This window comes from Musca autumnalis, unplaced genomic scaffold, assembly GCF_047663935.1.
Source record: "Musca autumnalis isolate F117 unplaced genomic scaffold, ASM4766393v1 scaffold_4, whole genome shotgun sequence".
Taxonomy (NCBI): domain Eukaryota; kingdom Metazoa; phylum Arthropoda; class Insecta; order Diptera; family Muscidae; genus Musca; species Musca autumnalis.
Window position 1 is genome coordinate 170,996,927 of NW_027411977.1, and position 72,089 is coordinate 171,069,015.

The following is a 72,089-nucleotide window of genomic DNA, read 5'->3' on the forward strand; positions in this document are numbered from 1 at the left end:
TTGGTTTCAGCGCCTGTAAATTAAATGTAGTGCCAAAATTAATGCATTTTATATTAGAGAAAATATAGATTTGCTATTCACCTGTAAGCGGATTTATCATCATGATCGAGAAATCATAACCGTCTTTACTTTGCCAAAATATGACGGGATATTGTAACGCATCATATGATCGGTGGGTTTCGTGCACACGCTGTAGCTGACTATTTCGTCGATGTAGAACGATATCACGGGATTCGAAAGTTTCACCAACTGCGACAATAGCAACATCGTCAATTGTTGATGCATTGAAACGCCTTGAGTGTTCTCCCGCAGGAGTCTTATCGGCTCTAATAACAATTTTGTGATTGTCAGAGGGCATGCGGTCTATTGTGGTTATGAACAATGCAATTAATTGATTATGTTGATGAAAAAAATGTTGCAGTTGTTCAACAATTGGTTTCTGTTCTGAACTGTTATATGCACAACGCTGATCTACTTCTTGTGTTGCATTGCCCATGAAGTAAATCTGCAGAAATTTATGGTCAGCACCCGGAACTGGCAAAAGTGAACCTGCTCGATGATATATTTGGCCTTGAATCTGTAGTTTTTTCTTTACATTAACAAAATGAAATTCTGTGATTGTATTGAAATTACCTTGAAAGTAGGCATAATATTATCCTGAACAACATTTGCTGCGCAAAATGAAGTCATTTGGAAACAATTGTTGTACTTTTGGATTTGTGTCAGGAAATGTTTGGACTGTGGTCCTGTTCCAGAAAGCAATGAGCGCAGTTTCTCTGGTGGTGGCATCAACGGTGCCAATTTCACCTTGCCACTTGCGCAACACATACCAGAAGTTTCATTCCTATATTTCAATGCGTTACAATGTGGATATACAACGCTCATCGAACCAATAGCAACTAATTGGTCAGCACTGTAATCAATTGGCCTATTGTAATGGAATGCAGCTCGATGCAGCTCTTCTTGCACGAACATATGAATTAATTAGCACTCGGATCGATTCTACTGAACTATCGTGGTTCATTCGATGCATATCTGCTTCGTTGATACCTTCGCGTTCTTCATGTGTACGTACTGAACGTGTTTGTGATAACCGATTTCGTTCAATTTCATTTCGCTCTTGGAGTTGCTCCGCAGTTTTAGTAGATCGAAAATATTGTTGGTTCTGCAACCTAAATTGCTCCTTCTTATTGGCCATGTAACTTATTTCAATTCACGAAACGATTGCAATGTACTTACAATGGAATTCTAATTACAAAAAACTTATTTAAAAACATTATTACTATTTTTTTTTTTGAAATTCACAATTGTATTCAATTTACAATTAATCTTCTTTTATTTTTCGTCGCACGATTAATTTAACCCACAATTTGATAGTTGAACAGTTTATGACTTTGTGTGGTTGGTACTGGATCGTATCATTTGTTTGTGTTCATTGATAGAAAGTGCAAACAAAAATTAACAGTTTTGAAAACTGTCAAAATTCAAACCTTCTTCAAAACAATAAGCATTTTTCTTTTAAACTCGATAATGAAATTACCCAACAGTGCAATAAAAGTGGACTTGGAAAAATTTTCTGTATGTTAAACAACTTTTGTATACTATGAAAACATTTAAAAGTTTAGACAAATCGAGATTTTCTTAAAAATTCCTTCAGTAGTTTTGTAGATATTACGTAATAAGAAAGAGAGTGTGTTTGAATCTTAAGTCCCATAATAAGAACGTAAGTTTGGAGACACAATCGCCATTGACTCGCAAATAAATTCCCAAACCGATACATTCGTATTTGTTGCAAATATTGCATTTTTACAAAAATAGGGCATAGGGGAGGTACCCGCCCAAATCGAAAGTCCAAAAATGTGTAGCCTATTTTATCGGGGACCAACCCTGTACATTCGCTGAAAGTTTCAGGAAAATCGATTCAGTAGTTTCGTAGATATAACATATTTAAAAAAGTGGGCGTTGTCCAGTCTTAATGCCCCAAATAAGCACGTAAGGTCGGAGACACAATCGCCATTGACTCGGAAATTAATTTCCAAAGCGATACATTTGTAATTGTTGCAAATATTGCATTTTTACAAAAATAGGGCATAGGGGAGGTACCCCGCCCGATCCGAAATTCAACCAAATATGTAGCCCATTTCAACCGGGGGCCATCACTCTACGTTCCCTGAAAATTTCAGGAAAATCTGTTGAGTAGTAGAGAGTCGTAGATATAACATATTTATAAAAGTGGGCGGAATAGTGGGCGTGGCCAATTTTTCTTTGCATAAAAACCTAAACTGGACTATGACTAACATTTCCACAAAAAATTATCCAAATCGCTCCAGCCGTTTTCAACTGATTCAATTACCAACAAACGACAATTGAGTTTTATATATAAAGATTAATACAACACCGAAATGTTTATAAAAGGAATTTTAAAAGGTTCAGAGACGTTAGCGATCGGCTCCATATGAATCGCCTGAACAAACAAATAAATCGTGAATTAATGGCATTCAGAAATAAGTCTTGGAATAAAACACTATCTGAAATAGACACTTCATCCAAACCACTATGGAAAATTTCAAAAATTTTGAAGAGGAAAACACAAAATATACCAACTTTATCCCAAAACAATAATTTCTACTATTCACAGCTGGATAAATGTGAAATAATTGCTGCGCATTTTCAAAACATTCAATCATCTTAGTGATCATACAACTATTACGGAGATTAATGCAACCATGCTTGAATTACAATCCTTGAATACGGATGTCGATGATAGCATCCTGAAAAATATTAATCACACTAATGCCTTATTAAGGAAATTGAAGGACAGAAAATCACCAGGATTAGATTGTATAAATAACAAATGTTTGAAACATTGCCAAAAAGGGAAAAATTTATCTTATGAATACTTTAAATTCCTGTCTTAAACATTCCTTCTTCCCTATGGAGTGGAAATGTTCAAAAACAATTCCGTTGCTTAAACCTAATAAGTCTCCTGATAATTCTATAGACCGATTAGTCTATTATCATCTCTAAGCAAGATACTGGAAACGATTATAAAAGAAAAGATTTTGGATTTTATAAACATTAATAATATACTTCCTCCCCAGCAGTTCGGATTCAGGAAAGAACATAACACAGCACAACCACTACTAAAAATTAAAAATTTGGTTTCCAAAGTTTCAATGAGGCATAACGGTCTTATATACAAAATGAAAAAACTTAATTTCCCCATACATCTTATTAAAATGATACAAAACTTTCTTTACAAAAGATCATTCAAAGTGTTCATTGGTTCTTCCTTTTCCAAGGAAATTAATACCAACGCAGGATGTCCCCAAGGATCATGTCTATCGCCTATTTTGTATAATATTTATACTTCTGACATTCCATCACTGACTGGATGCATTACATTTATGTTTGCAGACGATACCTCCATACTATGTTCAGGCGTGTATGCGTCTAATCTTTATATATAAAACTCAATTGTCGTTTGTTGGTAATTGAATCAGTTGAAAACGGCTGGAGCGATTTGGATAATTTTTTGTGGAAATGTTAGTCATAGTCCAGTTTAGGTTTTTTGCAAAGAAAAATTGGCCACGCCCACTTTTATAAATATGTTATATCTACGAAACTACTCAACAGATTTTCCTGAAATTTTCAGGGAACGTAGAGTGATGGCCCCCTGTTGAAATAGGCTACACATTTGGTTGAATTTCGGATCGGGCGGGGTACCTCCCCTATGCCCTATTTTTGTAAAAATGCAATATTTGCAACAATTACAAATGTATCGCTTTGAAAATTAATTTCCGAGTCAATGGCGATTGTGTCTCCTACCATACGTGCTTATTTGGGGCATTAAGACTGGACAACGCCCACTTTTTTAAATATGTTATATCTACGAAACTACTGAATCGATTTTCCTGAAACTTTCAGCGTATGTACAGGGTTAGTCCCCGATAAAAATAGGTTACATATTTTTTGACTTTCGGATCGGGCGGGTACTTCCCCTATGCCCTATTTTTGTAAAAATGCAATATTTGCAACAAATACGAATGTATCGGTTTCGGAATTTATTTAAGAGTCAATGGCGATTGTGGCTCCAACCTTACGTACTTATTTTGGGACTTAAGATTCGACCACGCTCACTTTCTAATTAGGTTATATCTACAAAACTACTGAAGGGATTTTCAAGGAAATCGCGATTTGTCTAAACTTTTCTTTAAAAAATAAAAATAAAAATCAAATGTCGTTCGTTGGTCATGGCATCAGTTGAGAACGGCTGGACCGATTTCGATATTTTTTTATGCAAAGAAAATGTACGCCCACTTTTTTCAATTTTAAATTTTTATCATTTCTACAAAAACTAATGAACCCAATTTCCTGAAATTGCCAGGGAATGTACAAGGATGGCCCCTGCTTAAAATAGGCTACAAATTCAGTTGAATTTCGGAAGGGCGGGGTACTTCCCCTATACCCAACTTTTTTAAAAATGTTATATTTACAATAATTACGAATGTATCTATTTCGGAAGACCTTACCCACTTTTTTAGGATCCAATGACTTGACCACACCGACTTTTGAAAATATGTTACATCTACAAAACTACTGAACCGATTTTCCTGAAAATGTCAGGGAATGTACGGGCATATTTTCTTGAATTTTGAAGGGGGCATATTTGAAAAAAACGCCTTACCTTTATGAATAAAAATCAAATGCTGTCATAACCCAACTTCGGTTTTTTGAAAAAAAAGTTTACCACGCCCCCCGAAAACAGGTTACATATTTTATTGAATTCCAGAGGGGGCGGGGTACCTCCCTATGCGATATTTTTAAAAAACGTTATATTTTCAAAAATTATGCATGTATCGGATTAAAAATTTCTGTTAAACGCTATTTATAAGCCAAATAAAAGTATGATTATATCGGTTTCAGCATACATTTTGGTAGGCAATGAAGTTGTGTGCACCCTAGATACATATTTGGAGCCAAAATACCGGACCAGGCCTACTTTTTTTAATATGTTATATCTTGAAAACTGATGACCACGCCCACTCTTTTCAAAACATTATTTTTCCAAAACTACTGAACCTAATATAAAGAAAATGTTCAGGAATGTCCCGTGGTCCAAAATGCTATATATTTGTAGACGAATTTCGGGGCCTATTATTTTATAATCGCTATATTTGCTAAACTTATGAGTGCATCGGGTTGCAAATTAGTTTTCGAGACAACGATCGATCAAGAAAAACTATATATTTACAAATTTACTTGAATGGTGAGGTTCAACGGTCCATCAGCCATGAAAAGTCTCAATAAGCGGGAGAATTCGATTTAACCACTTTTTAACCTTTAAAATTAGATCGATTTAGGATAAAGACAGGGACATGGACAATAATAAATCCTAAAAAGCATAAATTGGCGAAAAATCCGACAAAGTCCGTAAGAGAAAAGAAAGGTTACAGACAAAAAATCCTTCTCGGTTTGACAATAGACCGAAGAAGTGAGGTAGAAAATACCTATTTTTGAATTTTCAAGCATAAAGTCGATAAAAAGTTGTCATTAAAACTCATTACGACGGGCCAGCAACGCGGACCGGGTCTGCTAGTATATTAAATAAATTGGAACATGGCTTAAATCATGGTACAATAATTTGGAAGATAGGTCAGGTTCGAAGCCTGGGTGTATTTGCTTATTCTGTCAGAATTACCATAACTGAATATCCAACAGGTTGTACTGTTTATTTGATATTTTGGATCATTGACTAAAAACGCGAAAAATGAATGGGAGGCTAAGTTATCTTTACAGAGTCAGCTTCTGTATATGTTCAAAAGTTTATTTCATCACAATGTTTTAATAAATATAAATAATAAATGTTGTAGTAACAATTTACATTTCGACTGAATTTTAATATAAATAAAATATTTTGTCATATTTTTCAAAACCATACACGATTTATGTATACTGATTTGAAAGAATAAGCAAACCAATAGAAAATAAATTATAATCAGCTGTTTGCTATGTCCTACCTTGTAATGATTTTACCATGGCTTAAATGAGCTGAGCTCTTACTTTCACAAATGGAAAATTCTACTAAATCATGAGAAAACGGAGGCAATTTTTTTACAAGAAGGCGCAAATCATGTTTTTTGGCTCAACGGCCAATACTATTCAACAACTACAGCATTGATTGTAAAGAAAATGTTAAATACCTCGGCACTATACTTGACAAAAGATTGAATTTTAAATATCACATTCCATACATTGTAGACAAACTCAATAAAATCACTAGGGTTATGTACCCTTTAATAAACAGGAAATCAGAAGTAAGTCTGTAGAACAAGATTATAATTTTCAAAGCAGTTTTTCAACCTATTATGTTCTATTGCACACCGGTTTGGGCAGGGCATCTTTCGCGAGTTGTCATATAAAAAGACAACAAGTTTCACAAAACAAGATACTTAAGGTGATATTCAACCTACCCTGGCTGTATTCAACAAGAGGACTACATACCTTGAGTGGTTTCGATTTGGTGCAGGATAGAATCAACACCCTGACGAAAAATTTCAGAGAAAGACGCCAATTGTCCCAGCACATTCATATCAATGACATAGTTTCACCGTAATTTTAACACTTAACGTAAATTAGTTCATTGGGTTTTTTTTTGCATTTTCCCAAAAACATTGATCAAAAGTATTATATAAACCATATTACCACAAAAATATTAAAGTAGAACAGAAATTTTGTATTTCTAAACTTTTCCCTCCAAATGTTAAATGTTAATAATTATTTTTCGTTTTAGATTTGTTTTTAACATAAACTAAATTACTTGAATGGTCAGTAGTATCTGCAGTATTAGTTCATATTCCTAATAATTGTGTATCATAAAAGTAGGAAATTGTAAATATATTGCTTAAATAAATTAGTTGGTGCTATAGTCGGCAACTATTACCCTATTGCCGACATGACACAAATGTACGCACTTCAAACCATGCCTAAAATCACTAAAAAGGCATTGTTTCAGTCAAACTATTTTTATTAATTAGACTTTAAAGTATTTATTTAACTTTCTTCTTCTGCTTATATGGCTTGAGGTCAGTAAAATTGAAAAGACATGAATTTTTGTTTTTCAATTTTGTTTTTTATTACTAGACATCGGATTTTGCATATTTGCATATTTTTTAATAATAAAGATACGAAGATTCTGATTGGACCAAATTTCGTTTCAAAGAAATCTAAATTCAATGGCAGGGTCATATGTTGTATTTATTTTGCATATTTGCATATTTTGCATATGCAAAATATCGAAAATCGTCATAAAAGTCGTAAAACTGACAACTAAAAGTTGGAAAAAATCATCAAAGCAACTTCAGTGTCCTAAATTAAGAATATTAGCCGTTTAACGTCGCTTTATTAGCAGAATATTATGCTATTTATACCCCTTACCACAGTGTGAATTTAAAAATATGGTTATATGTATATTTTAAAACCATTTTTTATTATTAACCTATTAAAAAATATAAAATTTGTTAGATTGTCAAATATTTTATGTAAATTTAAATATTTTCTTTGTCTTAATTTTTTGCATAAGTCTGGTTTTAACTCAAAAGGAAAACATCGATGTCGGATTTTTTATGCCGTGTTTAGTTTGGTTAGATTTTAAGATTGTTAAAGTTTGAGCACAATTGGAATATGTTAACACATGGCACTGGGGCCTCGTAATTATAAAAATCTCGATTTTTTTGGCTATTTGACGGCTTCAACTACCCATATCTATGAAACGGTTAAAACTATTTGCCCGTGTTATGCATTAAATTAAATTTCATACTATTCTTAATATTTCTTGCCGAACAACAAAATACGTAAGTAGTACTGAATACAAGATAATAAAGCCAAAGTCCCGAAAACGCCTTAGGGTGAAAATGGAGTCTATTGTGAAAAAAACCCTTTTTACAGTGTTTAATTTAACTTGCTTTGGTGTCTGTTTAGTTCAAATCTAGTAACTTATTTTCCACACAGTTGTAGTTGACCAATCGAACTGAAAATTTGCACACTTTTCAGACTTGGATGACAATACATGAATATGAAACCAAAACCAATATGGGTCCATTTTTTCTCAGAGCCCCCATAACCCGTAAAGTATTTTAAGGATTCTGTTTAAATTTTTAGGCCGAATTGGCTATAACTTGCCATTTGGGGATCCCAATAGTACAGAAACTTCCTCACCAAAAATTTTGGACTCAGGTCAAGGTTTTGGTATAGCCCCTATATAACGGTACAACACGATTTCAGGTATTTTAAAGTTTTTATCTACATTTTCGGCCTAAATTGGGCAAAAAAATTGAATGCTGAAAAGTTAAAAATAAAAAATAGTTAAAAAAATAAGTTACAGTGTTTTATAAATAAATGCACTTAAAACTAGAAAATAATTTTTAATGATGAAATCTCTCAAATAAAACGCTTGCATTTGAATTAAAAATTGTGGCAATATTTGAGAGAATTATTTTCTAGTTTTAAGTGCTTTTATAAATAAAACATTGTAACTTAATTTTTTTATTATTTTTTATTTCTTCTCATATTATCAATTTTTGGGAATGAAAACAAATGTCTTTTACATTTTGTTCATATTTAAATTTATTTAAGCGACGGACATAATATGATTTTGGAGCCATCTGGGTAAAGATGACTATTTGGTGATGAACTCGACTCTTTGATCTGCTATGTCGTTCACAAGTTGTTTACCATCCTTTACCCTTCCTGGTAATTGATGTTCTGTGGTCAAGTTGCAGGATCTTTTTCAAGAAATTCGGAGTTAATGCTTAATCTCTTGAACAACAAGTAAGTATCCCCTGTAATTACGTCTGGTAGACTTTTTCTGGAAATTTCGGCAGTTGTTCTTTTGTTAGTTTAGTTTTATCCATTTTCTTCTACTTGCTTTGTTAAGATATTTGTCGCATTTGGCTCCTTACTGTGGTTTAAATCATCAGATCAAACAATTCCAGGCCAACAAGTTCAGGACTAAGATACCACAGATGATTTATCATTTTGTTATTTCTTTTATCTGATATTTGTTTCGTATTTCAATAAATCTTCAATGCGGTTTAGGTCTTATTTTGGACCTAAAAAATATTTCTGAATTTCGTTTTCACTATTTTTTGTATTAAACTCAATCTATTGTCTCTAATCCTCTTCAACCTATTGATTATGTTTACCCAATACATCCTATATTAAATCTATATAAACATTATCATGTTCATTATACGTTTTGTAAAATCAATAACCCACACTCTCATTTATAACACGCAGTTGTTGTCGTTTAATACAAAATAAAAAAACTTTCTGGGCGCATTAAACCAGGCTCGAAAGATGAAAACACAAAGTGCTTCTACGACCTCTTGTTCTTGGGAAGTCAGCTGGGAAGTAGTTTTAAAACATTCTCTTCTACATCGAACTTGGATTTGTCAATTGCAAACTATTCTTATAGAAATCGCGTGAATATGTTTGGTTGATGTCCGGATGTGCTGCCAAACTTGCAGTCAAAAATCCCTCTCAACAATACTTCTAATGAGTCTGTACGCAGGTACAGAAGCTCTCGACCTAACATCTGCTCAAGCTGGTAAGACCCCATTTTTCTAGGCATTCGAACTCTGCTAATTCATGTTTCTCCCCTGAGCTGCTGTCAGTTTCAGGAACGCCCAGGAGTTGTTTTTTACCTCATACCAGATGATAACAGAACAGCAACCCGTTCTTTCTGCACTGTTTTGGGAATACCTGGTAATAGTTTTCCATGCCAGTGCACGCAAATAGCCTTGTTTTGGTGTATCTTAACCCTTCATTGAAGTTGTTGCGAGTATTTTTCACGGTTTATTCTCCGGAATAAACGGATAAAGCTTCTAAAGATCTTATATTTGTTGGGGTCCTCTCCGAGAGCTTCTACTGTGGATAAAATGATACGACTAACGTTCCTATAGGACACTATAAAGGGGTCCAGCAGCAATGACAATTTCATGGTTAGGAGTTCTTCTTGAAGCCGCGCTTGATTATTTTCGGGACAGATGGTTCTTCAAATTCTACGAAGCGTTTAGCATCAAAAGAAGATGTAGACCTCATTGAAAATCTAATGAAATACGAAAACATAGACAGAAAAAGGAAATAACAAAATGATAAATCACCTATGGTATCTTCATAAAAAAGTCACATTAACTCCGACTCGAGCTCACCACCGATTACAACCAAGTAGTCCGCTGTACTAAGTAGTCGGCTGTACCCAATAGGCTTCATTTTCGCCCTAAGGCGTACGTAGTGAGGTTAATCGGGACACTGGCTTTCTATGTCGAATTCAGTAATACTTGCGCATTTTGTTTTTGAACATAAAATGAACAGAATGGCCTTTAAGTTAATGCATAATATGGGCAAATAGCTTTATTCGTTCCGCAGATATGTGTCGCCGAGAGAGACGAGACTTTCAGTAGCACGTGTTAACTTATTCCAATGGTGCTCAATTGGCAATCTTAATCTTAAATCTATCTAAAATCTAATCTAAGTAAACAGTTTAGGCGGCACCCCCCGCCTTAAAAAAAATCCGACATCGATTTCTTCCCTTGGAGTTAAAACCAGCCTAATGCTACAAATTAAGACAAAGAAGATATTGAATTTACATAAAATTATTGTTATTTTATCAAATTTTATATTTTTGCATAGTTTTACAATGAAAATTAATATTACAATATCATATACCCTACACCACTCTGTCGTAAGAGGTATAAATAACATAATAATCTGCTAAAAAATCGACGTTAAATGGCCAACAGTCTTAATTTAGGACACTTTAAAGTTGTTTCGATGATTTTTTCCAACTTTAATTGTAAATTTTACGACTTTTATGGCGATTTTCGCCCAAAAACTGTTTGCATATTTTGCATATTTGTTTGCATATTCTGCATATTTTTGATATGACCCCAAATATCGAAAAATTGGCCCTTAAAACGCCTAGATCCAAAATTTGAGTCCAATCGGATAAGAAATAAAAAACATGCAAAAATCCGATGTCTATTTATTACCAATATTTCGACTATCTTCGATAGTCATCATCATCATCATGAGGGATTTGTGTTACTTAAAAAGAACAAAACATTTAGTTACATAAATATATAAAACAATCATATAACAATTTTTATAATTTATATATCTTTCTTGTAGGTAACCGCGAGTTCCATCCTCTCCTCTTGACAAAGAATTTCCAACTAATGCTTTTTGTGTGTTTTCAATTATCTTTATACAGTATGCAAAGTTCATATTCGTACACACCTAAAAAATTAATAAAATCGTTATTACTTCCATATTTTATATGCAAATATGAAATAATTGATAGGAATTACCATAACGAAGAAAGATTTAAGAATGACAAAACAAATTTTTAATTTATTCCGTCATTTAGGTATAGATGGCGCCTGTGTGGGTGGCAAAGTTCGTATTCGTACACCTATAAGCACAATATATTTGGAGTTTTTAAGGATTTTCAAAGCAAAATACCGCACATTTTTGTACTTTTCTTCTTTTGGAATGCCTCTGCTATAGAAATATGTAAAAATAACGGTAATTTTATTAAAAATTTGACATGAACAAAAAGTAGGACGAATATGTGAAATACTTAAGAAAAATGTTCTAGATATGATTAACTATTGCAATTTATTCCAGAATTTTGGACGAAAATAGCTAATAGCGGTCCTTCTGTAACAATATTCAAGGTCTAATATGAAAACAAATGTTGTCAGCGTTTGGAAATGCAAAGAAACGTATTCCGGGCTTAGGCAAAGTACACACATTTTTGGTTTATACTTGGTGAAAATCGCAAGTTTCGTTTTATATTTGACATTAAATGTATTGAAGTTTTAGAATACAGTTTCGAAAAACATTTTATGTCGAAAACTGTGAGAAATTGTGAAGAAACATGAAACTGTACAAGTTTTCATACTGTCTGCGTACTACTGAAATTCTACGCTTACTATGAACGAGGTTTATGACTGCCAAAATCGTGAAAATAATTGTTTTTACTTCTTGAAAATTATATTTCTTAACCGAAGGATCCAAAATGAGTACAAAAATGTCAAAAGAATGATGTAAATTGTACAGGAAAGAACGTGGGGTAACCTTTTGAAGAAATGCATTATTTTCGGGGAAATTTTCTTCCTAAAAAAATTATTATTCATCGTAATTTCCGATATGTCTTGACATAAAATGATTTTCGAAGCTGTATTCTAAAACTTCAATACATTTAATGTCAAATATAAAACGAAACTTGCGATTTTCACCAAGTATAAACCAAAAATGTGTTTACTTTGCCTAAGCCCGGATTACGTTTCTTTGCATTTCCAAACGCTGACAACATATTAGACCTTGAATATTGTTACAGAAGGACTGCTATTAGCTATTTTCGTCCAAAATTCTGGAATAAATCGCAATAGTTAATAATATCTAGAACATTTTTCTTAAGTATTTCAAATATTCGTCCCACTTATTGTTCATGCCAAATTTTTAATAAAATTACCGTTATTTTTACATATTTCTATAGCAACAAAAAAAAGAACAAAAATTTGCGGTATTTTGCTTTGAAAATCCTTAAAAACTCCAAATATATAGTGCTTATAGGTGTACGAATACGAACTTTGCCACCCACACAGGCGCCATCTATACCTAAATGACGGAATAAATTCAAAATGTGTTTTGTTATTCTTAAATCTTTCTTCATTATGGTAATTCCTATCAATTATTTCATATTTGCACACAAAATATGGAATTAATTAAGATTTTATTAATTTTTTAGGTGTGTACGAATATGAACTTTGCATACTGTATATAAAACTCAATTGTCGTTTGTTGGTAATTGAATCAGTTGAAAACGGCTAGAGCGATTTGGATAATTTTTTGTGGAAATGTTAGTCATAGTCCAGTTTAGGTTTTTATGCAAAGAAAAATTGGCTACGCCCACTTTTCCGCCCACTTTTATAAATATGTTATATCTACGGAACTACTCAATAGATTTTCCTGAAATTTGCAGGGAACGTAAAGTGATGGCCCCCGGTTGAAATAGGCTACATATTTGGTTGAATTTCGGATCGGGCGGGGTACCTCCCCTATGCCCTATTTTTGTAAAAATGCAATATTTGCAACAATTACAAATGTATCGCCTTGAAAATTAATTTCCGAGTCAACGGCGATTGTGTCTCCGACCTTACGTGCTTATTTGGGGCATTAAGACTGGACAACGCCCACTTTTTTAAATATGTTATATCTAGGAAACTACTAAATCGATTTTCCTGAAACTTTCAGCGAATGTACAGGGTTGGTCCCCGATAAAAATAGGCTACATATTTTTTGACTTTCGGATCGGGCGGGTACCTCCCCTATGTCCTATTTTTGTAAAAATGCAATATTTGCAACAAATACGAATGTATCGGTTTGGGAATTTATTTGCGAGTCAATGGCGATTGTGTCTCCAATCTTACGTACTTATTTTGTGACTTAAGATCCGACCACGCTCCCTTTCTAATTAGGTTATATCTACAGGGGATTTTCAAGAAAATCGCGATTTGTCTAAACTTTTAAATCTTTATAAATAAAAATCAAATATCGTTCGTTGGTAATGACATCAGTTGAGAACGGCTGAACCGATTTTCGACTTGGGTTCTTATGCAAAGAAAATTTGACCATGCCCAGTTCGCCCACTTTTTTCAATTTTCTACTTTTATCATTTCTACAAAAACTACTGAACCGATTTTCCTGAAATTGCCAGGGAATGTACAGAGATGGTCCCCGCTTAAAATAGGCTACAAATTCAGTTGAATTTCGGAAAGGGCGGGGAACTTCCCCTATACCCTACATTTTTAAAAATTTTATATTTACAATAATTACGAATGTATCTATTTGGAAGTTAATTTGCGAGACAATTGTGGTTGTGTCTCCGACCTTACCTACTTTTTTAGGAACCACAGACTTGACCATACCCACTTTTTAAAATATGTTACATCTACAAAACTACTGAACCGAAATTCGTGAAAATGTCAGGGAATGTACAGGCATATTTTCTTGAATTTTGAAGAGGGCATATTTAAAAAAAACGCCTTACCTTTAAAAATCAAATGCTGTCATAACCCAACTTTGGTTTTTTGGAAAGAAAAGTTTACAATGCCCCCGAAAACAGGTTACATATTTTATTGAATTCTAGAGGAGACGGGGTACCTCCCCTATGCGATATTTTTTAAAAAAACGTTATATTTGCAAAAATTATGTATGTATCGGAATAAAAATTTACGGATTAATCTACAATCTAGGTACTTCTTTGGGGCCTATAGGCCCGACCATGCCTGTTTTTTTGTATGTCATAACTCCAATACTACTGAAGGGATTTCCATAAAATTTGCAGCAAAAGCTCAATGTTTGCCGTTGTTATGAGGGGTACCTTCCACATGCCTTTCTGTTAAACGCTGTATGTATAAGCCAAACTTATGATTATATCGGTTTCAGGATACATTTTGCTAGGTAATGAAGTTGTGTGCACCCTAGGACCGGACCAGGCCCACTTTTTTTAATATGTTATATCTTGAAAACTGATGACCACGTCCACTCTTTTCAAAACATTATTTTTCCAAAACTACTGAACCTAATTTTCAGAAAATATTCAGGAATGTACCGTGGTCCAAAATGCTATATATTTGTAGACAAATTTCGGGGCCTATTATTTTATAATCGCTGTATTTGTCAAACTTATGAGTGCATCAGGTTGCAAATTAGTTTTCGAGACAACGGTGGTTGTCCCACGATCAAGAAAAACTATATATTTACAAATGTACTTAAATGGTGAAGTTCAACGGTCCATCAGCCATGAAAAGCTAAAACATATACGTAGAAATAAGCGGGAGAATTCGATTTAATCATTTTTTTAACTTTTATTATTAGATCGGTTTAGGATAAAGACAGTGACATGGACGATAATAAATCCTAAAAGGCACAAATTGGCGAAAAATCCGACAAAGTCCGTAAGAGAAAAGAAAAGTTACAGACAAAATTTGTTGATAAATTTAAAATCGTTCTCGGTTTGACAATGGACCGAAGAAGTGAGTTAGAAAATACCTACTTTTGAATTAAAACTCATTACGACGGGCCAGCAACGCGGACCGGGGTCTGCTAGTGTTCCTATAAATTTGAGCACAATTTTCCGTATCGCTTTTATAATTCATTCGGTTTTCTGTAGGGACATTTACAATATGTAGCATTTCCAAAAAATATCCTTTTTTGTAATTGTTTTCTTGTGCTAAAATACCTAAATTTTTGAAGTTTGGTGTGTGTGTCCTTCTTTTGAACAATGAGCTGGGAGGGCAGTTTTGTGCTCCAATGGCTTATTTTTGGCTTTTTGGTCCGATTTGTGGGCGCTGAGTCTGGTCTTAAGTTTTGATTTTGTTGTGCCAACATATGTCTTCTGACGGTGTGTTCCTTGATGATTGTCCAATTTTCATTAATGATGTTGATAGCCAAGTTACCTCGATTCCATTATATATAGGCAAAATAATCTGCTGTTATTGGATTGGTACCAAAAACCTACGGCCTCGGGTAGAATAATTAATTATTACTCTAAACACCCCCGCAGAATAAAAATTAACACGGCAACAAATTTCATCCACAGAGTAATGAACATAAGTGACAGTAAATTTCATACCAAAAACAAAATGAAAATAAAAGCAGCTCTAAAAATGAATGATTTCCCTACAAAATTAATAGATGACTTGATAAAACATGTGGAGAACAAACATACAGATAAAACCACAACAAAGGTTGAAAAAACATACAAAAGATCGACGTACATTCCAGGATTTTCCGAAAGATTCGCCGCTTCTAATATCTACAATAAGGAAAAATACCAACTGTCCTTTAAAACCAGCAACACTAACAACTTCAAAAATGTAGCTATTTTAGCACAAGAAAACAATTACAAAAAAAGAAATTCTTGGAAATGCTACATATTGTAAATGTCCCTAGAGAAAACCGAATGAATTATAAAACCGATACGGAAAATTGTGCTCAAATTTATAGGAACATAATTGAAAAACACAAAAAGCATTAGTTGGAAATTCTTTGTCAAGAGGAGAGGATGGAACTCGCGGTTACCTACAGAAAGATTTATAGATTATAAAAATTGTTATATGATTGTTTTATATATTTATGTAACGAAATGTTTTGTTCTTTTTAAGTAACACAAATCCCTCATGATGATGATGACTATCGAAGATAGTCGAAATATTGGTAATAAAAAACAAAATTGAAAAACAAAAATTCATGTCTTTTCAATTTTACTGACCTCAAGCCAAATAAGCAGAAGAAGAAACTACAGATAAAAGGTCAACAATAATATAAAGAAAGTATTTATTTAACATTTTTGTACAATTTTGAGCTAAAAATAACGGACAAATCAGGTGTTTTTCACCCCATGCCGACTTCTGGCAAACTTTACATTTTGTTGTCCCTAAAGTCGGCATCGGTAAAAAGTCCAGAATTAAAATAATTTTTTAATAATTTATTTTTCTAAAGTGTTCTCTTGACTATTCTTTACGAACACAACAACAATTTTGTACAAGTTTTTTAATTTTAATATAATTACAGACTTTATTATGTTGACGTCTCCACTAATTTTTTCTTAAGAGACATGCATTTTCGGTTGTGGTGAAAAACGCTCACTAACAAAAAGTTAAATTCCGATATAATAAATGGTCTTAGCTCAATGAAATTTTACACATAGTTAGCTGAGATTATTGCTGAAGCCTTTTTGATATTATTTTCATATTTTGTAGCAGTAATATTGAGTTATTTAAACTCAAATACGAAAGATGCCGACTACTGGCATGCCGGAGATAGGAGCACTTACCCTGTATATTTAGTAGGCCAATATTATGAAAAAATGTCCGCCAAAGAAAATTTGTATTTCAACCAGAATGTAAAGCGATAAAAAGAACTTGTAGAATTTTGCAGGATCTGTGGAGCTAAACTAAGAAGATAAATACTAGGTACATTACAGTAATAAAACAATAAATAAGAAACAATGCTCGGTGTTCAATATTTAGCAATAATAAATGTGTAGATACAATAATAAATACCTGTTACATGAAATCGACGACTATCGTTTAAAGCCTTTTGTTTATACAATGTCAATTTACCTGTTTCTATCGGTACATACATACATAGCCATGGTATAGCCAATAAAAGTAGGTACTCAACATTACTCCTGTTTTATGTTCTTTGAATGTTTCCTCATTTGACGTTCCCACAACAACAACTAAATGTGGCACACTAGAGTTCCCACAAACATAAATATGTTGGTATGTACATATCTGTAGGTTTAGGAGTGAAAGATTTGTGTTTATGTTTTTGAAACATGACTATAGAATTTATTTATCATATACACATAAATGAATACATTAATATTAAGAGATATACACACGACTGCGTAAATACATAGTTTTGGATTTATCGAATCCTTTTGTTTGGCAGACATTTTTTTCGAAATAACACGTTGACGCATAGATTATTTGTACACAAAATCAAGAGTGTACTGACAATTGAATACTTAAATGAAGAATATATATTTTATATATGCTGCTATGTCTAATTTTAGTGAAGATCTATGAAAATCCATGTTCAGCACGTCTGTTTGGACTAAAATCTAAGGAATTACGGTGTCTCAATGGCGATTCCGATGTTATAGGCGATTTATTTTCCTTTCCAGCTTGTAGGCGGTTCAATGCAACTTTTTCTAGCAGACTGGTGCGACATCGAGCATTACGTGGATAATGTGGGTTGACATGCGATCGAGGCGGTGTATTCAAAAATACACCTTCAAATATTGTTTCTAAGCTACTTGTTCGACTTAGGCAGGAGTCTTCTTCCGGTTGTTCGCTATTGTCACTGGGCGGACTGATTTGAGCGTTAATATCTTGAAGTGTCACGTATTCAGGATTGTTACGACAAGGACTTGGAGTAAGTCTTTCCGTTGGTGGTGGTCTTGTTGGCGTGGCCATGTCCTCGCTGTCAATAGGAGAGGGGGTCCGACCCAGAGGCGAAATTAAACGTACTTCGAATGCTGGTAACTCATCTATGTCTATGGGATTCGCATAGCTTTCCATTTCCCTATCTAAACATAGTGATAATGACGACATTTCACTATCGTTTGATATAGTGGAACAATATGACGTTTGCAGGCGATACGATGTGTTTACTTCCCCAGAATTATCCAAAAATCCGTTGGCCATTGAGTTGCATGATTTTTCCTCGCCTGCTTCTTCATTACTTTCCGATGTAACAGTGGCCTTGCTACTCATATTTACAATTTTGTTTTCCAAATCAAAGTTGTACGCACAAGAACATTCACGACACTATTGATGATGTAGAATGAAAACAATGTTTTTTCCGTCCTCAGAAAAATCAAAACAAAATATCCGCCAAATACGACACAGGGCTCAGTGCTGCCAACTTTGACGTAAAGAGTATTTGCTACGAAGATGAAGAAAGTCTCAGGAATCACCGAGAACCAGGTACGAAAGGAATTCATAGAGTAACAAAAAATGGTGCCAATTTAGATAAAAGAAAATAATAAAGCGTTTACACAATCGCTTTTTTCATGCTTTAGTGCATATAAAATGATTTAATAAACCCGCTGGGTTTCAAATGTCAATTAGTCTGTTCCTTTACTTTTAAAAATGGTAACAGTGGCAAGAAATGGTAAAAGTGGTGAACTGCAATCATATAAATTGTATGCTTTTGAAAGTAACCCGGCGTTTACAAATGCCAGTATTGGCAAGACAATAGCAAAAATACAAACCTTTTTCACAAATACATTTATAAATTTTTAAATATGTACACAGATAGCATTCGGAAGACTGTTTTTTCAAAAATCACATTGAGGAGTCTTTTTAGAGTCCTTTTGGTGATCAAAAACTGATTATGTCGCTTGTATGATCAGAAAGGGACTCGAAAGTGACTCCCTGTAGTGATTAAAAAGAGTTCAATTTAAAATACAACAATAAATGTGTAGAAATCATAAAATAGTCATTGAAGTGTTTAAAATGTGACCATTTTTTGTTATTTATTGTCACATTTTGATCATCTGGAAGATTGAAAAGTGCTTAATCAAAAAAGGGTCATGCAGGTGTTTGAAAAGTGATTATAATTATGTATCTTCTGATCATATTTTGAACAGTTTGGTGATTAAAAACTGATTGCTTTGTTTTATTTTTATTTGGTTGTAAATAAAAAAATAAAATTCTCATATACACTTTCTACAAAACTTTGATATAAATGTAACGTATAACATTAAGTGTATATACAAACACAACACATGTTCAGGTTTTGCCAAGTGAAATGAAGAAGCAGTATACTCACCGCCCAACATAAAGGATAAATAAAAGTCATAACAAAGCAGAAGAGAAAACGAAGGAAAGAAAAAGAGAATAAAGGGAAAATTCTTTTAATTTATTTCGTTTAATAAAAATACTCATAAATGACTCCCTAAAGATTCATAAACGATTATAAACATGACCCAAAAAAGACTCGAAAAAGAGTCCCAAATTACCAATAAATGATTGAAATGCGAATCGAAAAAGACTTTATATACCATCAGAAAATGGGCAAAAATGACTCGAAACTAATGCAGAGGAAGACTCATTTGTGATTTGCTTAGACGAGTCGCCTGAGGTTATGTTTTCCTACCGACAAAGGAGTCATTTATGATCAGAAAATGAGCTCATATTCTAGCTTTTTAATCGTGCAGTCGGATCAAAAAAGACTCGAATTTGATTAAAATTTTCAAAAAATGCTGACTGGGTATAGAGAAAAGTATGAATGAATTGGTGAAAATGGTTTGTAACTTTGCTATTGTCTTGCCAATACTGTCTGTGTGTAAACGCCTAGTAAGGGAACACTTTGTGGGTAAAAAGGGGAAAAAACTAGTAACCTCAGGCACGTAAAGTCCCGGTCCGCGCTAGAGTAAATTTCATTAAAAAATTTCATGAAATTAGGTGTTCTTAGGCCGAATTCCCCATTACAGCAATTTCATGATTTTACTCTACTATGGAACTCTATCTAGAGACTCATAACTTTAAGTTAAAATTTTAGTGAAATTATTCTAGTGTGGCCCGGGACAAAGGAACACGACTAATTACATTGTGTAATACCCCGTTTGCACTTAACCGGATTTAATAAACCCACTGGGTTTCAAAAGTCAACTCCATAGCGCAAACGTCAATAAGATCCTCATAAAGGGCTCTGCACATACAATCCGTTGAGTGTCGCGTTACAACAACCACATGAAAACTTCAAGAACAAACTTGGCATCACTTACACATATTTCATGTGTTTGTTGTTTTCAACATCACACAACGGACCGTAAGTATTTGGTCCATAAAGCTGAAAACACATCCAACGTTTGATTAAAGTTTTTTGTTGGGCGTTGAGAAAAAACAACAACAACAGGTCGACGCCGACACCAAAGTCCAGCGTTGATATGTTTGCCGGCATATATTTCAAATGAATTTGAATTTTTCGGCATCAGCTTAAAGCTGAAAACACATCCAACGTTTGAGTAAATTTGTGTGTCATTTCTGGTAGATGAATAAAGGGAACAATGCTGCCAAGTTTCAATTTGTCTTTATTCTTCTACCAGTAATAACACACAACTTTACTCAAACGTTGGATGTGTTTTCAGCTTAACATCGGACTGTATGTGCCGGGGCCATAAAAGTGGTGTGGACTTTGACAAATACAAAGGATGTCGTATGGATGAAATAAGTGACAGCTAGTCTAAACACGCCTTTACCATTATCATTTACCGTTAAGGCCGCGGCACATACTATCCGTTGTGTGATGCTTTGCGCGCCAAGTTTGCTCTTGATGTTTGGCGTTACAGCAAGCACATGAAAGTCGATGGTCAGACTAGCACGATTTCAACATGGCGACGTCAAGTTTATAGGCGAGGGGTATGACGTAGTGAAACCCATGTACATGGTTTTCTGTGTTGTTGTGTTGCCTCTTCTTGTTATTCGTTGCAAGTTTTTTCTTTCATTTTTATTTTCTCAAGCAAACGTTGACAACAAAACAAGCATAAAAAGATTTACAGCCTGTTTCTGTATGTCGAAAGAAGAATGTGGGCGAATGAAACACGCCCAAACTTTAGTTTTCGAAATAATGTTACTTTTGATTTTGTTTCAAAACAAAAACAAATTTGGAAAACACACAAGAGTTTGGACGTGTTTCATTCGCACACATTCTTCTTTCGACATACAGAAACCGGTTGTAACAGCCTGTTCATGTATGTCGACCGAAAGGTTTTTTGCGCTTCGGATGTGGAAAAAAATCATTTTCCCCAACAAAAAAGTTTGGAAGTAGTGCAATGCAGAGTTATGATTTCAATACATCTTTCGATGCAGTCCACACGGAGTTATGAAAAATTCACTCCGCTCGATAAATTTTAGAAGCACTCGCTTATAGATCCCTAGCCAAGCAAGCCCATTTTTTGATCCCTGCAGTCGCAGTCTTTATTTCTGAACACAAGAAAGAGTGTCTAAAATTATAAGAATTTGTTTAAATAAAATAAAGAAATACAAACTAAAGATACGGACATTGCTGTAATTCACGAGACGCAAATTATTTTTGAAGTGGAGTTAGAGTTATTTTTTGGAAATCTGAACTGGAGTTGGAGGAAAAATGAAAAACCATTTGGATGATGAAGCAATATCAATTGCGGTGTCACAAAAAGCAGAGCAGAGGAAGTAAACTCAGTTATGATCAAATTTAATGGAGATTTTTTATAATTTGTATTAGTGTAATAAAGTTAATATTCTTGTTTACACAAATAAGCAATGCATTTTATTTATTTTGGGATATTTGCAATGGCTTGCATTTTATAGCATCTTTAGACTGCATTTAAATTCAATCCAAAACATTACATCACAGGCTGTGATTTGGATCGAAAATGGAGTGCATCCTAGCTGTGTGCCGTGGAAACAAAATGGAGTGCATCCTAGCTGCGCGCTCTCTTGTAAAATTCATAGGTGAATTCATAGGAAAAGATGTACTCCAGCGGCAATTGTTCTAGTGATTTAACTGCATCCGCGGATGCAAACTTTTTGCTGGGTCTGTTCATGTAAACGCCTTCGAAACGAAAATCTATGCGACCGACAAGCCATACGAAATAACACGTAAACGTACACTTTTCCACTAATTTTGGGTTTATGTATTTCGAAAGGACTGTCTCTTATAGAAAGAGAATGTCAAAATCACTCACTTGCTTTGTAGCTGCCGAGTAGAACGTAAACTCGCGAATAACACCGAAAATCTTAAAACAAATTTATGCAACACATTCTTGAAACAAAATAAAAATTTTACAGACACGTTTTAATGGCGGTTTCATTCATTATTTTAAAGAAATCAATAAAATAAAATAATTCAAAATATCGACACATTTTATTTTTCATACAAAACAAGTCACACATATTCCAATGCTTGTATGTATATGTGGATTTTGTTTTCATTTCTCATTTGGCTCTCACTTATAAACATAGTTGTACAAATGTACATTCAAATTAGTAGTATTTCGTATAGGATACGTAACGGCAGTCGCACGCTAGTTTGCGAAATACATGAACGCATTTTTAGACGGAAGTGAGTGACTGCTTTCCTTTCGTACAGGTTTCAGTTCGACATACATGAACAGGCGGTTAATAAGAACATTTAATTACTGAAATAGTGAACATTTAACTAATAATATTAATTAAAATATTAATGTTAATTATTTTGTGTTGTTTTTTAATTTATTTATGTTTGCTGCTTTTATTGGTATGAGAAACACAACAAAAGCGAATTGTAAAATAAAGAGGACATGCAAAAATCTTAAATTTCTTAAATTTCACGTTAACGTATGTGGACATTAAGTCTGTGTTTAGACACACAAATTTCTCGGGAAAGTAAATTGAGTTTTTTGGGAGAGAGCGGAGAGGAAAGAGCTCCTCAATACTCTTTCATACCCCATATTGCCTAAAAACTGAATTTACTTTTTACTTTTACCGAGAACTTTGTGTGTCTAAACACGGATTAACGAAACTTGAAAAGAAACTTTAACGAAATTGGTTTCAAGAAACCTTGCTAGTCTGACCATCGACAAACTTGACATCGCTTACACATTTTTCATGTGGTTGTTGTTATTAACGCGTGACGCGACTCACAACGGACCGTATGTATTTGGCCCATTACAACGGACCGTATGTGCCGAGCGCTTTACCATTCCTAACCTGGAAAACATTCCTTTACCCCAAAAACTGGCACAACTAGAAATAATTTAAGAGAAAGAGAACAAAAATGGCTTTCTCTTCTACCACAGGCTGTCAGACAAATTTCGTAGCGTAAAAAATGATCAAACTGATTATTCGACATTTGTTTGAAGATTGAAGGAAAAAGAAACAAAAAGTTGTTAATACCCCGTTTGCACTTAACCGGATTTAATAAACCCAATGGGTATCAAATGTCAATTCCATAGCGCAAACGTCACATACTAAAAAGCTCAAATGCAATCGCGTTTAATAAAACAAAATTAAAAGCAGTGAAATAAAAGAATTGATTTATTATGTTTGTTTTTTTGCATGGTTACCAGTAGTGCGTTACGCTTCCTTCGGGGCTACTCTAGCTTTACACACCCCATCATAGTACAAAGAGTCCTTCACAACCAACTCATCACAGAACTCAGGGTAAGGTCCCAACCCGAAACTTTTTACTTCCGCCGTCTCCAAATAAATGAGCTCTAAAGGAATCAAACAAAAACAAATAAACAAATACACACGATCAGTTTTGACTGTCAGTATTGCTCAAATAATCGGTTGGTTGTCAGTGTGGCCGTTCGCTTTTGTCAGTCATCAGGCAACCACAAAAAATTTTGCATAACAGCAGCACGTTTATATACCAAATGGGGCTCCGATAGCACCGCTCCAACTTGCCCACCCTTCCATGACCATGAACCACCCAAACATTGATACTCTCATGGCCCCATAAAACCCTACACACCTACCCTGTCACGGTAGCCTTGCCCTAATTTAATCCATCATGATTTTCATACTCAACGATTCACATATCTTAATTTTATTATAGAATATAAAAACAATTCGTGTTAATTATCTCCCAGCAAAAAAGTGTGAAAGTAGTGTAGGAAGTTATGTGCCTTATAAGTTCTATTTATCCACAACCATACTCGCCTAAACATGTTTGATGGGACATAAATCTATTTTTAGACCAAAATAATTCCTATTGTTGTCGTTGTATCCGTTTGTGCTAATTAGTTCCTATCGGAACCACGGAATAATGCCTACACGATCATAGACATCAACCTAACCATAAGCAACTAACAAACCGAATTAATGTGAATATTTAGTCAAACCACATACAGCTCCTATGATAGCTCAGAGGAACCGTGCTAGATTTACAGTCGTGACGACCCAGGTTCTATCCTCGGTCAGGGCAAGATGTATATACATTTTTTTCTTTTTTTTCAAATCCTCTCTTTTACGATATCTTATCTCTCAAACATGGGAGGAGTCCGATCAAACCTGGATATTGGTGTTAGTAGCTAACGGTTGTGCAAGTGACCATACTTCGGCTGTTTTATCGTTCAAATTTCTCATTAATATCCATTGTTAGTGGTGAAAATTAATGCAAATGTTCTGTGTCCACTGCATAATTGTAAAATAAATGACCAACATTATTTTTCTTTCCTGACGTAAAACAGACCACACGAATCGAAAAGAAGAATTTGGTTAACTGGTGAAGTCAAGTAGTACATATATGATTGCCTAAGAAGTGCATAATTATTATCACGGGAATCAATTTGTTGAAAACATTTTCAAAAATTGTTTCCATTATTACAAGAAAAAAACGAAAGGTGTAGTGTACTTTAGTAAAAAAAACTTGAATAAAACTAATAAATTTTCGGTAAAAGGATTGTGGTCTAAAAAAACGAAGGTCCAAGTGGTCAGTGGGAACCAATAGCATCTCTATAAAATAGCCTGTAGATACGGCTTACGGAAGCCTAAGGTAAGACTCCTTAGAAAGAAGTGTTAAAACAAGTTATTAGCATGTCATAATTTCTTCCGTTTAGGTATATTCGCAAATTCCTCACTTTGCGGCTAACAATCTCATTGGCCGTAAATGAGGAACCATTTTGTTTTTTGGCGAAAAGGAAAAAAAATTATCACAACCAATAATCGTCATTTGTTGATTCGGACGCTTTAATCCTCGGCTATTACGAAATTTCACTCTCTCCGAAAGTAGGCCACTGAAGTCTTAAGGTTTTAAATTTATTACGGCTGAATCAAACGAATTTTGGAGAGTGATCAATACTACCATTTTGAAAGAAAAATAAATCATAAAAAAAAACCTATCAATTAATACCTGAGTGTGTTAACCACAACCATCATTCCATCAAAGTCGGAGACTGTGCGAAGGAAAAACGTGGTAATTGGCGATTCCCATTTCCTAGCACATTGCTGTGCATACGGAGCTAAAAATAGATTGGTGACTAACATTGGATTGTCTGTGGACCTACGTCATCGGGGAATCCACATTGACTTTGTAAATAGTGCACAAAACTCTACCATAGCACCAATCTCAACAGACACCGTCAGTAGCCCAGGCGGTTAGTGGGCGCTGCAACATATCGTACCGTCAACAGCAGCGTGGGTTCGACTCGCGCCACCGGCGAAAGTTATCTTATACATTATTTAATTATAAAATACTACAGCAGGAAGCTAAGATCATCATAATATTAAGTACTTGTCAATCCTCGAAATATGCAAGCATTTTAAAAATTAATCCTACATTACATTACAGCAACAAATCATTCCACACATCCTTCTTTGCACACACACCACCACCATTGTATACAAAATCATCGAGGCCTCGAGGATCGTTATCAATGTACGTATGTATGTGGAGTTTACAATTAAAAAGGATCCTTTAAAAAAAGAACAGCAGAGTGAGTTATGAAAGAGGTAAGTTAGCCCAAAATTGAATTAAAATATTTGCATATCGAGGATAATAATATATGTTAAAATTTAAGTAAAAAGGAGTAGTGTCAAAATAAACAGGAGGATTCTTTTTCCGTTAATTTATCATTCCCTCTTATTTTGTCTTATAAAAAAGGAATCTTATTGTTTATTTCAATACTCCCCACTAAAGAGAATTTGGTATATTTTATGACATTCAGTTAGCCTAGGATAAAACCCCCTAAGTTATACTTTTATAATGAACAAAATACCTCTTATAAACGTACTAGTTAACGCAAAATCATGAATTTTCTCTCTTAAATGAATTATAATTTTATAATAAATATTGATCGTTATGAATAAGATGGCTTATTAATCGAAACATTTTCCTTTTCTTACGTGGTGTGAGGTAGACTAGGGAGGTAAGGTAAACATTTGGGGTCTCTATAGTAATTAGCCTTAGAGACTTTGGTTGGGTAGGGTTAAGAGGCTCAAACTCCTAATAACAACTTGGGGTTTGTAATCACTCAAATCTAGGATTGACTTAAAATTTGTTTCGTTTTTAGATTGGACCCATAGGGGTACAGATTTGGTCCAATATTCCTCCAAGCTTTTCCATTTTTTTTTATTTAGTATTTATAGGGAGTCTACAACACTTTTTTGTTTATGTTTGAAGTTACACATTGCGCTTGATTAGGACCCGAACCCCCCATTTCCCGGCTGTTTGCTAGTTTAAACAATGGCTCCCTTTGTCCTAATTTCTCGCGTCACTATTTTTATTTTTTACATCGGTGTAATCTTCTGTGTTCAATACTCAAATGGCCCAGAGCTAATGGAGATCTCCTTTTTCTCCACGAATTATATATATATATATATTCTACTAACCCTCCATAGTCCGGTCTATGGGGTGTACGCGTTCCCTACGATATAGGGAGGTGGCCCCCTCGGTCGGGTGGGGCGGGAAAGAGTGGCGTGGGACCGAACGAAAAAAAAAAAACGATTGAACATTACATAAATAGAATGGTGCCCAACGTGGGGCATTTGATTGAATCCTTCAGGATAAAAACACAAATCCTTAAAGCCAAATTTCACTTCTTCCTCAACAAGATCTGATTTTCTCTTCTCCGGTTACATCTGATTGCAAATTCTTGTCGACCTACTAGGGTTATAGTAAGTCGATAAGACTGTGTTCTTATATGTCACTATGAATCGAATTCTCTAATCTACTTTCAAGTAAGATTTTTGGCCATATATGTAGGTGCCCGTTAAAATTGATCGTTTTAGCGACTTGGTAGTCAGAATACTGGGTGAATCACTTGGAATTTTTTATTTGTTTTTGATAGATACGAAAACACTAACCCAGTTGTTATTTATCCATATTTTCTACTACTTTAGAATATTGGCAATTCAATTTTATTTAGGAGTTAGAGTTTGCAGATTGCGACAGACTAGTTGAGTATTGACTTAGTTACCATTAATCTGAATATTTTCTGGTCCCACTTATTTGTGCTATTTGCAGAGTAAAGTCCGAAAATATCAGTTATAGGAACAGACAATTCGTATATTGGTTTGTCTACTTCAGCTACGTTGTTATGGAAACACTTACTCTAAATTTGACCTTCAGAATTCGGCCGATAGGAATTTGTATCTTGCAACATGCAACAAAAAGCATGTAATTGGGACTTCTTCGGAAGTTGATTCTTCGGAATTTCCAATTGCATAGTCTTAAGTCCTTTAAGAATTTATTGCTCCACTGATTAAATTCCATGCAATTAAATTTACTATTAAATTTTCATTAAACAAGTAATTTCTTGAAACTAATTTGACTGTACAAGCTAGGATCAGAATACTTGCTGTATGGCCTACGGATTTTCGGATTTCTGATCGTCTTCGGAAATTCTGACCTGGATGTCCAGCCGTAATATTTTCTACCCTTGAGAAATTGTTGGTCAACTTATTTTCGGAAATACTGTAACGCCTATATTTGGCGTATAAAAACTCATGATTTGGCTTAGGTATCATTATCCTTTTATGGTCCTGGAATTACTTCATTTTTGCCAGCGCGAAATGAAGTCCGCCAACTAAGTTATAGGTTTGTGTAGCATAATGGTTTGCCATTTAAAAGTTTTTTTTTTGTAAGCAAAATATACGCTCAATAGCCCTGTTTTTTTATATCTCATCAATCCTATGATTTGAACTATTTTTTTCCACCTCTCCATTACCTCACCCACCAAAAGTAAGAAAAGTATAATTTGATCTTTGAACACAATTACCATTCATATATTGTGGTGTAATCACAATAAATTTTGAAGATACGAAAATATTTTGTTAATCACTATTAATCTCAATTATTCGACATGGCATTAGCACGAAGTCCCGTACGAAATCCTGCACCTAAATGTCATCATTGTAATGAAATTATACAATGTCAAAATCAGGAATGTTTCATTTTGGATACATGCCAACACACATTCCATCGAGCTTGTATTGAGGAAGCATTGGCAAATTCCTCCCAGTGCCCTTTATGCAAAAACGAGTGTGAGCTTTCAAATTTGAAAAAATTTCCAATTGCTAATATGGACACTGCCGAAATGTCCACGCAGACGGGAACTACTAAGAAAAGTTATTCATCCTATCGAGGAAAAGGACGTGGTGCAGCGGCAAATCGTCCTATTACTCGCAATTTCAGCAAGAATTTATTTTCCGACAAACTTAATGTCCGTAATAGTTTTGAATTTCCTCCCCAATGTTCCACCGAAATGCCTGGCGATGCTAGTAATCAAAATTCTCCATCACAAAACAGTAATAATAACGCCGTGGAACGAATTGATAACAATTCTAAGGAAATTGATTACTTACGAATAAATCAAATGATCGAATGTAGTATATCAAAAATGCTAAAAAAACTTAACCTAAACCCTATTCAAAACAGACCTCTTTCAACCGAAACAAGTCAACCTAAGCAGGATAAAACTAATAATCCTCCCACCAATTCCATCCAAGAAAAAATTAACTCTTTTAACCCATCAGGAGAGCAATCCTCATATCGGCCAGATCGAGTGACCTGCATCATTCAAAATTGGAATCTCCAATTTGATGGCTCCAATAATAGTTTATCTGTCGATGAATTCCTGTATCGGGTAAATACCCTAACAAAGGAACATTTAGACAATAATTTTGTTTATATATGCAAAAACCTACCAATTTTATTGGCGGGAAAAGCAAAGGAATGGTATTGGAGATACCACAAAAGTGTCGATAGTATACAATGGATAGAATTTTGTGGCGCATTACGCTGCCAATTTAAGGATCTGAGGTCCGATTTTTATTTAATGGAAGCTATTAGGGGTCGTAAAATGAAACCAGGAGAGTCCTTTGAGTTCCATATGTTCCATAGCCGATAGATTGAAGCAACAAATTCCTGAAGAAGAAATGGTGGAGCTTTTAGTAAGGAATTTACGTCAAGAAATTAGACACGAGTTGCTTTATGTCCCTATTTTCACTATAGCCCATCTTCGGAACTTAGTTCAGAAAAGGGAAAACTTGCTAAACGACGATCCTTTCAGAAAAAAATTCACTCAAAACCCCATAATCTCCAATGCTAACTACAATGTTAAAAGAAATGTAGCTGAACTTGAATATCAAGAAACAGCTGTAGAAGGAAATAGTCCTGATGCATTTGTGGATGCTTTAAAGAAAGATCCCACACTAGTTAAGTGTTGGAATTGCGACGAAATTGGACATTACTGGGATGACTGTACCAATGACCGCACCGTATTCTGCTATGGCTGCGGAAGTAAAAACGTGTACAAGCCACAGTGTATCAAATGTGCCAATAGGAAATCCTCCTCACTGTCAAAAAACTGCTTGAGTTCAACCCAGTCTCGAAACCATCCATAACTGTTAGCACTCCGTGCCAAAATTCACAAGAAACTAACAAAATTACCATACTCAAACGCGATTTAACCTCCATTACTCAACCTAGTCCAATTTTGTACCCTATACGGCCATACCACGAGCGTTACAAAGCTTATCTAGAAAAAAGAAATGAAATATTTGCCCTCACGGAAACCTCTGTAATGAAACCAAAATTGCCCAAAAGATCCACCAGGCGACTCAGAATGTATTATAAAAGACGGAAGCTAGCCTCCAATTATGTTAACTCTACCATAGTCAACAATCCTTCAGATAAAAGTTACTATGCCAAGGTGGCCTTCTTAAAATTTACGGAATATGGTTTGTTAGATACGGGGGCTAACATATCCTGTATCGGAGCAGACTTAGCAACACAAGATTTCTCCAAATACACTGAGTTTACTGCTGGGAAAACGGGAGTCAAGACGGCTGATGGTTCCATTCAAAGGACCTTAGGATACTTGGAAGTTGAAATCATTTTCCAATCCATTATGGAGAACCATAAATTGAAAATATTAATAGTCCCAGCTATGACTCAACGTCTGATCCTTGGTTTAAACTTTTGGAAAGCCTTTTCTCTTGCCCCTGATATTTTGGATAATTCCATTACCACTAATCCCCATAACCCCTCCGAACCTCAGTCTATGGTATCGGCTTTAAATTCGTCTGGATCTGTGGCACCTTCAAAGGAACAAGCGTCTGGTTGTCCGTCCGACCAAAAGACGTCTTCTGATGAAGATAACTTTAAATACCCATTAACACAGAGCCAACGAATGCAACTGCAATCAATAGTGGAACTTTTCCCTAGTTTTTCCAAAGAAGGGCTAGGACGAACAGAATATCTGACCCATACCATCGATATAGGAGATGCCAAACCAGTAAAGCAACGGTTCTATCCCGTGTCTCCGGCTGTAGAACAGTTGATGTACAAGGAGATAGACCGTATGCTTTCACTTGGGGTAATCGAGCCATCTGCATCTGCATGGTCTTCGCCGATGCGTTTGGTCGTTAAGCCTAATAAGGTTCGCTTATGTTTAGACGCTAGGAAGCTTAACTTAGTTACCAAAAAGGATGCTTATCCTCTACCTAGCATAGAGGGTATATTTGCTAGGCTGCCCAAAGCGAATATTATAACTAAGTTAGACTTAAAAGACGCCTATTGGCAGATAGGTCTGTCTGAAGAGTCCAAGGCCCTTACTGCTTTAACAGTGCCAGGAAGGCCACTGTACCAATTTGCAGTGATGCCTTTCGGGCTCTGTACAGCACCCCAAACCATGTGCCGTTTGGTAGACATGCTTATACCCCCCGATTTACGATACTGTGTCTTTGGATATTTGGACGATATCGTCATCGTCTCCGAAGACTTCAGTACTCATTTAGGAATTCTCGTACGCATAGCTCAAGAGCTTAGAAAAGCTAATTTAACATTAAATATTGAAAAAAAAAAAACAATTTTGCGTCACCAAGACAAAGTATATTGGCTATGTGATCGGGAATGGTGGTATACAGACCGACCCAGAAAAGGTTGAGTCAATTGTCAACTGGCCAGTCCCGAAAAATATCCGTCAAGTCCGAGGCTTCCTAGGTCTCGCGGGTTGGTACAGAAGGTTTATTGAAAACTTTTCCTCGATTACCTTCCCCATTTCTGAAACTTTGACGACCAAACAAAAACTTAAATGGACTCCAGAAGCGCAAAAGTCATTCGAAATGATAAAAACCCTCCTCACTACAGCCCCCGTATTGTCGAATCCAGATTTTTCAAAAAAATTTTATTTGCACTGTGATGCGTCGGATTTCGGGATAGGGGCTATACTTGTCCAACTCGACGAGGAGGGCAATGAACGTCCAACTGCGTTCATGTCGAAAAAGTTAAATACAGCGCAAAGAAATTATAGCGTAACGGAACGCGAATGCCTCGCGGCTATAGAGGCCATTAAAAAGTTCCGATGTTATCTGGAACTACAAAGTTTCGAAGTGGTGATAGATCACTCGTCCTTATTATGGCTTATGAAACAACCAGATCTGAGCGGGCGACTAGCACGCTGGGTCTTCAAATTACAGTCCTTTAAATTTATCATAAGCCACCGAAAAGGAAAGGACCATGTTGTCCCGGATGCCTTGTCCAGGGTTCATGTTGACGAGGTATCTGCTTTGAAAGAAACAGAGCCTGAAATTGATTTGACCTCACCGGACTTTGAAGGCATTGATTATGTAAATCTCCGCAACAAAATCCTGGAAAATGCATCTAAATATCCAGATATAAAATTTTATAATTTTGTTTATATTAGAACAGAACATTATACCGGAGATATTAATCAAGAAAGTTTAGCCTGGAAACTGTGGATTCCTAGCAAAATGAGACGGGCCCTTATAGTTCGGATTCACGATTCCCCTATAGCAGCTCATGGAGGTATAGGAAAAAATCTCGAGTTAATTCGCAGACAGTTCTTTTGGCCCGGTATGGTTACCGATGTCAGGGAATATGTACGCAATTGTACAACCTGCAAATCGATCAAACATCCAAACTACACCCTGAAGCCCGAAATGGGAAAATTGGTGCTACCAATACGTCCATTCCAGAGACTGTATGTGGACATCCTGGGACCATACCCACGGTCCAAAAATGGATTTATAGGGATCTTTATTGTGTTGGACCATCTAACGAAGTACCACTGGTTATGTCCACTAAAAAAATTTACTTCAGGTCCCATGCAAGAATTCTTGTTGAAACCCATTTTTCATGCATTTGGAGTTCCCGAGCAGGTTATTAGTGACAACGGCTCCCAATTCAAATCGAATGAGTTCAACCCATTTCTGACAAAATTTGGAGTCCAACATGTATATACTGCGCTATATTCACCACAGGCGAACGCCTCTGAACGTGTGAATCGTTCAATAATAGCCAGTATACGGGCCTATCTCAAATCAGATCAGAGATTATGGGATGAGCATTTGTCTCATATCAGCTGTGCGTTAAGAAATGCATTTCATCAATCCATCAAATGCTCGCCATATTTCGCTACTTTTGGGCTAAACATGATAACCCACGGTGACACTTATGCCCTCTTAAATAATCTGAACATGTTGGATGAGCCCACTAGTGTTGTTAACAGAGAAGATCAACTTCAACTTATTCGAAAAGAAGTTAGAAAAAACATTGCCGAAGCACATAATACAAATTGGAATCAATATAATTTACGATCCAGACCCATATCTTATTCTGCTGGACAACTCATCTTCAGAAGAAATTTTGCCCAAAGTTGTGCGGAAAAACGATTTAACGCCAAACTGGCTCCAATATTTCTTCCGGCAAAAGTTCGAAAGAAAGTAGGCTCCGTTTACTACGAATTAGAAGACTTAGATTGCAAATTCGTAGGAACCTTCCATGCAAAAGACATACGACCATAACGTCTTCTGATTCCGATTAATATCGCAATTCAAAGATCGATATTAATCGGTTTTGTAGGAAGTTATGTGCCTTATAAGTTCTATTTATCCACAACCATACTCGCCTAAACATGTTTGATGGGACATAAATCTATTTTTAGACCAAAATAATTCCTATTGTTGTCGTTGTTTCCGTTTGTGCTAATTAGTTCCTATCGGAACCACGGAATAATGCCTACACGATCATAGACATCAACCTAACCATAAGCAACTAACAAACCGAATTAATGTGAATATTTAGTCAAACCACATACAGCTCCTATGATAGCTCAGAGGAACCGTGCTAGATTTACAGTCGTGACGACCCAGGTTCTATCCTCGGTCAGGGCAAGATGTATATACATTTTTTTTCTTTTTTTTCAAATCCTCTCTTTTACGATATCTTATCTCCCAAAAATGGGAGGAGTCCGATCAAACCTGGATATTGGTGTTAGTAGCTAACGGTTGTGCAAGTGACCATACTTCGGCTGTTTTATCGTTAAAATTTCTCATTAATATCCATTGTTAGTGGTGAAAATTAATGCAAATGTTCTGTGTCCACTGCATAATTGTAAAATAAATGACCAACATTATTTTTCTTTCCTGACGTAAAACAGACCACACGAATCGAAAAGAAGAATTTGGTTAACTGGTGAAGTCAAGTAGTACATATATGATTGCCTAAGAAGTGCATAATTATTATCACGGGAATCAATTTGTTGAAAACATTTTCAAAAATTGTTTCCATTATTACAAGAAAAAAACGAAAGGTATAGTGTACTTTAGTAAAAAAAACTTGAATAAAACTAATAAATTTTCGGTAAAAGGATTGTGGTCTAAAAAAACGAAGGTCCAAGTGGTCAGTGGGAACCAATAGCATCTCTATAAAATAGCCTGTAGATACGGCTTACGGAAGCCTAAGGTAAGACTCCTTAGAAAGAAGTGTTAAAACAAGTTATTAGCATGTCATAATTTCTTCCTTTTAGGTATATTCGCAAATTCCTCACTTTGCGGCTAACAATCTCATTGGCCGTAAATGAGGAACCATTTTGTTTTTTGGCGAAAAGGAAAAAAAATTATCACAACCAATAATCGTCATTTGTTGATTCGGACGCTTTAATCCTCGGCTATTACGAAATTTCACTCTCTCCGAAAGTAGGCCACTGAAGTCTTAAGGTTTTAAATTTATTACGGCTGAATCAAACGAATTTTGGAGAGTGATCAATACTACCATTTTGAAAGAAAAATAAATCATAAAAAAAACCTATCAATTAATACCTGAGTGCGTTAACCACAACCATCATTCCATCAAAGCCGGAGACTGTGCGAAGGAAAAACGTGGTAATTGGCGATTCCCATTTCCTAACACATTGCTGTGCATACGGAGCTAAAAATAGATTGGTGACTAACATTGGATTGTCTGTGGACCTACGTCATCGGGGAATCCCCATTGACTTTGTAAATAGTGCACAAAACTCTACCATAGCACCAACCTCAACAGACACCGTCAGTAGCCCAGGCGGTTAGTGGGCGCTGCAACATATCGTACCGTCAACAGCAGCGTGGGTTCGACTCGCGCCACCGGCGAAAGTTATCTTATACATTATTTAATTATAAAATACTACAGCAGGGAAGCTAAGATTTGAAAGCGCCTAAGTATCATTATAATATAACTTACTTGTCAATCCTCGAAATATGCAAGCATTTTAAAAATTAATCCTACATTACTTTACAGCAACAAATCATTCCACACATCCTTCTTTGCACACACACCACCACCATTGTATACAAAATCATCGAGGCCTCGAGGATCGTTATCAATGTACGTATGTATGTGGAGTTTACAATTAAAAAGGATCCTTTAAAAAAAGAACAACAGAGTGAGTTATGAAAGAGGTAAATTAGCCCAAAATTGAATTAAAATATTTGCATATCGAGGATAATAATATATGTTAAAATTTAAGTAAAAAGGAGTAGTGTCAAAATAAACAGGAGGATTCTTTTTCCGTTAATTTATCATTCCCTCTTATTTTGTCTTATAAAAAAAGGAATCTTATTGTTTATTTCAATACTCCCCACTAAAGAGAATTTGGTATATTTTATGACATTCAGTTAGCCTAGGATAAAAAAACTATATTTACTTAGATACAATCCAAACATTTAAGTCCTTAATGTCCTTATGTAGAGAGAACCTGACTTCGTCAGTTTCATAGGGGTCTCGCAGTTTAGTATTTTTCATCATCCTTTATCATTGTCTGTATCCTGAACTAGATCCAATATAACTTCTCTATTTATTAGAACTTTCAAAACCCCTAAGTTATACTTTTATAATGAACAAAATACCTCTTATAAACGTACTAGTTAACGCAAAATCATGAATTTTCTCTCTTAAATGAATTATAATTTTATAATAAATATTGATCGTTATGAATAAGATGGCTTATTAATCGAAACATTTTCCTTTTCTTACGTGGTGTGAGGTAGACTAGGGAGGTAAGGTAAACATTTGGGGTCTCTATAGTAATTAGCCTTAGAGACTATGGTTGGGTAGGGTTAAGAGGCTCAAACTCCTAATAACAACTTGGGGTTTGTAATCACTCAAATCTAGGATTGACTTAAAATTTGTTTCGTTTTTAGATTGGACCCATAGGGGTACAGATTTGGTCCAATATTCCTCCAAACTTTTCCATTTTTTTATTTAGTATTTATCGGGAGTCTACAACACTTTTTTTGTTTATGTTTGAAGTTACACATTGCGCTTGATTAGGACCCGAACCCCCCATTTCCCGGCTGTTTGCTAGTTTAAACAATGGCTCCCTTTGTCCTAATTTCTCGCGTCACTATTTTTATTTTTTACATCGGTGTAATCTTCTGTGTTCAATACTCAAATGGCCCAGAGCTAATGGAGATCTCCTTTTTCTCCACGAATTATATATGGTTGAAACGATTGAACGTTACAGTAGTGCAAAGCAGAGTTATGATTTCAATACATCTTTCGATGCAGTCCACACGGAGTTATGAAAAATGCACTCAGCTCGATACATTTTTGAAGCACTCGCTTAAAGATACCTAGCCAAGCAAGCCAATTTTTTGATCCCTAGAAATGTCGCAGTATTTTTTTCTGAACACAAGAAAGAGTGTCTAAAATTATAAGAATTTGTTTAAAAAATAAAGAAATACAAACTAAAGTTACGAGACGCAAATTATTTTGAAGTGGAGTTGTACTTTTTTTTTGGGAATCTGAACTGGAGCAGGAGGAAAAATGAAAAACCATTTGGATGATGAAGCAAAATCAGTTGCGGTGTCATAAAATGCAGAACAGAGGAGTAAACTCAGCTACGATTAAATTTAATGGAGCATTTTTATAATTTGTGTTAATGTAATAAAGTTAATATTCTTGTTTTACACAAATAAGAAATGTATTTTATTTATTTTGGGATATTTGCAATGGCTTGCATTTTATAGCATCTTTAGACTGCATTTAAATTCAATCCAAAACACTACATCAAAGGCTGTGATTTGGATCGAAAATGGAGTGCATCCTAGCTGTGTGCCGTGGAAACAAAATGGAGTGCATCCTAGCTGCGCGCTCTCTTGCAAAATTCATAAGTGAATTCATAGGAAAAGATGTACTCCAACGGCAAATGTACCGTACACTTGTAGTGACTCTGGGCTTATATGTTTTAATTAGTATAAAATTAATGTAATGCGTCTTAAAATTATTATTGTAAGTGCAACTCTATACAATTTCTTTGTGTTTTTGTTTAAAATGTAATTTGTAATTTTATTATTTTTAAATAGACGAATTCCCCAAACAAGCGACGAAACGTCGGGATGAAAAGCAATAAATTACTGTTTTATTTGCTCAAAAATACCTGAGGCCTAATAGCTAAACATGAACAAAATTATAAAAATAAATAGCTGGATTAATTACTCTATCAGCATAATCATTAAAAATCAAAACACTACACTTTCTTAATTTTAGTCTCCTCACTATCTAGGTGGTTCAAACAATCCTTAACATTCACAAAGTTTTATAACCCAGCAAAAATACTCATTACAAATTGACCTACTTTCTCATTATTTTAACACGGGCATGTCATAGGGAGTAAGTACTTATTTTTTGGCCACTAAAAAGTAGATAAATAAGTAGTTACTCCCTGGTTACTTCAAGTCGTAACTACTTATTTAAGTACTTATTTCTTTACTTTTAATTGCCAAAATATAAGTACTTACTCCCTATGACATGCCTGTGTTAAAATAATGAGAAAGTAGGCCAATTTGTAATGAGTATTTTTGCTGGGAATGAAGACTCAACTCCGGTCTTGACTGACTCTAAAAATAAATACCTACTACCTAAAGGAGCTCTCTTAGCGTAGTATGGGTCCTTTGTCCACAAATCCCATTACAAGTGGAAACAAAACTTCGTAAATACTAATCCTATAATCGTGCAAGAAAATAAAAATTAAGATTACAACAACAAAAAACACTTAAAAGAAATTACATAAGAAGGTACATATGAGGCGTTCAGAGCACACTTCGAGTAACTCCATAAAACAAAAAGTTGAGAAAAGCAATGATGAAATGTATATTTTTTTTTTAAAATTCCCCTGATAATATGGATTCAAATATATAATGTAGAATGCATAATAGCAGGTATAGCTTTTATCTAACGGTATATAAAATAAAATAAAAAAAATAGGCAACAAACAATCGTTAGTAATTTTCTGGTAATGGTGGAGTTAATTGAAGTGTGCACTGAAAAATGTGATAAAGTTAGGTCTTGATTTTTTTTTATTTTTGACTGACAACTGCCGCAAGGAAAATTGCCTAATATAAATATGGACTTATTTGTGTTTCAACCAGAGATGGTCTGTTTTTTAGGTTTTCGACGGTCACAAAGTTGTAAACGTCAAAAACATCATATACCAGTAGAAAACGTATAAAAATTAGTAAACGTCATAAATCTGAAAAATGCTACGTTATCACCACATTTTTTACTTCAAACTAATTACAAAAACTTGTTTTTATATTAAAATGTAGAATAAAAAAACTCAAATGTGTTCATTTTCTTTAATTTTTTAAATGACTAAAATAATTGAGCAATAAATTGGATGACGCACGCCATCTACCGTACAATCTGTACACTTCCACTACTTTACGTGTGTTGCATCTGTCTACAAAGTGATTTTGTTTATTTTGTCGAAAACCTTTTTTTTTGACTAGGTTTACGACGTTTCCGACGTATTTAATATACGTCAAAAATGTATGTCATATACGTCATAATTTTCTAAAGACCATCTATGATTTCAACAAAAACCGAAAGAGCATTGTAATGTAAAAATATACACGTTGCGAGCAGAGCTACCTTTGAATGTGGAGTTAATCGAAGTGTGCACTGAAAAAAATTGCATATTTTTCAGTGGTCAAAAAAAAAACTTGTTATTTAAAAGTGCTCATCTTTATTATTCAGGAAAGATATTATAATCATAAATAGATATTTCGTGACGATCGGTCCATAATTGGGGCCTGGAGTTTGATTACAATTTATAATGGACAGACGGACACACGGACGGACGGACACACATCTCAAAATCGCTTTATCTCGCCGAGATATGAAGATTGGTATACCACATAGGGGGTCTCCGACGAATATTTCGCGCTGTTACTTTACAGCAACAAATCATTCCACACATCCTTCTTTGCACACACACCACCACCATTGTATACAAAATCATCGAGGCCTCGAGGATCGTTATCAATGTACGTATGTATGTGGAGTTTACAATTAAAAAGGATCCTTTAAAAAAAGAACAACAGAGTGAGTTATGAAAGAGGTAAATTAGCCCAAAATTGAATTAAAATATTTGCATATCGAGGATAATAATATATGTTAAAATTTAAGTAAAAAGGAGTAGTGTCAAAATAAACAGGAGGATTCTTTTTCCGTTAATTTATCATTCCCTCTTATTTTGTCTTATAAAAAAAGGAATCTTATTGTTTATTTCAATACTCCCCACTAAAGAGAATTTGGTATATTTTATGACATTCAGTTAGCCTAGGATAAAAAAACTATATTTACTTAGATACAATCCAAACATTTAAGTCCTTAATGTCCTTATGTAGAGAGAACCTGACTTCGTCAGTTTCATAGGGGTCTCGCAGTTTAGTATTTTTCATCATCCTTTATCATTGTCTGTATCCTGAACTAGATCCAATATAACTTCTCTATTTATTAGAACTTTCAAAACCCCTAAGTTATACTTTTATAATGAACAAAATACCTCTTATAAACGTACTAGTTAACGCAAAATCATGAATTTTCTCTCTTAAATGAATTATAATTTTATAATAAATATTGATCGTTATGAATAAGATGGCTTATTAATCGAAACATTTTCCTTTTCTTACGTGGTGTGAGGTAGACTAGGGAGGTAAGGTAAACATTTGGGGTCTCTATAGTAATTAGCCTTAGAGACTATGGTTGGGTAGGGTTAAGAGGCTCAAACTCCTAATAACAACTTGGGGTTTGTAATCACTCAAATCTAGGATTGACTTAAAATTTGTTTCGTTTTTAGATTGGACCCATAGGGGTACAGATTTGGTCCAATATTCCTCCAAGCTTTTCCATTTTTTTATTTAGTATTTATCGGGAGTCTACAACACTTTTTTTGTTTATGTTTGAAGTTACACATTGCGCTTGATTAGGACCCGAACCCCCCATTTCCCGGCTGTTTGCTAGTTTAAACAATGGCTCCCTTTGTCCTAATTTCTCGCGTCACTATTTTTATTTTTTACATCGGTGTAATCTTCTGTGTTCAATACTCAAATGGCCCAGAGCTAATGGAGATCTCCTTTTTCTCCACGAATTATATATGGTTGAAACGATTGAACGTTACAGTAGTGCAAAGCAGAGTTATGATTTCAATACATCTTTCGATGCAGTCCACACGGAGCTATGAAAAATGCACTCAGCTCGATACATTTTTGAAGCACTCGCTTAAAGATACCTAGCCAAGCAAGCCAATTTTTTGATCCCTAGAAATGTCGCAGTATTTTTTTCTGAACACAAGAAAGAGTGTCTAAAATTATAAGAATTTGTTTAAAAAATAAAGAAATACAAACTAAAGTTACGAGACGCAAATTATTTTGAAGTGGAGTTGTACTTTTTTTTTGGGAATCTGAACTGGAGCAGGAGGAAAAATGAAAAACCATTTGGATGATGAAGCAAAATCAGTTGCGGTGTCATAAAATGCAGAACAGAGGAGTAAACTCAGCTACGATTAAATTTAATGGAGCATTTTTATAATTTGTGTTAATGTAATAAAGTTAATATTCTTGTTTTACACAAATAAGAAATGTATTTTATTTATTTTGGGATATTTGCAATGGCTTGCATTTTATAGCATCTTTAGACTGCATTTAAATTCAATCCAAAACACTACATCAAAGGCTGTGATTTGGATCGAAAATGGAGTGCATCCTAGCTGTGTGCCGTGGAAACAAAATGGAGTGCATCCTAGCTGCGCGCTCTCTTGCAAAATTCATAAGTGAATTCATAGGAAAAGATGTACTCCAACGGCAAATGTACCGTACACTTGTAGTGACTCTGGGCTTATATGTTTTAATTAGTATAAAATTAATGTAATGCGTCTTAAAATTATTATTGTAAGTGCAACTCTATACAATTTCTTTGTGTTTTTGTTTAAAATGTAATTTGTAATTTTATTATTTTTAAATAGACGAATTCCCCAAACAAGCGACGAAACGTCGGGATGAAAAGCAATAAATTACTGTTTTATTTGCTCAAAAATACCTGAGGCCTAATAGCTAAACATGAACAAAATTATAAAAATAAATAGCTGGATTAATTACTCTATCAGCATAATCATTAAAAATCAAAACACTACACTTTCTTAATTTTAGTCTCCTCACTATCTAGGTGGTTCAAACAATCCTTAACATTCACAAAGTTTTATAACCCAGCAAAAATACTCATTACAAATTGACCTACTTTCTCATTATTTTAACACGGGCATGTCATAGGGAGTAAGTACTTATTTTTTGGCCACTAAAAAGTAGATAAATAAGTAGTTACTCCCTGGTTACTTCAAGTCGTAACTACTTATTTAAGTACTTATTTCTTTACTTTTAATTGCCAAAATATAAGTACTTACTCCCTATGACATGCCTGTGTTAAAATAATGAGAAAGTAGGCCAATTTGTAATGAGTATTTTTGCTGGGAATGAAGACTCAACTCCGGTCTTGACTGACTCTAAAAATAAATACCTACTACCTAAAGGAGCTCTCTTAGCGTAGTATGGGTCCTTTGTCCACAAATCCCATTACAAGTGGAAACAAAACTTCGTAAATACTAATCCTATAATCGTGCAAGAAAATAAAAATTAAGATTACAACAACAAAAAACACTTAAAAGAAATTACATAAGAAGGTACATATGAGGCGTTCAGAGCACACTTCGAGTAACTCCATAAAACAAAAAGTTGAGAAAAGCAATGATGAAATGTATATTTTTTTTTTAAAATTCCCCTGATAATATGGATTCAAATATATAATGTAGAATGCATAATAGCAGGTATAGCTTTTATCTAACGGTATATAAAATAAAATAAAAAAAATAGGCAACAAACAATCGTTAGTAATTTTCTGGTAATGGTGGAGTTAATTGAAGTGTGCACTGAAAAATGTGATAAAGTTAGGTCTTGATTTTTTTTTATTTTTGACTGACAACTGCCGCAAGGAAAATTGCCTAATATAAATATGGACTTATTTGTGTTTCAACCAGAGATGGTCTGTTTTTTAGGTTTTCGACGGTCACAAAGTTGTAAACGTCAAAAACATCATATACCAGTAGAAAACGTATAAAAATTAGTAAACGTCATAAATCTGAAAAATGCTACGTTATCACCACATTTTTTACTTCAAACTAATTACAAAAACTTGTTTTTATATTAAAATGTAGAATAAAAAAACTCAAATGTGTTCATTTTCTTTAATTTTTTAAATGACTAAAATAATTGAGCAATAAATTGGATGACGCACGCCATCTACCGTACAATCTGTACACTTCCACTACTTTACGTGTGTTGCATCTGTCTACAAAGTGATTTTGTTTATTTTGTCGAAAACCTTTTTTTTGACTAGGTTTACGACGTTTCCGACGTATTTAATATACGTCAAAAATGTATGTCATATACGTCATAATTTTCTAAAGACCATCTATGATTTCAACAAAAACCGAAAGAGCATTGTAATGTAAAAATATACACGTTGCGAGCAGAGCTACCTTTGAATGTGGAGTTAATCGAAGTGTGCACTGAAAAAAATTGCATATTTTTCAGTGGTCAAAAAAAAAACTTGTTATTTAAAAGTGCTCATCTTTATTATTCAGGAAAGATATTATAATCATAAATAGATATTTCGTGACGATCGGTCCATAATTGGGGCCTGGAGTTTGATTACAATTTATAATGGACAGACGGACACACGGACGGACGGACACACATCTCAAAATCGCTTTATCTCGCCGAGATATGAAGATTGGTATACCACATAGGGGGTCTCCGACGAATATTTCGCGCTGTTACATGAATTTTTACCAAAACAAACTTATAATACCCTTTCCACATAGTGGTGTAGGGTATAACAATGCCATGACTACAACCTCCTAACTTAAACTTATATACATATCTCAACAATGGTACAACCTAGGAAAAGAAAACATTACAAAAGTCAATCTTGTAAAGAATTTTAACAGCTATATGATTTTTCCCAGTTCCATTTCGATAGGACTTACCGTTCTCAAGCAAAATCGTGAAAACCTAACACAAAAACATAGAAATGTGACCTAAACTTCTATATCTCAAAAATGGCAAAACTTACGAACAAATTACAAAGGTCAATCTCCTAGAGAATATGTACGGCTACAAAATTTTCTTTAGCCCCATTTCGATAGGACTTGCCGTTTTCAAGCAAAATCGTGAAAACCTAACAAAATACTAAAAATGTGAACTTTGACCGCGATTTATTTAAAAATCTCTCCAGTTATTTTGTCTTGTTTTGGGATTTTCCTCATCTATGAACATTGCTGTTTCAGAATCTGCAAAAACTTCCCAGGTGTAAGCGGTTTTCACTTAAACTTAGTTAAGGGGCATCGTGCATGACATTGTTTTATAAGTTGGCGATACAGTCTGTGCATTGCCCCAATTTGAACTTCTATATGAGGCGTTCAGAGCACACTTCGACTAACTCCATAAAACAAAAAGTTGAGAAAAGTAATGATGTAATGTATATTGTTTTTTAAAATTCCCCTGATAATATGGATTCAAATATATAATGTAGAATGCATAATAGCAGGTATAGCTTTCATCTAACGGTATATAAAATAAAATAAAACCAGTAGGAAAAGACCAAAGTCGGGCGGGGCCGACTATGTAATACCCTACACCAGTCGAAATATGTAAAAATGGACGGCCGGACATGCATAAATCGACTCAGAAAGTGATTTTATGTATATCCCTAGAAGGAACTATCGGTCTATCTCGCTTCCTTTTGTATGTTACATACAAATGCACACATAATAACCCTTATCACATAGTGGTGTAGGGTATAAAAAGTATATAAAAACTGCAGAGTGCCTAAAATCTAGCGGTACTTTAATATGGAAGCTATACCAAAATTCGGGGCTATATCAAAACGTGGACATATGTATGTCCATAATTCTTGGTGCAGAAGTTTTTTAATAACCCAAAACAAACATTAAAGTAAATTTTTTGATCTTATTAAACTCCAAATGGCAAATTGGAGCCATATTTGGGGAAAATCGTTAAAATACCTAAAATCGGGAGGTACCGTTATATGGGGGCTACAAAAAAACATGGACCTATCTTAACAATTTTAAGTGGCGAAATTTCGTGGACACTGGGAACCATATATGTAAAATTTCAGCTAGTTCAAGCAAAAAATGTGGCTAAGATCCCTAAAATACCTTAAATCGGGAGGTATCGTTATATGGGGACTATACCGAACCGTGGACCTATCTTGACAATTTTTAGTGGAGCAATTTCGCGGCCATTGAGAACCTCAAATGTAAAATTTCAGCTAGTTTGGGCAAAAAATGTGGCTAAGATCCATAAAATACCTTAAATCGGGAGGTATCGTTATATGGGGACTATACCGAACCGTGGACCTATCTTGACAATTTTTAGTGGAGCAATTTCGCGGCCATTGGGAACCTCAAATGTAAAATTTCAGCTGGCTTGGGCAACAAATGCGGCTAAGATCCTTAAAATACCTTAAATCGGGAGGTACCGTTATATGGGGGCTATACCAAAACTTGGACCGATATAGCCCATCTTCGAACTTGATCTTCCGACGGCTAAAAAAATGGTATTCCCCAATTTTCAGCGAAATCGGTCAACAAATGCGACCTGTATGTTGCGAACGGACGGACGGACGGACATGCATAAATCGACTCAGAAAGTGATTCTATGTATATCCCTAGAAGGAACTATGGGTCTATCTCGCTTCCTTTTGTATGTTACATACAAATGCACTAACACATAATACCCCTTACCACATAGTGGTGTAGGGTATAAAAATAGGCAACAAACAATCGTTAGTAATGTTGTGGTAATGGTGGAGTTAATTGAAGTGTGCACTGAAAAATGTGATAAAGTTAGGTCTTGATTTTTTTTTTTTTTTTGACTGACAACTGCCGCAAGGAAAATTGCCTAATATAAATATGGACTTATTTGTGTTTCAACCAGAGATGGTCTGTTTTTTAGGTTTTCGACGGTCACAAAGTTGTAAACGTCAAAAACATCATATACCAGTAGAAAACGTATAAAAATTAGTAAACGTCATAAATCTGAAAAATGCTACGTTATCACCACATTTTTTACTTCAAACTAATTGCAAAAACTTGTTTTTATATTAAAATGCATAATAAAAAAAACTCAAATGTGTTCATTTTCTTTAATTTTTTAAATAACTAAAATAATTGAACAATAAATTGGATGACGCACGCCATCTACCGTACAATCTGTACACTTCCACTACTTTACGTGTGTTGCATCTGTCTACAAAGTGATTTTGTTTATTTTGTCGAAAACCTTTTTTTTGGCTAGGTTTACGACGTTTCCGACGTATTTAATATACGTCATAATTTTCTAAAGACCATCTATGATTTCAACGAAAACCGAAAGAGCATTGTAATGTAAAAATATACACGTTGCGAGCAGAGCTACATTTGAATGTGGAGTTAATCGAAGTGTGCACTGAAAAAAATTGCAGATTATTCAGTGGTCAAAAAAAAACTTGTTATTTAAAAGTGCTCATCTTTATTATTCAGGAAAGATATTATAATCATAAATAGATATGGCTATATCAAAGGCTTTGACACTAAAATCGCAAATTTTTCAAAAAGTGGAGTTAGTCGAAGTGTGCACTGAGCGGCTCATATAAAGATCATAAATAAAATACATACAACATACGATATAAAAACATAAACTTAACTTATCGTCTTTCTTTGTAACTTGTCCTCATAGGTGGGAACAGATTAAAATTTATTATATTACATCAGCGGCACTATAGTTGACTTTTTGGCGCTTACAGTATGAAGCTTTGTACTGACCTTGGCATTTAGCTATATATGGCACACTACCAGTGTAATGGTTACCCTCCCAAACTCACTGGAGGGCTTGTTTCGACTCCTAGCCGATCCCTTTCTTATAATGATCTGGAGATCTCAGGTGACAATTTTTTTATGACAGTTGTCTCTATCTCAAAGCAATCACTACTAGGTGTCTTTAAAATTAAATATGTCAAATTAAATATATAAACACACATGGTTACATATATGTAGTATACCCACTAAACAATAAAGCATCACTTAATTATATTATTTCGAACGGAATATTATTTCCAAGTAAACCTATATTTTCCCTTGTCACGTTACTATAATATATGTTATCATGGGGCCTGTCCCCTTTTTATCCTTAATATTTTATCCATGATAATATTGTGTCGAGGCTATATATAAAGTTACATATGTATATAGTTTTCTATTGCATTCGTGCTCTGTAGTTGTATTGTGCACTCTTAAATACTATACTAAGATTTTGCTGCCTATTCCAGTCGCTTCAAGTTTTTATGTCTTTAGAATGAAAAATTCCTATCGGGGTGCCTTGCAGGTTTTCCAGGGCATATAAATTGTTACCAACTGGCAGAACTTAGTGTTTGGAGATGAATTGTTGCCCCTTGTCACTGTGTATGACTTCCGGGACTCCGAATTTATAGAAAATCTCCTGGACTAAGAATTTGACCACGTTTTGAGCTTTTCTGCACTGGGTGGTCGCATCATTTGGTTCGATGACTTTGACTCTTTGCAGGTTTGACAGCTGGTAACATATTGCCGAACCTGTTTCACCATATTCGGCCAATAGAACTTCTGACGCAACCTAGCTAGAGTTTTTGCCACTCCACCATGGGAGGATCGTGGGCTTCCTGTATGAGTATGTGGGTGATGTCATTTGGAACCCATATCCTTCACGGGGACTCACCGGTATCTTCCTACTGGTCAAATCTCGTCCTTTTATAAACCTTTTCCCCTTCTACCTCCAGATCGGGCAAATGTTCCTTGTATTCCTTCATTGTTTTTAGGATATCAAGGTATTCTTCGCTTTCGAGAAAGCGTGTCTGCCACCACGTTATCAGACCCTTTTCTATGTCTAATCTACCGCTGAGGTCCTTGAGCGACATTAGCCACTTATGGCTCGCATGGTCGGTCAAGACAGTGAACTTCATAATTTCAATATAGGGTCTGAAACGTTTTATGGCCCATACGGCGGCTAGACACTCTTTCTCGGTGACAGACTAGTTTCTTTGTGCCGGATTAAATTTTTGCGATAAAAAGGCGATGGAGATTTCACTCCCATCATCACTTTTTTAGAATAATACTGCCCCGACTCCATAGTCGGAGGCATCGCATTGTACAAAAAATTGCCTTTTAAAGTCGGGGTGTATTAGGACTGGAGCTGTTGTGAGGGCATTTTTTAGGGTATTGAAGGCTTCCGCTGCCTCCGGGGTTATGGTAAACTTCTTGACCTTTTTAAGCAAGTCCGTCAGGGGTGCCGATAAGAATGCAAAATCCTTAATAAAACGGCGGTACCACCCTGCCGTACCCAAAAAACTCCGTACCTTCCTAGGAGACCCTAATGTTCTGAATGGCTGTCACCTTTTCAGGATCCGTCCTTAATATGCCACACTTATGACGAACCCCAAATACTTCAGCTCTGTAAAGCAAAGCATTGACTTTTTCAAACTAATTGTCAAATTAGCCTCCTTTAAGCACGCGGCTACTTCCTCCAGCAACTTGAGGTGTGTGAATTCATCGGAGATTATGAGCAAGTCATCCAGATAGACAAATACATTTGACTTGAGTATACCTGGGATGACTTTGTCCATAAGTCTACACAATCGCTGAGCCGCATTGCATAGACCAAATGGAATGATTCGAAACTGGTAAAGAGGTCGCCCTGGAACCGTGAAGGCTGTATATGGCTTGGCTTCCTCTTCCAGCTCGATCTGCCAAAAGGCAAACTTAAGGTCTACGCTGCTTATAAAGTGCGTCTGGTCTATGCGGCTCAGGATCCCCTCGATATTTTGCAAGGGATATGCATCCTTGATGGTCAATGCATTCTGCTTGCGGGCATCGAGACAAAACCTATTTTTGTTTGGTTTACGAACCACAGCACACTGGTCCCAACCTGTGACAAAAATCGAAAAATCGATATCAGCAAATCTCTGCGACAATTCAGCAAATTGTCTCTAAACATATCATATTTTAATATTCCAGCACTGTTTTTGTAATTTATAACGGTATTTAACAAAACAAAACAGAAGAAGTTGACATTTACGTATGATCTCTTAAGAATTTTAAAAACATCCGTAAGGTTGTGACTTCTTACAAGGCAAGTAACTCAAAATTTAAAGGATAAAATTATTTTTTTCGGAATGGAAGTTTTAGTACAAGGTTTTCTAATTACTTTTACATAAAAATTTGTACACATTATTCCCATAAAATGTGCTAGAAATCAAATTTTTATTTGTTTTGTGGATTTGTTTTTCCAAAAGTCCAAAAAATTTAAGTTGAGTTTTACCCAGCAACATTTGAAGGAAGGAGTTCCATGCGATGACGTGATTTCATGGCATCTTTTGCTTTGGTTCGAACGAAGTCGTTAAAGATCCGATCTTTCCATCAGCATTTGAATCCATTCCATCTATCCAATAGAGATGAATTTTTTTGTTTTTATTTATACACATTTTTCTAAATATATAAGATTAATTATTTACAATAGGCTTGATTTTATCGAAGATTCGAAATGGTAACCAACGTTGTTAAAACTCTCATCGTAATGATAATGCCATTCCAAAGGGTTGGTGAAAACGACATGCCATAGCATTGGTGGAAATGACATGCCAAAGCATTGGTGAAAATGACATGTCAAAACATTGGTGTAAATGACATGCTTTGGATCCAAAAATGAATAGCATCTTTTGGGGTCCACGCTCATATATGCCAGGTCACTTTCACCCATGATTGAATGGTATCTTTGGCATCGAACATTTTGCTGGGTACTAATTTCGCCATCCCTCGCCACTCTCCAAATTTTTTGAAGAATGTTCGAAATAGTGTCAAGTTTGCAAAAAAATTGGTTCCAGCTGCATATATTTGCATTTCCGTGTGTGGCATTAAAAATACTGACGATGCCTCTGGTCGTTTCAGTGAATATGCCGTATTACTGTATTCTCAGTTTTTCTTTGTTTTGTGTTTTAATTGTTTGTTTTGGTTTTTTTTCTTTAAAGATTTAGAAATTTTTGTTTTGGTATCTACTTATGAGTGTATTTTTTTACATTATACATTTTTGATATATGTATGATGCTACATATAATATGAAAAAAATAAAAATGTAAAGTTCGGTCTCACCGAACTTTATTATATTCCCTACCATGAAATATTCTGACCTCAAATGGAATAATTTGTTTCCTTTCCTGTCCACGATACCAATCGGAGACGTTTTTTGACCTCTAAGAACTCCAAATAGCAAATTACAACCAATTCGAACCGAAAATGTAGAAAAAAACTCAAAATACCTGAAATCAGGAGATACCGTAATATGGGAGCTATACCGAAACCTGGACCTAAGACCACAATTTTTTGCGCAGAAGGTTTTTGAGCATTGGGAACTCCAAATACCAAAGTACAGTACAAAATGTAGATAAAAGCTTCAAAATACATGAAATCGGTTGGTACCGCTACATGGGGGCTATAGAAAAAACTGGACCCATATTGATGACTTTTTGGCTAAAGTATTTTTTACTTATTTTTAGCATATACTGAAAAAATCAGATCGATCCGACGAGTATAAATATTTTTGTCGCACCTTCCCATACAAGTGGGACCACTGCGCACAGTGGTGCGGTTGCTCCAAAGACTATTGCTCTCATCGATCACTTTGAGAGCTAGCATGGTATCTATTTCCTTGTAAACAATGTCTTGGACCGCGGGAGATAAAGGATAATGTTTATCCTTCACTGGGTTCGCACCTTCAATAAGTTTTATCTTATGCTTTTCCAAATGGGTGCATCCTAAACCATCCTTTTCAAATGACGGGAAGTTGGACACAATGGAATCCAGACGTTTTTGTTGGTTCGGTTCTAATTTGTGCATTCTATAGGGGTTAATTTTCGCAGGGTCCTCAAATTGTATCTGTTCCACCTGAAAATTTTCAGGGGCTATACCAAAGGCCTGCTCCAAATCTGGGCACATATAGAAGTCTATGTCCCTTGTTTTATTTTTGTATTGGACACTTATGGTTACTACCCCTAAAATTCTATGCGTGGATCCTGATGCGGTTTGGACAGTTTTATATAGTGGCTTAATCACTAAGGATAATGACTCAGCTGTTTCTCGGCAGTTTTGCCAAGGAGGCTTACCGACGCGCCTGAGTCCAAAAGACCTTTGAATATTCTATTATTTAAAAGTACGTCCGCATAGGGTCTAGGATCTTTGCTGGAACTAATCCTATTTATGGAATCTACCACTGATCTTAACGCCTTTTTCTTCTGTTTAAATCTTTGTCGTACTTTAATTATACGGTTGTTTTGTCTTGGGTACAGTTCATGTTTACTACCAGAGGTACTATCAGCCTTGTTATCATGAAAAATTTTACACCTGTTTTCATAATAATGTTTTTGCCTTTCCTCTAGAGGAATATAATGGCGGATGTGACTAAAGGGTGTTGATTGCTCCTTTATTGTGCGGGATTCTGGGCCGAACGTGTCTCTCCCGTGGAAGTCGCGTTCCGTTTGCTGTTTCCCTGTTTGCACTTAGGGCAATTTGGTGTAACTACATCGGGTCTTCCACGCCTATAGCAAAATCTATACCTCTGTTCTGAAGGGCACTCCACAAACAAATGACCTTGTTCCCTGCAGTTCCAGCATACTAGATTACCAATACCTTCTACTTCGTAGATTATGTCATCATTCGGTGCCTGTAATGTTTCGAGTACTACTTCATTGAACTGCTTTTGATAACGAATAGGCTGAGGCATTGACCGACTACCTTTTCGCACCATATTCCTCTCAGCTTCTAAACATTCTATCTTCAAGTGGTCTAAAGATGATACCTGGATAGGGTAAACTAAGTTTGCCACAGGCCCTCTTAAGTTTCTCTTAGCAAGTTTTATCATATCAAATTCGTTCACATGGTGTTTTAGTCTACCCCTTAGTGTATTAAGGCTTTGAAATAATGCGTCTATTCCTTCTCCTGGTTGTTGTTTACGTTCATTCAGCTCATGCATTAGGTCAAACGTGGACAATGGTGACTGGTATTGTTGGTATAATGCATGGGACAAAGCCTGTCTGCGCTGGGTTGCTTCGGACATACTACCAGTACCATTCCCTGGCAGGACCTGAAAGGAGCAGTTGAAAATCTCGAAGGATTTCGGACCAAGGGATCTTATATTGCATTTGTAAGAACTTTAAGAGGAAAATAAAGTCTTCCACAGTCAAGTTCCTTTGGTTTCCATCGCATTTAAGTCCAAACTTATCTATTCTTGTCTATTCAGAAAATGGAATGAAATGGTTCCATGGGGTGTTACTTATTGGTGGTGCTTGAGGATCCGAGATATTTTGCAACCTGTTAGGTTGGTTTCGGACTGTATTGGAAGGATTCGAAATTGGGATGAAATTGGTCGCTGGGTTATGTATTGGAGGTGGTTGAGTAACTGCTGGATTTTGCAAAATATTAGCTTGGTTTTGAAATGCATAGGAAGAATTCGAAATTGGGTTAAAATTGTTCGCAGGGTTAAATATTGGAGGTGGTTGAGTAACATCCGGCACCTGAGGTATATTGGGTTGATTTTGGGTTAGATTAAGCGGATTGGTGATATTAAAAGGTTGTTGGATTTGTAGAGCTGGATATTGGGTATTGGCTGACTGCGCTTGTTTCCACCACTCAGCATCCGTACGGTCACCCGTTTGATTTGTTACAGGTCTATTGGCAGGACCCTTTTCAACCTGATTTATATGAGGATTTTTTTTTGAGGTGTTTCTGAAAGAAGAGGGAACAGTGTCTGCTCGCCTTTGTTATGAACTGGTTCTGCTAAGAGGGCAATGGTGTTGGAAGTTATTATAAGGTTATTCACAATTTCTAATAGTTGTGATATGGACTTTCTTACGTCCCCTAACTCTTCCTGCACAATTCCTTTCACCGATCCTTCAATTGTGGTCCTCATTTCCACAGAACTTTGTCTCACTAATTCCTTAACTGTGGGTCCTAATTCATCATTTAAACCAGTATCCGGCACTAACACAAACGCATTGTTTGTGGTCTCACGCATACGAATCTCTCCACAAACAGCGTGTTCGTTAATGCATTGCTAAAATTAAAAATCATTGAAACAACCGACAACAGAACCTTCTTCTTTGACTTCTGAACGAAGACTGAGTGGTGGTTGTTCTGTTGTTATTCTCATCAGCGTTGTCAGTATTGGGGATTTTTCCCCAAATTGGGGAATTTTTATTTGAAATGGGGAAACAAATTTCGACTTGGGGAATTGGGAAATTGTTGAGGAAATCTGAAAATTATTTGGGGATTTTTTTGAGGAAATTCAATAAAATCTGGGGAATTTTGGGGAAAAATTTTGGACAAGTTGGGGAAAAGAGGCTAAAAAATACTGGCAACGCTGATTCTCATCAAGGGCACGTGTGCCCCTTTTTGCCGGATAATGATTTAAACTCTTCTTTGCCTTTGGAACCGCACCGGTGTCTTTCGTATAATTTGATAATTTTGCATTTTTTGCAACTTCTATTCGGCAATCGTTTCCTTGGAACCTGATATTCCCTAGATGTATAAAAAATACTTTCCCTATGCCTTTCCGGGTTTTGTTCCGTTTTGCACTATTTAGTAAATCTCTATTGGATCGTTTCTCACTAAAAACCATTTGGTTAGATAATTTGGAAGCACTTAGTTTTATTTTCAGTTTCTTAACATATCCTTTGTTTCCCTCCCAATAAATAGAATTTATTAGTTTCGTCGTTGTTATTGAATGAATGGGTAAAAATCCTACAAAACACTCACTCAACAAAAGGGATTCGCAACGATATATGTATGAAATATAGTTGGCAAATAATTAATAGAAATTACCATATAATAAATAAATTTGCAATAACTGGGTATAGATAAATATAATAATAAAATTTCTGCGTGACAAAAAAAATTACTATAGAATTTTAATTTACCAGATATATACCTTTAATATAGATATTGTTAGGGTTGCTAACAATGATGACTATGGAGTGTGGGTTTATGCTTTGCTGTATGTGTGTATTTTATGTGTGGTTTAAAGTCATTCTAGACTCAGAAAAGTAGAGGGCTGAAACTTCATGTACCACATAAATTATTATTAAAAAAAAGTATGGCTATACATGGAAGCTTGAAAATCTCACTTGGGCACAATACACTCAAACACGTGTGTTTACAGCGGATACCTGGTGAATTCTTAGAATCAGCTTCAATTTCTAGTCTCAGCCAGTACTAACACTATTGTTTATATGTAAATAAACTATTCCAGAATTTTCCTGATTATTGCAGTACCCAGATCTATATTTTATGACTATTCCTACCCAAGAACATACAATATACTGCCGATTGAGGGATAGTATAGATATGCTACTTGGGTCAGATGAAATCTGCAACTTAAAACATTTAATGGATTTTGTGACTATTTAGTGGGCTAATGTCAACGTACATTGCTTTTGGTATGCACTGATCTTGAGATCGGTTTGCATTGCATTGGGCGCCATATTTGTTACGGTTTCTTCGGGGCTACTCTAGCTTTACACACCCCATCATAGTACAATCGGGCCTTCACAACCAACTCATCACAGAACTCAGGGTAAGGTCCCAACCCGACACGTTGTACTTCGGACGTCTCAAAATAAATGAACTCTAAATGAATCAAACAAGAACAAACAAATACACACATACTTACAGCAGCACGTTTCGATTCACATATCCGATTCACATATCTTAATTTTATTATAGAATCTATATTAATAAAAGAGTAAAGTGATTGACTGACTGACTGACTTACTGACTGATTGATTCATCAACGCCCAGACGAAACGGCTGAAGCTAGAATCCTGAAATTTTGGGAGTGGATCACTCTTGGTCCGAAGGGGTCAGATAAGGCTGGGTTTTTGGAAATTCGAACTGGAAGGGTACGAAAAGTACTAAATGCTACTTGGGTTAGTACTAAAAGGTACTAAATATGGTACCGTTTGTATTTGGCGAACCGGTAGAGCTAGAACTTTGAAACTTTGAATGATGGTCACTGATGGAGTGTAGGAAAGGTGTGCTAAACGGTTTTTAGAAATTCGAAATATAAGTGTACGAAAAGTACTAAAGTGTACTAAATTTGGTACCAATTCGTATTTTGTGAACGGATAAAGGTTTAAGGTTGAAATTTGGTGTGAGAATCAAGGTTAAAAGGTACGGTTGACATAAGGAGGTGGTTTAGGAAAAGTGTACACATGTGTACGAAAAGTACTAAATGGTACTAAATTTGGTACAATTATGATTTGGGCGAACGGAAAGAGCTGGAATCCTGAAATTTTGAACTAAGGCTACTGTTGGAGAGTAAATAAATTTTTTAAATATGTATAGAGAAAAGTGTAAATGTATTGGTGAAAATGGTTTGTAACTTTGCTATTGTCTTGCCAATACTGTCTGTGTGTAAACGCCTAGTTAAGGAAAAATTGTATTGACAAATTTTAAAAAAATTCAGAAAAATAGTAATCGTCATCTAATTGGTGTTTTTCTTTTTTTTTTTGGTTTCTTTAATTTCTTTTATTGCTCCGCAAACATTGGTCCAATCGAGCCGAATACATTGCTTCCAGCAAAAGGATTCGGATTCTCTTCACTTGAGAAGCAACAGCAATTGGTTTTTTCGTTGTGTTACAAAGGCGATCTGACTCCGTCACCAACAATAAAGCAACATAGACATCATCATCCCTCATAATTATTGTCATCAACATCTTCATTATTGTAACAGCGTGTTTTTGTAAAAAGTTTTTGCCCATTCGTTCGTCGATTTCATGAACGAAGACACAATTTGGTTTTCATAGCGATTGACGTTTGTATTCGTGTGACAAACAAATGAAAGCTTTTTATTTTCGTAATTTTGAGTAAATAATGGCACAAAACACACGAAAACTTCAAGGGAATGCAATTTCCATAGAAGCACACGCGTATATGTACATCCGTTTCTTCATATTATCACAATTATTTTTGGACAAATTTGATTACATTTTTTTCTTATTTTTTGTTTGACATCTGTGTATCGGGGTTGCCATCAAGTAACACATTTTACGTGCAGATGCCTATGCAAAATTCACAAAATAAGTATCATGGAAATCCTGAAATATAAAAGCTTTTATAAAATAGACGAAAGCTTTCAGATAAAAACGAATGGTTCGTAAAATTTTACAAGAACCAAATTTTGAACGTATACGTTTTAGTACGAACGGTTCGTGTGACAGGCAAGCATTTTTACAAAAACACGCTGTAAGTAAGGGGAGTACCGCCAAAGAAGTGAGAATTCGCGAGTATAATTTCTGTTCTACAACAAATAATTAAAGTGTTCAATTCGTTTGTTAATATTCGCCTACAACACCGCGTCGCGTTGTTATAGTTGTTGTTATTCCTTCAAGAATAACTACGTTTCGCATCACAAAAAGTACTCAAAAATAATAAGATTTCAAAGTTAAAGAGCGCAGTGATCAGTATTTGTTGGTATTTTTTCTATCCGAGAAAAAATATTCATATTGTTGTTAGTGTTTGTTCAATGCATATTCAAATTCCCAACTTAAAGAAATAAAGAAAGAAGAAAAAACACTAACAAATTTACTAGCCACCAACCGTTGAGTTGTAACAACAAATACCAATCACTGCAGTCATCTGTTCTGTTGATCGTTCGATCGATATACACATACACGTGTTATTAATATACGAGGTCCGCGCCAAAAGGTAAATATACGAGGGGTGCGTGAAAAGTTGTATTATTCATTCTGAATATTTTAATGAAATTTCTTTTTGATTATTTTGTACAAAATAATTGTTTTTCTTGTTATTGTTGGTAATTAGTGTGCATCTTACAGTCCGTGCACCCTACAATAGGTTAAACATTATTCGAAATTTGTGGATTTTCATCCATTTATTTAAATTTTTGGAAAGTTTTGATTATTCGTTTGTGTTTCTCTTGAGAAATAATTTGTTTGTGTATTATTCGATACACATATCCGAAATTTAGTGCACTGAGAGAAATTTTGAAGGCTTTCAGTACACAGCGAAAAATAAAAATTTTACGTTTCTTGCCAATTTTGTTCTTTTTATTGTATTTTTCGGTACAATAAATTAAAAATAGTGTATTTTCGATACATTTGTGTACTAAACAAAATTTAGTGACTTTTCGATACTCTTGGAAAAGAATATTTTGCAGTTTTTTCGATTTTGGTGTATTTTTCGATACATTAAAAATAAAGTTGGGTATTTTTCGATACCGATTTGCACAATTTTTGGTTTATTTCAATTTTTTTTTTTTGGAATTTTTGAGAAGTTTCTACTATTTCTCGTTTTACATTGGTAATTTGGTACGTTTTATTGTATTTTTCGGTACATTAAAATAAAAAGATTGTATTTTTCGATACAAATTTTGCAAACACTTTGAATTTGGCAGATTTTAAGGAGAATCAACCTAGATTTTTGACGTTGGCTTGCTAAACTTTAGTTCACAAGTTAATATATTATAGCATTTTCGTGCATAGTGATTCTACTTCTTGAAGTCAGGTTGTTTTGGTACATTTTGGAAAGGAAATTTTTCGATTTCATTCAAATTTTATTTCGATTTTCATCGTAATGTCGGTTACTCCTCTAGACTGTTTCATCAGAGCTACAGATGCTCTCATTACGTTTGATTCCAACTTCACTTCTCTCCGAGATGTAGATCTGGATATCTATATTCTTGAAACTCAGGCCGCCGAATTTAAAGTAATGTGGAAAAAAGTAAAAGAGATGTTTGACAAATGTCTTAATTTCCTAAAAACTGCTGATAAACCCGATCCCAATGGCATTACATCAGCAGAGTGTAAATATCAGGTAGCTTTCAAGGCCTATATAAATACAATTGCAATGATCAATCGGAAAATTGATGAACATAGAGATAGGTCGATGAATTCTTCTCCCACTTCTGGCGAAAGATTTTCTGTTCCTGAAGGTTTGAATATAACTAGATCATCAGCTGAAGTATCCGCTTCATACAATGATAATGTTTTCCATAGTTTAAACCTTCCACCATGTGATATTGACATTTTCAATGGCGATTTTCTTTCATGGCCTAAGTTTAGGGATCTTTTTTCTGCATTGTTTATTGACAACAAGCGCTTGAGTGACATAGAAAGGCTATGTCACTTATTGAAGAAAACTAGTGGCGAAGCGAAAGATATTGTTTCAAAATTCCCTTTGACGAATAGGAGTTTTAATTTGGCTTGGAATGCTTTGAAGGAGACGTACGACAATGTACGAATTCTGGTGAATAACCAATTAAAGTTATTGTTCGACCTTCCGGTCATTGATATAGAATCATGTTCAGGATTGAAACAATTACAGAGGGGTATAAATAGTTGTATTTCTGCTATGGAAATTTATGATGTTTCGACCAACGATTGGGATCCGATTCTTGTTTTCAGTTGCATCCAAAGATTACCCACAAACACTGTTCAATTGTGGGAATAAAATGTTCAGAATAAATCGGTCCTATCTTCATGGAAAGATTTAGATTCCTTTCTTAAAGAAAGAATTCAGACACTTACGTGTCTTCGTGACATTAGGGGAATTGAATCCAATAATAAACATGAAAGCAAGTTTTCCAAACGGAGTCTTTCCATTTCCTCATCCACCTCTTCAGGTCGATTTTGTATTATGTGCCCTAAGTTAGTTCATCCCTTACGATTCTGTCCCAAATTCTTAAAATGCTCGATCGATAGTCGCTTTTCGGCACTTCGACGTCATCATTGTTGTATGAATTGTCTAGCTACAGGTCATGAAGATTATAAAAGCCACAGTAAACATAACTGTTCCAAATGTAACACGCTTTTACATCGTGAAATGTCTTCACAAATAAGTTCTTCAAAATCTACGACTTCGTCACATTCTAGTTCGAGCACACCTGTATCCTCGCGGTATTCTTCAGTTCGGAACCAAGATACTTCCACTTCTTCGTCTGGTACGTCTTCGACAAATAGACAAGTGCTTCATGTTGCAGAAAATAGGAATGTCGTGTTAGGGACGGCTATGGTAAATATTGTTCACCAGGGAGTTTCACACCCAGTTCGTGCCCTTATTGACCCTGCATCAGAAGCCTCCTTCATTACTGAGGAGTTACAACAAAAAATTGGTATTTCTACCACATCAACAGCGGCTACTATTTCAGGGGTTGACCAAACTATTTCCGCTAGATCCAACAAGTGCTGTTCATTCGATATTGGTTCCACAAGCGATGAAATGTGTCGCATAAAGCTTAATGCATTGGTAGTTCCTAGCATTTTAGGAAATTTGCCTTCGACTCCCATTGGTAAGGGATTATATTCGTGTCTTCCAAATATTCGTTTGGCTGACTCTCAGTTATTCGACTGTAGGCCAGTAGACATTTTGATAGGTGCTGATCTATATCCGCAAATTCTTTTGCAAGGAATTAAGTTTAATATTTTGGGTTCTTTGGTTGCTCAAAATACAGTTTTCGTTTGGATCATTACTGGTCCACTTTCTCCAAGTATAAGAGTATATTCTACATTAGTAAGATATGCAAATCATGAGGAAAATAAAACTTCGAAAAGCAATTCTTACATGAAAAGAAATATTTGAATTCATTTTTTCTCATGTTCATGTGAAACATTCGCCCTTTTTTGAATTTAGTGTTATTCACTACGTCAAAGTACTTTGCTACAAATCTTCTTCAACATAATCTTGAATCTCCTTGTCTGTCGTTTACCAATTTCACAACTGAAAACATTCATGCTGTTATACCAGTACTATCCCCTAGAGGTGGAATAGTATTTGAATGAAATATTCAAAAGGACATGCAGTTGTTATCGGTACACGATATTCAAATGGACGATTTCGTGGTTCTTCTGATCGGACAATTCTCGCACTTCGTGTAAATGAGTCGTTTAATATAAAGCGTTTTTTCGGGCGTTAACCGTGGAAAAGTAACACGGTGTTGTAGGATGACGAAGAAATTAATTAATCATTCTAATAAAAATGGATTGTTCGTGATGAACATAAATTGGTTTCTTTCTTTTTTCATATAGTAGAAAAATTGTATAAGACAACCTACTCTCAGGTATTACTAGTCTGACGAGTAAAAATGTAAGAATATTTATAAACCACATGTAGTTGGAAGCAGATTCTTAGTAGTGGCTCCTATTCGGGAGTTTAGAATTTGCTGGTCGATAGCGCCCTTCAGGCGAAATAAAACGAAGACTTTCCTATCCGGGATATTTAACAATTCTTCGTTTTTGATTTTAATTTAGCTGGTCGGTAGCGCCCTTCTGGCGAAATAGAACGAAGAGGCTCCTATCCGGGAGATTTAACAACTTTTCGTTTCTTTCAGTTACAAAAAAATGTTATTGTATCGAATCGCTCCTATCCGGGAGGTTGAACAACGCTTCGGTACTAAGTAGTAGTGGATGTAGCGCCAATGGAAATTGGCATGGGTCCTCCGGACCACATGGGCTTTCCGAGCCATTTATATTATAAGAAATGTACAAAAAGGAAAGAAATTGCTAAAATGCTCAATATTGACGGTTCCGCCGTTTAATGTAAAATATGTATTCATAAATATGTACTCATGACTAAAGAACTAGAAATTAAGTTGAAACATCGCTGGATATTTCAAGGTGGCCGGCAATGTTTAATTACGAATAGTTTTATTCTCTTTTCAAATTATGATGTTTCATTTATTCCGTTAGAACTTGACCATTTAGCAGAAGTGCAACTTGAAACTTTTCACAGCTGCTTCCCAAAGGCCACCCATATGTGGAGCCCCAGCAGCTATGAAATTCCATGTTATTTCCTGATAAATTAATTCAGAACATAAACGCTCACGACTTTCCCTCAAGAAACCTTTGAAATCCTCCTCTAGTTGTCGTGAAGCTCCAACGAAGTTGGTGACGTTATCCGAAAACATTGTTTCAGGACAACCGCGACGCGAAATAAATCTATGAAATGCTGCTAGGAAAGTTGTTGTGGATAAATCAGAAGCAGCCTCTAAGTGTACGGCCTTTGTCGAAAAACAAACAAAAACGCAGATGTATCCTTTAGTAATCTTGCAACATCTGCCCGTGAATGACTTTATGTCAATAGGCCCTGCAAAATCTACCCCTGTGGTCATGGTAGAATAAGAAAAGGTAGCAGCAATACACAGCTGACTGAACTGGGTTGTAACGTTAGTGTCAAATTTCATATGACATTTTATACGTTTATTTCTATTTCGATGTACATTAGGGACATATATTTTTTGAGGAAAAAAATATATCATTCGGAAAAAAACCATTTCCCAGAAAGACTTCTTCATATCAATGAAATGTAACCTCCTCCAAGTTCGAACGATAAGCCGCGCAGTAAATCCCCGCTTGTAGAGGCGATACAACGTTTGTTAATATGTGAGGTATTTTGTTAAAATTTAAAAAAATTAAGCCCTAATAAACATGTGCTTCTTTGATTTCTAAAACAAAACATTGAAACAGCTTCTCCTTTTTCTATGAATTTCCAGCGACCCCAAACTTGTCTGCAAGAATTCTACTTTCTGCGAGAATTTATGCATTTAGTGGAATGATGTGGAAACATAAAAATTGAAAATGTAACGAATTTTCATTCATGTTTTCCATAATATTCAACCAAATGTGAAAAATTATTAGTTTTTTAAATTCCAATCATTTATAGACATTTCCTTGTTTTGTTTACAAATACAACTGGCAGTAACGTTACAAACAAAAACAAATTCCTTTGTGGTTGTTGTTCGAGTTGTGTTTGTTGTAGTATTAACTTTACCTTGTATTTGTTCTACCATGCCCTATGGTAGCAAATGGCCTAGTGAAAGTTGTTCTCTCTGGAGGAAGAGCTGCCATGATTTGAGTACAAACTCGACTTTTATACAATGAACAACGCATGCAACGACTAATTACTATACGAATCAATGTAGTGAGACGAGGTACCCAATATTCACTATGAACGAGACGCAACATTAATTGAATTTGTCCATGGATTGAACGAATGTGAGTATCCTGCAGTAACAAATAAGTAAATCGACTATTATATGGAAGTAGTATAGGATGTGTTTCCGAAGGAGTAAGAGTTGGCGACCTAACTAAACGCCCATTAATTCTCATAACTCCTGCTTCATCTAAATACGGATTTAAGGACAAAATCGAACTCTTAGAATGCAAGGGCACTTTATTTAACAGACTATTATATTCTTCTGCATAGTGAACCTTTTGAGCAAACATTGCTAAACGTAGTTTAAAAAAATGGACCTCAGAACTCGAAAGAGCTATTTCCTCAAAATTATGATTTCCCCTATGCAGAGGATGAGTGCGGTGGAAAAACCTAAGCATGTATCCAATGGCTTCTATAGCCGTTTTCAGACTCAAAAATCTTTCTAAAATGTCCGAATATTCTGAAAAGAATGAAACATGACTTTTTACACCTCGCATCTCTAGATCAGTATCCAGAGATGATAAATCTGGAAGATTCCATTGCGAACTACCTAAGCGCAACCACGAAGGATCACACCACCACATTTCAGAAGCAGCTAAGTCTGCAGGTGAAAGTCCACGACTACCTAAGTCAGCTGGATTATCCTCTGACCGCACATGGTACCAATTATCCTGCCTAACATTTTCATGAGAGGACGATCGTAGAATCCGTCCAGCAATATATATACGATGAAAATCTATGCCAATTTCAGAAGTAACCGATTTTACAAGCTCTGACGCAATGAGATCGACTTGAGCGGGGCAACCTTGGTCTTACAAGAAAGTAAATTAGTGTAAATTTGCCCATTCGGTGTGACAATACGAATGTATATCACCCCCGCGTATGCCTTAACCGAGGCATCAGAAAAAACGTGAAGTTCAGCTTGGCAATCTGGGCCATATTTTACCCATCGAGGAATATTAATGGAAATAACTCATAGGTGTCAACGAACCTTTGCCATTCACTTGCCGTCGAAGACGATAGTGAGTCATCCCAGTCAATTTTATCTTGCCAAACCCGTTGCATTATAATTTTGGCTACCAGTATCACTGGTCCTAACCAATCTACAGGATCAAACAACTTGGCGATAGTGGATAAAACTTCCCGTTTTGTGTACTTATCTTTTTGAGCGAGAGGGTTCACACTGAAATAGAACAAATCTGTTTGCGCGTTCCATCGAATCCCTAAAGGCTTGGAGCTACTCGCTTCCACGAATGTAAGAAGCTTTGTATCATACAAATGGTCAGGGGGCAAACTTTCTTATATGGTACGGTCATTCGAAGTCCACTTTCTTAATTTAAATTTAGCAGATAATGTGGGCTGCAAGCGGAAATTCCCTTTCAGTATCGACATCTAATTGTAATAAAGTCCGTATAGCTAAATATTGTGCACAGTTTACACCGAAAGTTACTGTCTGGAGCTCAATGTCTTGGTCGGGAGAATCCCTAAAAACTCTAACAAACTCGAACAAACTCTAATTTGGCGATAAATTTGAGTTATATCGCAGTTAAAGACAAACTGGAAGAGTCTCCATCTTAATATAAGCAGGACTAAATCTAGCTGCAAAGTAGGACCTACATACAAAATGTCGTTAAGACTTTTGCCACTAGAAATTCCGCTAGAGGCGTTGAAAACGACTCTTAATTTGGTAGTGGGCTTCTCTGGATTTATCACAGGGTAATGAGGCAAATAGCAAACCATGGAAGTGGCTGAAGATGATGATTTCGTGGTTCTTCTGATCGGACAATTCTCGCACTTCGTGTAAATGAGTCGTTTAATATAAAGCGTTTTTTCGGGCGTTAACCGTGGAAAAGTAACACGGTGTTGTAGGATGACGAAGAAATTAATTAATCATTCTAATAAAAATGGATTGTTCGTGATGAACATAAATTGGTTTCTTTCTTTTTTCATATAGTAGAAAAATTGTATAAGACAACCTACTCTCAGGTATTACTAGTCTGACGAGTAAAAATGTAAGAATATTTATAAACCACATGTAGTTGGAAGCAGATTCTTAGTAGTGGCTCCTATTCGGGAGTTTAGAATTTGCTGGTCGATAGCGCCCTTCAGGCGAAATAAAACGAAGACTTTCCTATCCGGGATATTTAACAATTCTTCGTTTTTGATTTTAATTTAGCTGGTCGGTAGCGCCCTTCTGGCGAAATAGAACGAAGAGGCTCCTATCCGGGAGATTTAACAACTTTTCGTTTCTTTCAGTTACAAAAAAATGTTATTGTATCGAATCGCTCCTATCCGGGAGGTTGAACAACGCTTCGGTACTAAGTAGTAGTGGATGTAGCGCCAATGGAAATTGGCATGGGTCCTCCGGACCACATGGGCTTTCCGAGCCATTTATATTATAAGAAATGTACAAAAAGGAAAGAAATTGCTAAAATGCTCAATATTGACGGTTCCGCCGTTTAATGTAAAATATGTATTCATAAATATGTACTCATGACTAAAGAACTAGAAATTAAGTTGAAACATCGCTGGATATTTCAAGGTGGCCGGCAATGTTTAATTACGAATAGTTTTATTCTCTTTTCAAATTATGATGTTTCATTTATTCCGTTAGAACTTGACCATTTAGCAGAAGTGCAACTTGAAACTTTTCACAGCTGCTTCCCAAAGGCCACCCATATGTGGAGCCCCAGCAGCTATGAAATTCCATGTTATTTCCTGATAAATTAATTCAGAACATAAACGCTCACGACTTTCCCTCAAGAAACCTTTGAAATCCTCCTCTAGTTGTCGTGAAGCTCCAACGAAGTTGGTGACGTTATCCGAAAACATTGTTTCAGGACAACCGCGACGCGAAATAAATCTATGAAATGCTGCTAGGAAAGTTGTTGTGGATAAATCAGAAGCAGCCTCTAAGTGTACGGCCTTTGTCGAAAAACAAACAAAAACGCAGATGTATCCTTTAGTAATCTTGCAACATCTGCCCGTGAATGACTTTATGTCAATAGGCCCTGCAAAATCTACCCCTGTGGTCATGGTAGAATAAGAAAAGGTAGCAGCAATACACAGCTGACTGAACTGGGTTGTAACGTTAGTGTCAAATTTCATATGACATTTTATACGTTTATTTCTATTTCGATGTACATTAGGGACATATATTTTTTGAGGAAAAAAATATATCATTCGGAAAAAAACCATTTCCCAGAAAGACTTCTTCATATCAATGAAATGTAACCTCCTCCAAGTTCGAACGATAAGCCGCGCAGTAAATCCCCGCTTGTAGAGGCGATACAACGTTTGTTAATATGTGAGGTATTTTGTTAAAATTTAAAAAAAATTAAGCCCTAATAAACATGTGCTTCTTTGATTTCTAAAACAAAACATTGAAACAGCTTCTCCTTTTTCTATGAATTTCCAGCGACCCCAAACTTGTCTGCAAGAATTCTACTTTCTGCGAGAATTTATGCATTTAGTGGAATGATGTGGAAACATAAAAATTGAAAATGTAACGAATTTTCATTCATGTTTTCCATAATATTCAACCAAATGTGAAAAATTATTAGTTTTTTAAATTCCAATAATTTATAGACATTTCCTTGTTTTGTTTACAAATACAACTGGCAGTAACGTTACAAACAAAAACAAATTCCTTTGTGGTTGTTGTTCGAGTTGTGTTTGTTGTAGTATTAACTTTACCTTGTATTTGTTCTACCATGCCCTATGGTAGCAAATGGCCTAGTGAAAGTTGTTCTCTCTGGAGGAAGAGCTGCCATGATTTGAGTACAACCTCGACTTTTATACAATGAACAACGCATGCAACGACTAATTACTATACGAATCAATGTAGTGAGACGAGGTACCCAATATTCACTATGAACGAGACGCAACATTAATTGAATTTGTCCATGGATTGAACGAATGTGAGTATCCTGCAGTAACAAATAAGTAAATCGACTATTATATGGAAGTAGTATAGGATGTGTTTCCGAAGGAGTAAGAGTTGGCGACCTAACTAAACGCCCATTAATTCTCATAACTCCTGCTTCATCTAAATACGGATTTAAGGACAAAATCGAACTCTTAGAATGCAAGGGCACTTTATTTAACAGACTATTATATTCTTCTGCATAGTGAACCTTTTGAGCAAACATTGCTAAACGTAGTTTAAAAAAATGGACCTCAGAACTCGAAAGAGCTATTTCCTCAAAATTATGATTTCCCCTATGCAGAGGATGAGTGCGGTGGAAAAACCTAAGCATGTATCCAATGGCTTCTATAGCCGTTTTCAGACTCAAAAATCTTTCTAAAATGTCCGAATATTCTGAAAAGAATGAAACATGACTTTTTACACCTCGCATCTCTAGATCAGTATCCAGAGATGATAAATCTGGAAGATTCCATTGCGAACTACCTAAGCGCAACCACGAAGGATCACACCACCACATTTCAGAAGCAGCTAAGTCTGCAGGTGAAAGTCCACGACTACCTAAGTCAGCTGGATTATCCTCTGACCGCACATGGTACCAATTATCCTGCCTAACATTTTCATGAGAGGACGATCGTAGAATCCGTCCAGCAATATATATACGATGAAAATCTATGCCAATTTCAGAAGTAACCGATTTTACAAGCTCTGACGCAATGAGATCGACTTGAGCGGGGCAACCTTGGTCTTACAAGAAAGTAAATTAGTGTAAATTTGCCCATTCGGTGTGACAATACGAATGTATATCACCCCCGCGTATGCCTTAACCGAGGCATCAGAAAAAACGTGAAGTTCAGCTTGGCAATCTGGGCCATATTTTACCCATCGAGGAATATTAATGGAAATAACTCATAGGTGTCAACGAACCTTTGCCATTCACTTGCCGTCGAAGACGATAGTGAGTCATCCCAGTCAATTTTATCTTGCCAAACCCGTTGCATTATAATTTTGGCTACCAGTATCACTGGTCCTAACCAATCTACAGGATCAAACAACTTGGCGATAGTGGATAAAACTTCCCGTTTTGTGTACTTATCTTTTTGAGCGAGAGGGTTCACACTGAAATAGAACAAATCTGTTTGCGCGTTCCATCGAATCCCTAAAGGCTTGGAGCTACTCGCTTCCACGAATGTAAGAAGCTTTGTATCATACAAATGGTCAGGGGGCAAACTTTCTTATATGGTACGGTCATTCGAAGTCCACTTTCTTAATTTAAATTTAGCAGATAATGTGGGCTGCAAGCGGAAATTCCCTTTCAGTATCGACATCTAATTGTAATAAAGTCCGTATAGCTAAATATTGTGCACAGTTTACACCGAAAGTTACTGTCTGGAGCTCAATGTCTTGGTCGGGAGAATCCCTAAAAACTCTAACAAACTCGAACAAACTCTAATTTGGCGATAAATTTGAGTTATATCGCAGTTAAAGACAAACTGGAAGAGTCTCCATCTTAATATAAGCAGGACTAAATCTAGCTGCAAAGTAGGACCTACATACAAAATGTCGTTAAGACTTTTGCCACTAGAAATTCCGCTAGAGGCGTTGAAAACGACTCTTAATTTGGTAGTGGGCTTCTCTGGATTTATCACAGGGTAATGAGGCAAATAGCAAACCATGGAAGTGGCTGAAGATGATGATTTCGTGGTTCTTCTGATCGGACAATTCTCGCACTTCGTGTAAATGAGTCGTTTAATATAAAGCGTTTTTTCGGGCGTTAACCGTGGAAAAGTAACACGGTGTTGTAGGATGACGAAGAAATTAATTAATCATTCTAATAAAAATGGATTGTTCGTGATGAACATAAATTGGTTTCTTTCTTTTTTCATATAGTAGAAAAATTGTATAAGACAACCTACTCTCAGGTATTACTAGTCTGACGAGTAAAAATGTAAGAATATTTATAAACCACATGTAGTTGGAAGCAGATTCTTAGTAGTGGCTCCTATTCGGGAGTTTAGAATTTGCTGGTCGATAGCGCCCTTCAGGCGAAATAAAACGAAGACTTTCCTATCCGGGATATTTAACAATTCTTCGTTTTTGATTTTAATTTAGCTGGTCGGTAGCGCCCTTCTGGCGAAATAGAACGAAGAGGCTCCTATCCGGGAGATTTAACAACTTTTCGTTTCTTTCAGTTACAAAAAAATGTTATTGTATCGAATCGCTCCTATCCGGGAGGTTGAACAACGCTTCGGTACTAAGTAGTAGTGGATGTAGCGCCAATGGAAATTGGCATGGGTCCTCCGGACCACATGGGCTTTCCGAGCCATTTATATTATAAGAAATGTACAAAAAGGAAAGAAATTGCTAAAATGCTCACTATTGACGGTTCCGCCGTTTAATGTAAAATATGTATTCATAAATATGTACTCATGACTAAAGAACTAGAAATTAAGTTGAAACATCGCTGGATATTTCAAGGTGGCCGGCAATGTTTAATTACGAATAGTTTTATTCTCTTTTCAAATTATGATGTTTCATTTATTCCGTTAGAACTTGACCATTTAGCAGAAGTGCAACTTGAAACTTTTCACAGCTGCTTCCCAAAGGCCACCCATATGTGGAGCCCCAGCAGCTATGAAATTCCATGTTATTTCCTGATAACTTAATTCAGAACATAAACGCTCACGACTTTCCCTCAAGAAACCTTTGAAATCCTCCTCTAGTTGTCGTGAAGCTCCAACGAAGTTGGTGACGTTATCCGAAAACATTGTTTCAGGACAACCGCGACGCGAAATAAATCTATGAAATGCTGCTAGGAAAGTTGTTGTGGATAAATCAGAAGCAGCCTCTAAGTGTACGGCCTTTGTCGAAAAACAAACAAAAACGCAGATGTATCCTTTAGTAATCTTGCAACATCTGCCCGTGAATGACTTTATGTCAATAGGCCCTGCAAAATCTACCCCTGTGGTCATGGTAGAATAAGAAAAGGTAGCAGCAATACACAGCTGACTGAACTGGGTTGTAACGTTAGTGTCAAATTTCATATGACATTTTATACGTTTATTTCTATTTCGATGTACATTAGGGACATATATTTTTTGAGGAAAAAAATATATCATTCGGAAAAAAACCATTTCCCAGAAAGACTTCTTCATATCAATGATATGTAACCTCCTCCAAGTTCGAACGATAAGCCGCGCAGTAAATCCCCGCTTGTAGAGGCGATACAACGTTTGTTAATATGTGAGGTATTTTGTTAAAATTTAAAAAAATTAAGCCCTAATAAACATGTGCTTCTTTGATTTCTAAAACAAAACGTTGAAACAGCTTCTCCTTTTTCTATGAATTTCCAGCGACCCCAAACTTGTCTGCAAGAATTCTACTTTCTGCGAGAATTTATGCATTTAGTGGAATGATGTGGAAACATAAAAATTGAAAATGTAACGAATTTTCATTCATGTTTTCCATAATATTCAACCAAATGTGAAAAATTATTAGTTTTTTAAATTCCAATAATTTATAGACATTTCCTTGTTTTGTTTACAAATACAACTGGCAGTAACGTTACAAACAAAAACAAATTCCTTTGTGGTTGTTGTTCGAGTTGTGTTTGTTGTAGTATTAACTTTACCTTGTATTTGTTCTACCATGCCCTGTGGTAGCAAATGGCCTAGTGAAAGTTGTTCTCTCTGGAGGAAGAGCTGCCATGATTTGAGTACAAACTCGACTTTTATACAATGAACAACGCATGCAACGACTAATTACTGTACGAATCAATGTAGTGAGACGAGGTACCCAATATTCACTACGAACGAGACGCAACATTAATTGAATTTGTCCATGGATTGAACGAATGTGAGTATCCTGCAGTAACAAATAAGTAAATCGACTATTATATGGAAGTAGTATAGGATGTGTTTCCGAAGGAGTAAGAGTTGGCGACCTAACTAAACGCCCATTAATTCTCATAACTCCTGCTTCATCTAAATACGGATTTAAGGACAAAATCGAACTCTTAGAATGCAAGGGCACTTTATTTAACAGACTATTATATTCTTCTGCATAGTGAACCTTTTGAGCAAACATTGCTAAACGTAGTTTAAAAAAATGGACCTCAGAACTCGAAAGAGCTATTTCCTCAAAATTATGATTTCCCCTATGCAGAGGATGAGTGCGGTGGAAAAACCTAAGCATGTATCCAATGGCTTCTATAGCCGTTTTCAGACTCAAAAATCTTTCTAAAATGTGCGAATATTCTGAAAAGAATGAAACATGACTTTTTACACCTCGCATCTCTAGATCAGTATCCAGAGATGATAAATCTGGAAGATTCCATTGCGAACTACCTAAGCGCAACCACGAAGGACCACACCACCACATTTCAGAAGCAGCTAAGTCTGCAGGTGAAAGTCCACGACTACCTAAGTCAGCTGGATTATCCTCTGACCGCACATGGTACCAATTATCCTGCCCAACATTTTCATGAGAGGACGATCGTAGAATCCGTCCAGCAATATATATACGATGAAAATCTATGCCAATTTCAGAAGTAACCGATTTTACAAGCTCTGACGCAATGAGATCGACTTGAGCGGGGCAACCTTGGTCTTACAAGAAAGTAAATTAGTGTAAATTTGCCCATTCGGTGTGACAATACGAATGTATATCACCCCCGCGTATGCCTTAACCGAGGCATCAGAAAAAACGTGAAGTTCAGCTTGGCAATCTGGGCCATATTTTACCCATCGAGGAATATTAATGGAAATAACTCATAGGTGTCAACGAACCTTTGCCATTCACTTGCCGTCGAAGACGATAGTGAGTCATCCCAGTCAATTTTATCTTGCCAAACCCGTTGCATTATAATTTTGGCTACCAGTATCACTGGTCCTAACCAATCTACAGGATCAAACAACTTGGCGATAGTGGATAAAACTTCCCGTTTTGTGTACTTATCTTTTTGAGCGAGAGGGTTCACACTGAAATAGAACAAATCTGTTTGCGCGTTCCATCGAATCCCTAAAGGCTTGGAGCTACTCGCTTCCACGAATGTAAGAAGCTTTGTATCATACAAATGGTCAGGGGGCAAACTTTCTTATATGGTACGGTCATTCGAAGTCCACTTTCTTAATTTAAATTTAGCAGATAATGTGGGCTGCAAGCGGAAATTCCCTTTCAGTATCGACATCTAATTGTAATAAAGTCCGTATAGCTAAATATTGTGCACAGTTTACACCGAAAGTTACTGTCTGGAGCTCAATGTCTTGGTCGGGAGAATCCCTAAAAACTATTCTTTGAAGAGGTGTGTGTTGGGAACAAACTCTAATTTGGCGATAAATTTGAGTTATATCGCAGTTAAAGACAAACTGGAAGAGTCTCCATCTTAATATAAGCAGGACTAAATCTAGCTGCAAAGTAGGACCTACATACAAAATGTCGTTAAGACTTTTGCCACTAGAAATTCCGCTAGAGGCGTTGAAAACGACTCTTAATTTGGTAGTGGGCTTCTCTGGATTTATCACAGGGTAATGAGGCAAATAGCAAACCATGGAAGTGGCTGAAGATGAAGAAACAGGCTTCATGTGACCTAACTCTAAATATTCCTTTACTACCCCATCGTACACCTCTTTAATACTTGGTTTTCGTAAGAGTGAAGCCTCGTTACGAAGGAATTGTCGTAAACAATTCGTCCTCGAATGTCCTAACACAGTTTGACCTAAGTATTCTGGCTTAATAGGGAGAGTAACAACATATCTGCCTTCAGAATCCCTTACTGTAGTAGATTTGAAATTCTCCTTACAAAATTTGTACGAAGGAGACAAATTTCACCGTTTAGGGGGTTCCTCTAACTCCCAAAAACGTAACCAAGACTTGTCTAGAAGTTCCTCTTCTGAATAGGAAATTGTAGTAGAGTACACTCTTACACTGGAATTCGGAACTTGACCTGTAACTATCCAGCCAAAAACTGTCTTCTGTGCCACTAATGAATCTAACAGATTAATATGAGTTCCTTGCAATAAAATCCTTGGATATAAGTCGGCTCCTATTAACATATCTACCGGTCTACAGTCGAATAACTGTGTATCTGCCAAACGAAGATTTGGTAAACGTGAAGCGAACTCAGGACTAACCGAAAACGAGGGTAAATTTCCAGAAATACTAGGGACCACTAGAGCAGTTAACTACAATATCAACAAATCCTGTATAGGAGAGCCAATATTCAGCGAACATATCTTCCTCGAAGTAGTGGAAACCGTCTGATTTACCCCTGAGACCGTGGCAAGAGTGGAGCTTGTTGAAATTCTTAACTGTCTCTGCAATTTTTCAGTTATGAAGGAAGCTTCAGACGCGGGATCGATGAGGGCACGAGCAGGATAGTTAATTCCGTGGTGAATAATATTTACCATTGCGGTTCCTAATAACACATTTCTATTTTGAGAAACATGGAACGACTGCCTATTCGATTGACCAGAAGTTAAACCTGACGAAGTCGTTGGTAAATTTGGATCAATTGCAAAAGAAGAAGGTGGGACTGAAGATAAATTCGAATTTGTTTGTAAAGGAGCAGCTGATCTTGAAGAGTTTGGAACATTTGAAGATTCTCTATGAAGAAGCGTGTGATGACGCTTATTACACTTCCCACAACTATGCTTACTAATGCATTTCTTTACTTCATGTCCAACAGTTAAACAATTCATACAACACTGATGTCTACGAATCACCGAATAGCGACTTTCGACCGTCAGTTTGATGAACTCTGGACATAAACGTAATGGATGAACAGATCTGGGACAGAGAATGCAGAACTTTACCGAAGGGGCGGAAGAAGATTTACTCGACGCTTTAGTTAAATGAGATCGAATCCTTTTTTCACCTTTTTTGGAAGAATCTATGCCCCTTATATCT

The 72,089-nt window shown here is 35.7% G+C and overlaps 1 protein-coding gene and 1 long non-coding RNA gene across 2 annotated transcripts; one reads left to right on the forward strand and one right to left on the reverse strand.

Moving 5' to 3' along the window:
• Positions 1-17,485: 17,485 nt before the first annotated feature.
• On the reverse strand, positions 17,486-18,517 carry LOC141402130 (uncharacterized). Its single transcript, XM_073982842.1, has one exon. The coding sequence runs from the start codon at positions 18,354-18,356 to the stop codon at positions 17,661-17,663; it is 696 nt and encodes a 231-aa protein (XP_073838943.1). The 5' UTR covers positions 18,357-18,517; the 3' UTR covers positions 17,486-17,660.
• A 6,438-nt stretch (positions 18,518-24,955) lies between these two features.
• LOC141402314 (uncharacterized) lies at positions 24,956-26,005 on the forward strand. Its single transcript, XR_012412591.1, has 3 exons — positions 24,956-25,107; positions 25,172-25,841; positions 25,903-26,005. It is a non-coding gene; the product is annotated as an uncharacterized lncRNA (long non-coding RNA).
• The last annotated feature ends 46,084 nt before the right edge of the window (positions 26,006-72,089 follow it).

Coding starts and splice junctions, on each gene's coding strand:
- LOC141402130 (XM_073982842.1), bottom strand. CDS start 18,356: ATGAGTAGCAAGGCCACTGTTACATCGGAAAGTAATGAAGAAGCAGGC.